The sequence below is a fragment of the Podarcis tiliguerta genome (genome assembly GCF_965153285.1).
Source record: "Podarcis tiliguerta genome assembly, chromosome: 18".
NCBI lineage: Eukaryota > Metazoa > Chordata > Lepidosauria > Squamata > Lacertidae > Podarcis > Podarcis tiliguerta.
Genome location: NC_139551.1, coordinates 5,702,432 through 5,772,333, shown reverse-complemented (window position 1 = coordinate 5,772,333; position 69,902 = coordinate 5,702,432). Strand labels below are relative to the sequence as shown.

General features: G+C 49.4%; 3 protein-coding genes across 10 annotated transcripts in view; 1 reads left to right on the top strand and 2 right to left on the bottom strand.

Annotated features, from left to right (window-relative positions):
• RFX2 (regulatory factor X2) overlaps positions 1–7,794 on the top strand; it is a 52,142-nt gene extending 44,348 nt beyond the window's left edge. For all 3 annotated transcript variants that reach the window (XM_083421513.1, XM_083421512.1, XM_083421514.1), the window contains 5 exons: positions 607–756; positions 3,333–3,541; positions 4,375–4,528; positions 5,786–5,828; positions 7,059–7,794. In XM_083421513.1, coding sequence (XP_083277639.1) covers positions 607–756; positions 3,333–3,541; positions 4,375–4,528; positions 5,786–5,828; positions 7,059–7,168 — 666 coding nt within the window. In that variant the 3' untranslated portion in view covers positions 7,169–7,794. The remainder of the gene's footprint in view (positions 1–606; positions 757–3,332; positions 3,542–4,374; positions 4,529–5,785; positions 5,829–7,058) is intronic.
• Positions 7,795–18,076: 10,282 nt separating this feature from the next.
• PRR22 (proline rich 22) lies at positions 18,077–27,954 on the bottom strand. 6 transcript variants are annotated; one of them, XM_083421693.1, is made up of 3 exons: positions 27,720–27,954; positions 25,951–26,027; positions 18,077–19,333 (listed from the first exon to the last, which is right to left on the bottom strand). In XM_083421693.1, the coding sequence occupies exon 3, from the start codon at positions 19,323–19,325 to the stop codon at positions 18,186–18,188; it is 1,140 nt and encodes a 379-aa protein (XP_083277819.1). In that variant the 5' UTR covers positions 19,326–19,333; positions 25,951–26,027; positions 27,720–27,954; the 3' UTR covers positions 18,077–18,185. The 6 variants fall into 6 exon arrangements, with proteins under 6 accessions (XP_083277819.1, XP_083277817.1, XP_083277818.1 ...); XM_083421691.1 differs by having other exon boundaries at positions 27,716–27,953; XM_083421692.1 differs by having other exon boundaries at positions 25,965–26,027; positions 27,720–27,953.
• A 1,406-nt stretch (positions 27,955–29,360) lies between these two features.
• ACER1 (alkaline ceramidase 1) lies at positions 29,361–54,907 on the bottom strand. Its single transcript, XM_083421909.1, has 7 exons — positions 54,798–54,907; positions 40,688–40,791; positions 36,469–36,583; positions 34,831–34,969; positions 32,904–33,041; positions 31,485–31,622; positions 29,361–29,931 (listed from the first exon to the last, which is right to left on the bottom strand). The coding sequence occupies exons 2-7, from the start codon at positions 40,778–40,780 to the stop codon at positions 29,763–29,765; spliced, it is 792 nt and encodes a 263-aa protein (XP_083278035.1). The 5' UTR covers positions 40,781–40,791; positions 54,798–54,907; the 3' UTR covers positions 29,361–29,762.
• Between the last annotated feature and the right edge of the window lie 14,995 nt (positions 54,908–69,902).

The following is a 69,902-nucleotide window of genomic DNA, read 5'->3' as shown; positions in this document are numbered from 1 at the left end:
CGGGGTAATATAATGTTGTTGTTGTTGTTGTTGTTGTTGTTGTTGTTGTTATTACAGTCTGAACAGCTTTGGGGCAGCTGTGTTTGGAACCGGTCCCTAGGTCCTCACAGCCTAGCCTCAGTTATCCAAACCCCTAGCAATTGACTGGGGTTTTTGAAAGCGGATTTTCCGGCAGCACAAATTTCCTTTCTTAAGGAAAACTTTTTTTCAAAGTTTCAAAAAGAGAAAACAGTTTACCTTCCCGCCAGAGTGGTACCTATTTATCTACTTGTACTGCATGCTTTCAAACTGCCAGGTTGGCAGGAGCAGGGACTGAGCAACGGGAGCTCACCCCGTCGCGGGGATTCGAACCGCCAACCTTCCGAGCGGCAAGCCCAAGAGGCTTAGTGGTTTAGACCACAGCGCCACCCGCGTCCTCCCCTCCCCCCCCCCACATTTTTATATTTACCTTTGTATAAATTTAATAAATAAATGAAGCACGACTCCACGTCTCTTGCATTTCATCCGCTCTCTGCTTCGCGTTCTCCGAGTTTGGCCTCACTTTATGTTTCTCTCTCTCTCTCTCTCTTGTCCCCAATCCCTGTCACCACCTCCCGGACACACCAGGTGGGTGTGGTGAGCGCCTTTGCACAGACTCTCCGCAGGTACACCTCCCTCAACCACCTGGCGCAGGCGGCTCGCGCCGTCCTCCAGAACACCTCGCAGATCAACCAGATGCTCAGCGACCTCAACCGGGTGGATTTTGCTAACGTCCAGGTGAGCCGGAGCATCGCAGCATCATAGAACTATAGTGATCAGGTGGGATTGCTATGGGGAATTATAACAAACATAGAGTAAGCCATCTGTGTCAGCAATGAAAGCATTGCGTTGACTGGGTTTAAACTATTTTGATATGATTCTTGATCAATCCACACCTCTTCCATTTATCTTTCTGGACAAGTCACGTACACACTTAGACGGGCAGGCATCCTGGGTCCTCAAAGACAATGGGCAGTTTCGTAGATGTAGCTTTTCTGATATGTTAATCTCAGGGTGTTAATCTTAGGGCCAGGAAACAGATCTCACATGAAGGTGATAACGATCACTGTCCTCCTGGCCATCCTTCTTATCATGTGTACTGATTGTTTATGACCTCCGGGGTTGCTGAATACAGTCCTTTGTAGTTTTCATTCATTTACCCAAAAGTATGCATGCCTAACTAGTGTTTGTGGTTTAACTTTGTCCCCACGTGGGGTTTGTTGAAATGCTCAGAAGAAATCTGATTGGTTCTTATGGACATTCTGTAAAAAGTTCTTTTGTGAATAAAACGACCTGGGCCGAGGGGTAGAGAGACACAGAGAGATTATTATACGCACCCTTCCCAGAGTCTTGCTGGTTCAAGCCTCTGTGTGTATTCTTATTAATCAGAGCTCAATCCTTCCTTTACTTTGAGAACGCCTCATAGAATCATAGAATCACCCATTCCCACCACCCTTCTGAGTAATACCCCTCCCCACCCTCTCACTATATAGAAGGGTCTGGTGACTTCTATTTCAGTGTATCTGAAGAAGTGTGCATGCACACGAAAGCTTATACCCAGAGCAAACTTAGTTGGTCTCTAAGGTGCTACTTGGGACTTGGGTGGCGCTGTGGGTAAAACCTCAGTGCCTAGGACTTCCGATCGCATGGTCGGCAGTTCGAATCCCCGTGGCGGGGTGAGCTCCCATCTTTCGGTCCCAGCTCCTGCCCACCTAGCAGTTCGAAAGCACCCCCGGGTGCAAGTAGATAAATAGGTACCGCTTTACAGCGGGAAGGTAAACGGTGTTTCTGTGTACTGCGCTGGTGCTGGCTCGCCAGAGCAGTTCGTCACGCTGGCCACGTGACCCAGAAGTGTCTCCGGACAGCGCTGGCCCCCGGCCTCTTAAGTGAGATGGGCGCACAACCCTAGAGTCGGACACAACTGGCCCGTACGGGCAGGGGTACCTTTACCTTTAAGGTGCTACTAGAAGGATTTTTTTTTATTTTGTTCCTCCTTTTCCCCTTTTGTTTTTATGCTCCATCACTGGGGCTCCCCCATGCTGGCAGAGCTGAGCACCCGTGCTTGAGCATAATCAGCCTAGGGCCCTCGTACCTGCAAGACCGCCTCTCCTGGTATGCCCCACGGAGGACCTTACGGTCTGCAATAATAACATCCTGGAGATCCCCGGCCTCAGGGAGATTAGGCTGGCCTCGACCAGGGCCAAGGCCTTTTTGGCGTTGGCCCCGGCCCAGTGGAACGCTCTGCCACAAGAGATCAGGGCCCTGCAGGGTTTGACATCTTTCCGCAGGGCCTGTAAGATGGAGTTGTTCTGCCAGGCCTTTGGTCAGGGCTCAGCCTGACTCCCCTTTTTGTATAAGAGCTAGTACGAAAGAGGCCTCCCAGCATTCTCACAGGCCCATATAAGATCAGCGTACACAGTTGGGCCTGATGAGCATTTACGGTTCCCAACCAAAATCCTGCAGAAAGCCATCTAATTCAGATTTTAACTTTTACCCTGACTTGTTTTTAAGAGGTGATTTAAGTATTGTTTGATTTTAAATCAATGTTTATATTCGATGTTCACCGCCCTGAGCACGGTCTCGGCCGGGGAGGACAGGATACATGTAAAAGTTTATCCTTTATTACAGTGGTACCTCTGGATACGAACGGGATCCGTTCCGGAGACCCGTTTGCATCCTGAAGCAAACGCAACCCGTGTCTGTGTGCGTTGCAATTCGCCGCTTCTGCGCATGCGCGTGACGTCCTTTTGACCGTCTGCGCATGCGCGAGCTGTGAAACCCGGAAGCAACGCGTTCCATTACTTCCGGGTCGCTGCGGAGCGCAACCCGAAAACGCTCAACCTGAAGCAACTTCAACCCGAGGTATGACTGTATACAGTGGTGCCTCGCAAGACGAAAAGAATCCGTTCCGCGAGTCTCTTCGTCTTGCGGTTTTTTTTGTCTTGCGAAGCAAGCCCATTAGCGGCTTAGCGCTATTAGCGGGCTTAGCGGATCAGCTGATAAGCGGCTTAGCGGATCAGCTGTTAAGTGGCTTAGCGGCTTGGGGAAAAGGGGGGGGGGAGGAAAAAAACCCCGCAGGAACTCGCAAGACATTTTCGTCTTGCAAAGCAAGCCCACAAGAAATTCGTTTTGCGAAGCACCTCCAAAACGGAAAACCCTTTCGTCTAGCGGGTTTTCCGTCTTGCGAGGCATTCGTCTTGTGGGCACCACTGTATGTACACCTTTCTTTCTTTCTTTCTTTCTTTCTTTCTTTCTTTCTTTCTTTCTCTCTCTCTCTCTCTCTCTCTCTCTCTCCCTCTCTTTCCCCTGTCCAGGAGCAAGCCTCGTGGGTGTGCCAGTGCGAGGAGGGCCTGGTGCAGAAACTGGAGCAGGATTTCAAGCTGACCCTCCAGCAGCAGAGCTCTTTGGACCAGTGGGCCAGCTGGCTGGACAACGTGGTGACCCAAGTCCTGAAGCACCACGAGGGAGGAGCCGGCTTCCCAAAGGCCGCCAGACAGTTCTTGCTGAAGTGGTCCTTCTACAGGTCAGGCCCTGTTGCCACCCGGGGTCAAAACCCCAGCTGCTATCATAGAATCATAGAGTTGGAAGAGACCACAAGGGCCATCGAGTCCAACCCCCTGCCAAGCAGGAAACACCATCAGAGCACTCCTGACATAGGGTTGTCAAGCCTCTGCTTAAAGACCTCCAAAGAAGGAGACTCCACCACACTCCTTGGCAGCAGATTCCACTGTCAAACAGCTCTTACTGTCAGGAAGTTCTTCCTAATGTTGAGGTGGAATCTTCTTTCTTGTAGTTTGGATCCATTGCTCCGTGTCCGCTTCTCTGGAGCAGCAGAAAACAACCTTTCTCCCTCCTCTATGTGACATCCTTTTATATATTTGAACATGGCTATCCTATCACCCCTTAACCTCCTCTTCTCCAGGCTAAACATGCCCAGCTCCCTTAGCCGTTCCTCATAAGGCATCGTTTCCAGGCCTTTGACCATTTTGGTTGCCCTCCTCTGGACACGTTCCAGTTTGTCAGTGTCCTTCTTGAACTGTGGTGCCCAGAACTGGACACAGTACTCCAGGTGAGGTCTGACCAGAGCAGAAGACAGTGGCACTATTACTTCCCTTGATCTAGATGCTATACTTCTATTGATGCAGCCCAGAATTGCATTGGCTTTTTTAGCTGCCGCGTCACACTGTTGGCTCATGCCAAGTTTGTGGTCAACCAAGACTCCTAGATCCTTTTCACATGTACTGCTCTCAAGCCATGTGTCACCCTTTCCTTCTGACCCCCTGCGTGCTGCAGCAAGTTAACTCTGCATCGCGTTGATAGCGGGTTTTGTGTGTGTTGTGTGTTGTCCCTCGACAGCTCCATGGTGATTCGAGACCTCACCCTGCGCAGCGCTGCCAGCTTCGGCTCCTTTCACCTGATCCGCCTGCTGTACGACGAGTACATGTTCTACCTGGTGGAGCATCGCGTGGCTCAAGCGACGGGGGAGACGCCCATCGCCGTGATGGGAGAGGTGAGGGTGGGTTGAGCCTCCTCCGAGAGGAGCCAAAGACTAGGAAGCTGCCCTGGGTGTGCCCACAGGGCTGCGCAAACCCAGAGGGTCATTGCAATAGGCTTGAACTGCCTTGCCCCGGTGAGCAACCTGCCCACTGAATTCTGCACCAGCTGAAGTTTCTGGGAGCCAGTGTGGTGTAGTGGTTAAGAGTAGTGGACTCGTAATCTGGTGAACCGGGTTCGCTTCCCCGCTCCTCCACCTGCAGCTGCTGGGTGACCTTGGGCCAGTCACACTTCTCAGAAGTCTCTCAGCCCCACTCACCTCACAGAGTGTCTGTTGTGGGGGAGGAAGGGAAAGGAGAATGTTAGCCGCTTTGAGACTCCTTCGGGTAGTGCTAAAGTGGGATATCAAATCCAAACTCTTCTAAACCATCTGAGAAAAAAAAGAGTTTGCTATGAGTTATATGGGTTCAGCTTAGGAGCGGGTGGCGCTGTGGTCTAAACCACTGAGCCTCTTGGGCTTGCCAATCGGAAGATCGGCGGTTCGAATCCCTGCGAAGGGGTGAGCTCCCGTTGCTCGGTCCCTGCTCCTGCCAACCTAGCAGTTCGAAAGCACACCAGTACAAGCAGATAAATAGGCACTGCTGTGGCAGGAAGGTAAACGGCATTTTTGTGTGCTCTGGTTTCTGTCATGGTGTCCCGTTGTGCCAGAAGCGGTTTAGTCCTGCTGGCCACATGACCCGGAAAGCCGTCTGCGGACAAATGCCAGCTCCCTCGGCCTGAAAGCGAGATGAGCGCCACAACCTCATAGTCGCCTTTGGCTGGACTTAACCATCCAGGGGTCCTTTACCTTTTTTACCTTTACCTAGGGTCCTCCCACTCCGACAACGGATCAAAATAAATGCTGTTCGTTTTGTGTAATAAAATTGGCTTATTAGAATTGTCGGTTGGTAAAAAAAAAAGAAGTATCGGGAGATAACTTGCGAGGGAGCCCCCCGTGATTTTGACCACCAAAGGGTTTAATCCGGCACTGGTCTCAGAGATCAAGCTGCTTGGCCTCAGGCAGTCCTGAAAGTACACCGGACCCGAATCGCTTAGGGCGTTTTTGCAACACAACTAGAGCTTTGACCCATGAGCAGTTTTGGACGCTCCACAGTTCGGGGGGGGGGGGGTATTAACAAGGGAGCAGTGGGGAATTGATGAGCAAAGCGGGGGGAGGGAGGTGTTCTCCAGATTTGCTCACAACCAAATGCCCCCCGTCCTTTTTCTTTTGCAGTTCAGCGACCTGGCCTCCATGTCTCCAGCCTTGCTCGATAAAGGTATTTCTTGCCTCAAATCTCCTCTTGTCTTTGCTCCTTCCGGTCATGGGCCATGTAGGGAGGGGGTTGGGGCTGAGTTGATTAAATACTTGCGGGTGGCGCTGTGGGTTAAACCACAGAGCCTAGGGCTTGCCGGTCGGTAGGTTGTTGGTTCGAATCCCCATGACAGGGTGAGCTCCCGTTGCTCGGTCCCTGCTCCTGCCAACCTAGCAGTTCAAAAGCATGTCAAAAGTGCAAGTAGATCAATAGGTACCACTCCAGCGGGAAGGTAAACGGCATTTCCGTGAGCTGCTCTGGTTCGCCAGAAGCGGCTTAGTCCTGCTGACCACATGACCCGGAAGCTGTACGCCGGCTCCCTCAGCCAGTAAAGCGAGACGAGCGCCACAACCCCATAGTCGGTCACGACTGGACCTAATGGTCAGGGGTACCTTTACCTTTTTATCCCGCTTCTGCAGCAACAAAGGCTGAGCTAAAAGCAGCTCACAAGAACTGTGGTGCTCTTGACGGACAACTGCCATAATGTCCAACACGATAGCATATGGAATCGTGGGGTTGTAGAATCCAACCCTCAGCAATTGCTGGACAAACAACCAATCCATCAAAGCAATTACCGTATTTTTCGCTCTATAAGACGCACCAGACCACAAGACACACCTAGTTTTTGAAGGAGGAAATTCTGAATCTCAGAAGCCAGAACAGCAAGAGGGATCGCAGTGAAAGCAGCAATCCCTCTTGCTGTTCTGGCTTCTGGGATAGCTGCGCAGCCTGCATTCGCTCCATAAGACGCACACACATTTCCCCTTACTTTTTAGGAGGGAAAAAGTGAGTCTTATAGAGCAAAAAATACAGTAATGCAAGGCATAGTAACTATTGCCAGGATGCTTCCCGGTCACAACAAAAAGTAGATTAGCTGTTCTCCAATGCGTCGCTTCTCAATTCACAGTACATGAATTATAGACACTTGCAGAAAACAATACGTTGATAAACCGTTTGGGGGGGCCGTTGGGTCATTGGTGGCTGGTTGGAGAAAAGGGGGGGGGGGGATGGCAGCTGCAGGGTCTCGCAACCCGGAGCCTGCGGCTTGTATTCAGCTACGCTCAACTCGGAGCGAACCTGCTAGAATGAGCGGACCGAAGTCAGCCGTGCCCATTCATTCCGGTGGGTCTGCTCCAAGTCGCGACTCCTGCTGGACGCAGCCCTGTGACTTCTGTCTGTCCTCTCTCCCTGCAGACGACATCAGCGACCTGGGCAGCGAGGCGGAGGCGGATTCCCGATGCGCCGGCGAGCCCCTCGTGAAGCGCGAACGCAGCGATCCCGGCCCCTCGCTGCAAGAGATCTAAATAAGAGTTGGCACGGCGGGAGACGCCCAACTCCCGTCGCGTTCCGGCTCCGGAAGCAAACGTTTCCAAAGCTTTCTGGAAACCCCCCAAAGGCTGGGTTTCCACCTCCTCCACAATCCGAGTGCCTCTTAGCTCCTCGTAATGTTTACTTGTCTTCACAGACGGGGTCCCTGGCGGCTGCCCGCTCAGCTGCGCGGGCAAAAACTGGCCCAGTTGCGGCAAAGGGAATCAGCGGCCAGCTCTTTCCTTCCGATGGGGGGGGGGGTGCCTGGCCCCTTCTGCCCTGAACGTGGAGCTTTCTGTCTGTCTGTCTGTCTGTCTGTCTGTCTGTCTCTCTCAATTCCCCTCTCCCTCGTATCCTCGTGCTCTTGGCCTTAACTGACTCTTTGAATGGATTGCGGAACCCGCGGAGACCGGATGCTTGGTTGGCCGTGACAGCCCCAAACCCAGCCATTTCCTCTAGGGTTCCCTAGATTACCACTGTGATGCAGCTCTGCTTGCCCCCCTGAAAAACCCCTTTCCTTTCCACTGCGCCTCGTGGGGAGGCAGAGGTTGGGGGGGGGCCTCTGGTCTGCCCCCCCCCCGTGCTTCCCCCTACTTGCCAAATAAATTTACAATGTGGCACATAGCCTGTTGTGGTTCTTCTTTTAAATTGCTCCCTGGTGGAAGGGATTTCGCCCGCCCCGCTGGCCGGATGTGCGTTGCGCCCCCATTCTGCGCACCGAGGCGTTGCAAGCGAGACAGGTGTCGTTCTTGGGGGTCCCACAACCAGCTCAGGCTGAACGCATCAAAGCTGGGAATTGTGCAGTTTTTAAAGTGAGGGTCTTGGCAGCTGAGCAGAGGGCAGGGCACTCCTTGGTTGCGGCTGGTCCTGTCTTGAAGGAAAAGGCAATGCCCACTGGAGGTAGCAGGGGGAGAGAGATGCACATTAGAAGAGAGGAGAGATTGAAGAGAAAGGTGGTTGGAGGATGGATGGCGGCAACAGATCCAGGTTGAATCCTAACAAGACAGAAGTGCTGTTTTGGGGGGACTGGAGGTGGGCAGGTGTGGAGGACTCCCTGGTCCTGAGTGGGGCAACTGTGCCCCTGAAGGACCAGGTGCACAGCCTGGGAGTCGTTTTGGACTCACTGCTGTCCATGGAGGCACAGGTCCATTCTGTGTCCAGGGCAGCTGTCTCCCAGCTCCATCTGGTACGCAGGATGAGACCCTCTCTGCCCACAGACTGTCTTGCCAGAGTGGTTCATGCTCTGGTTATCTCCCGCTTGGACTACTGCAATGCGCTCTATGTGGGGCTACCTTTGAGGGTGACCTGGAAACTGCAACTAATTCAGAATGCGGCAGCTAAAGTGGTGACTGGGAGCGGCCGCTGAGACCAAATAACACCTGTCCTGAAAGATCTACATTGGCTCCCAGTACGTTTCCGAGCACATTTCAAAGTGTTGGTGCTGACCTTAAAAGCCCTAAACGGCCTTGGTCCTGTATACCTGAAGGAGTGTCTCCACCCCCATCATTCTGCCCGGACACAGAGGTCCAGCTCCGAGGGCCTTCTGGCGGTTCCCTCCCTGTGAGAAGTGACGTTACAGGGAACCAGGCAGAGGGCCTTCTCGGTGGTGGCGCCCACCCTGTGGAATGCCCTCCCGCCAGATGTGAAGGAAATAAGCAGCTATCTTCTCTTTAAAAAACATCTCAAGGCAGCCCTGTTCAGGGAAGTTTTTAATATTTAACGCTGTATTGTTTTTAATACCCCTGTGGGAAGTGACGTTACAGGGAACCAGGCAGAGGGCCTTCTCGGTGGTGGTGCCTGCCCTGTGGAACGCCCTCCCATCAAGGAAATAAACAACTATCTGACTTAGAAGACATCTGAAGGCAGCCCTGCTTAGGGACGTTTTTAAAGTTTTATGTTTTATTGCGTTTTTATTCTGTTGGAAGCCACCCAGAGTGGCTGGGGAGGTCCAGCCAGATGGGCGGGGCATAAACAATAAATAATTATTATTATTACACCTGCACCATGAACCACAAAGGATCCTTGCAGAGCTGTGATTCCCAGCACTCTTAAATTACGGTCCCCAGGATTTTTGGGGGTAGGGGAAGCCATGTGCTTTAAATGCATGATGCAGGTGTGACCCAACGTAAGAAAGTAAAACTTACAGAGGTCTGGCCACTTCTGTCTCTTGTCCTCCTCCCACCCCACCCCTGACACACAAAGTGGCCCCGAAAGAAATGTGCCCCTGTGGCTGATGGGAAGCCTTTTCCCCTTCCATGAAGCACTTTTTTGGGCATCCACCTAAGCTGCTCCTGGCTGCAGGCGGACCAGGTGAGGATCTGGGACTTAAAAACTGTGGCCTCTTGTTTCCCACAGATTTTGCACTGTACCGGTTTTCCTGCTTGGCCGCTGTTGAGCCATTGGCCGGCAAGAAGTGTGGGGTTCTTCTGAAACCAAACTTCCAAAGAGAGCCAGTCTGGTGTAGTGGTTAAGAGCAGTGGACTCGTAATCTGGTGAACCGGGTTCGCTTCCCTGCTCCTCCACCTGCAGCTGCTGGGTGACCTTGGGCCAGTCACACTTCTCTGAAGTCTCTCAGCCCCACTCACCTCTCAGAGTGTTTGTTGTGGGGGAGGAAGGGAAAGGAGAATGTTAGCCGCTTTGAGACTCCTTCGGGTAGTGATAAAGCGGGATATCAAATCCAAACTCTTCTTTTTCTTCTTCTTCAGAAGGCATTGAGACATTTCTCACTGAGGGAGCGGGAAGGGTTGGGGAGCAAGTCACCATCGGATAAAGACAGTTTCCAGGGAAAGTTTTGATGTGTGGCACTGAACCAATAAAGGTAAAGGGACCCCTGACCATTAGGTCCAGTCGTGGACGACTCTGGGGTTGCAGCGCTCATCTCGCTTTACTGGCCGAGGCAGCCGGTGTACAGCTTCCGGGTCATGTGGCCAGCATGACTGAGCCGCTTCTGGCGAACCAGAGCAGCGCACGGAAACGCCATTTACCTTCCCGCTGGAGCGGTACCTATTTATCTACTTGCACTTAGGGGTGCTTTCGAACTGCTAGGTGGGCAGGAGCAGGGACCGAGCAACGGGAGCTCACCCCGTCATTGCGGGGATTCGAACTGCCGACCTGATCGGCAAGTCCTAGGCTCTGTGGTTTAACCCACAGCGCCACCCGCGTCCCAATATAACCTCCCAATTCATGCATTTCGGCTAGGAACCGTAACTTGCAGTTAACTAGAAAGTGAATGAAATAAAAATGGATCCTTTTCTACATACACTAAATACCACTGCCTAGTGTTGGGAAAGATGGAGGGCGCAAGGAGAAGGGGACGGCAGAGGACGAGATGGTTGGACAGTGTTCTCGAAGCTACCAGCATGAGTTTGACCAGACTGCGGGAGGCAGTGGAAGATAGGAGTGCCTGGCATGCTCTGGTCCAGGGGGTCACGAAGAGGCGGACACGGCTAAACGACTAAACAACAGCAACAAAGTGTGGAGCTAGGGAATATGTGGTTTTCCTGAAGTCATATTACAGCTCCGCTCGTCCCTAACCATTAGCTGTGACGACTGAGATTACAGTGGTACCTCGGGTTACATGCGATTCAGGTTACAGATGCTTCAGGTTACATACTCCACTAACCCAGAAATAGTGCTTCAGGCTAAGAACAGAAATCATGCTCCAGCAGTGCGGCGGCAGCAGGAGGCCCCATTAGCTAAAGTGGTGCTTCAGGCTAAGAACAGTTTCAGGTTAAATACAGATCTCCGGAACGAATTAAGTACTTAACCCGAGGTACCACTGTATTCAATTTATATGCTGCCCTATTCCCCGTAGATTTCAAGGTGGTTGTTGGTAGGAGGGGGTCCAGTCTAATTCTGCTGTAACTAAGCTTAAAATTGTGTAAGGTGAACTATTGTGCCTCCCTTCTGTGTTGTCATTTAGTCGTGTCCGACTGTTCGTTACCCCCTGGACCAGAGCACGCCAGGCACTCCTGTCTTCCACTGCCTCCCGCAGTTTGGTCAAACTCATGTTGGTCGCTTCTGTAACACTGTCCAACCATCTCGTCCTCTGTCGTCCCCTTCTCCTTGCGCCCTCCATCTTTCCCAGCATCAGGGTCTTTTCCAGGGAGTCTTCTCTTCTCATGAGGTAGCCAAAGTCTTGGAGCCTCAGCTTCAGGATCTGTCCTTCCAGTGAGCACTCAGGGCTGATTTCCTTCAGAACGGAGAGGTTTGATCTTCTTGCAGTCCATGGGACTCTCCAGAGTCTCCTCCAGCACCAGAATTCAAAAGCATCAATTCTTCGGCGATCAGCCTTCTTCATGGTCCAGCTCTCACTTCCATACATCACTACTGGGAAAACCATAGCTTTGGCTATACGGACCTTTGTCGGCAAGGTGATCTCTCTACTTTTTAAGATGCTGTCTAGGTTTGTCCCTCCCCTCTGTAACCCCCACCTATTGTTCCCATTCCCTTCCTCTTACTGCTCACTGCTTGTAGAAGGTTACCTTCCCTGTTGTGCCAAGAGGCATTTGATTAGCAAACTAGCATCCTTTCCTAGTCCTTGTATTGGGGGGGGGAGCCATTAGCAGGAGGGTGGGGGGGGCGACCCCCTGTTTGGGACTAGTTTGGGCCTGGGACAACTGCAGGCTGGGCTCAGGAAATACTGCACACCAGAGAGACAGCATGGGATGCTCGTCTTACGCAGCCTCAATTTCTGGTACCCTGAGAGGTACAGGTAAAGGTAAAAAGTAAAGGACCCCCTGGATGGCTAAGTCCAGTCAAAGGCAACTATGGGGTTGCGGCGCTCATCTCGCTTTCAGGCCGAGGGAGCCGGCGTTTGTCCGCAGACAGCTTTCTGGGTCACAGGGCCAGCAGGAGTAAACCGCTTCTGGTGCAATGGAAACCAGAGCACACAGAAACGCCGTTTACCTTCCCGCCACAGCAGTACCTATTTATCTACTTGCGCTGGTGTGCTTTCGAACTGCTAGGTTGGCAGGAGCTGGGACAAAGCAACGGGAACTCACCCCATCGCAGGGATTCGAACCACCGACCTTCCAAGAGGCTCAGTGGTTTAGACCACAACTGCTCCCAGAGAGGAGCACTCCCTGTCCCAGTGGCCACGACTGGTGCCATTGGGACGTGTGGGGTGCAAGGCAGGAAGACAACAGTAGGTGGCACCAGAGGGCCCCCCTTGCCATGCAAAGGAGTCTGATGGCTTGCTGCAGATTTCAGTCTTGCGTCATTGCTTAGCGTCCCCAGGCTTAGACCTGGAAAGAGGTGGAACATCCTGTTCTTCACATCTGCCAATCACATGCAGGATGCGAAGGCAAGTACTGCTGGAAGCTCCCTTTTTAATATATAAATTAAGCACTTTTATTCATCACATTTACCACGCCACCTCCCCTTAACGCAAACGTGTGCCCCTTTTTTGTGTGCTTGCAAGACATTTCACAGCAACCTGAGCCTCCGGAGAGACAAGTCACTCTAAGCCAGGAGTGCTTGGGTTGTACAGTGCCTATCCAATTTCCAGTGATTTTACTGTGTAGAAGTGGTCAAGACCTACCCAAATCTGCTTCACCTTTCATAAATTTAAAAAAATAAATAATAAATTCCCCCCAAAAAATGTTGGTGGTGTGTGTAAGGAGTAAGCAATACCCAAGGCAACACGATGGGCCAAGTACAACAATGCAATATCAATATAAACAATATAATCAATATAAAACAATTGAGATCCGATTCAGAATTGAATGGTTTTGAACATAAAGATAAAGCGAGATTCTTGATGATGTCGTAACCGTCTTTCATAATCTTGTCTCATAGCTTTCTGAGATTATGAAAGACGGTTACGACAACCAGATCTCAATTGTTTTATTTGATTTTTCTCATCCTGGCTGTTAAACTGTACTGTATCTTTAAACTCCATCTCCTGGTTATGAGCACCACCTGGGCTCTGCTTTTTAGGTTTCTTGCAACATTCAGTCAGTAGCAGTGGTTACATAACCTTTATTACCACTGCTCCATAGCTATTGCCACACAATTCCATTCACCGTATAGATGAGGTATGTACTTTTGATTTTACATTGAATTGGCATTATGTTTCTTGCGTATATAAAGATAAAGGGACCCCTGACCACTAGGTCCACTCGTGGCCGACTCTGGGGTTGCGGCTCTCATCTCGCTTTATTGGCTGAGGGAGCCGGCGTACAGCTTCCAGGTCATGTGGCCAGCAGGACTAAGCCGCTTCTGGCAAACCAGAGCAGCGCACGGAAACGCCGTTTACCTTCCCACCAGAGGGGTACCTACCGTATTTTTTGCACCATAGGGCGCACCGGACCATAGGGCGCACCCAGTTTTTAGGGGGGGAAATCAAGAAAAAAAATCTTCCCCCCCCCAGCCCCAAAGAGCAGCGTACAGGCTGCACACAATCTCTCCCTGCCGGAGGGGTTGCGCGCGGCTATGGAGGAAGCCAAGGCAGAGAGCGGGATGGATCCCGCTCGCTGTTTTGGCTTCCCCTTTAGCCCTGTGCAGCCTCTCCTTGCCGGGAGACGCTGCGCAGGGCTTTCCTGGCTTTACTGGGAGGTGGGGGGATTCCCTCACCTCTCCCAAAAGCCCGCAGAAGCCGCACAACCCCTTTAAAGAGATCGCGGCTTCTCCTGGCTTTTCTGGGAGGTGGGAGAAGGGACTGATGCGGACAGTCAGTCCCTTCTCCCTCCTGTGGAAAAGCCCGCAAGAGCACACGGAGCTTGTGTGCGGCTCTTGGGGGCTTTTCCCGCCTGCCTCCCCCCTGCATTCGCTCCATAGGATGCACACACATTTCCCCTTTCTTTTTAGGAGGGAAAAACTGCGTCCTATGGTGCGAAAAATACGGTATTTATCTACTTGCACTTTGACGTGCTTTCGAATTGCTAGGTTGTCAGGAGCAGGGACCGAGCAACGGGAGCTCACCCCGAGGCGGGGATTCGAACCGCCGACCTTCTGATCGGCAAGTCCTAGGCTCTGTGGTTTAATGCACAGCGCCACCCGCGTATAGTTTGTAATAATTTGAGTTATTGCAAGTTACCATGTATATGCAGGTCATCGTTTCAATAATTCATTTGCAGTTTATGAAGCATTTCTGTATCCTTCTGCTATGCTGAAGAAGAATTCCTCAAAACAGTGAGTATATCTGGAATCGCTGTTCACCCCTGTTTGCGGACCACTTTGGCAGCGTTGGACGCCATAGAACAGCTTGTTTTCACCAGATAAGAATCTGTCCCATTGCTTCTTTCCTAGACTTATAAGACTTACGTTTATTTGGTTCTATGTTTTCAAGGGAATCTACCAAGAGTGCTCATTTTGTGACTTTCAGAGATTTATAAGATTTCTGTTTATTTTAGTTTTGCAGAGAGTGCATATTTCATATTGTTCAATGTTCCGTATAGATTATATAAGGAGGTTATATTGATATTGCATTGTTGTACTTGGTCATCATGTTGCCTTGGGTATTACTGATAATTGTTTGCAACCCAGGGGCATAGCTGTCAACTTACAGATTTGAAAATAAGGGACCAGCAGCCAAAATAAGGGATTTTCCAGGCACAGGTATGTTCAGCTTCTGAGCCCCTCTGAGCCAAAGGCAGAAAGCCCAGCCAGCAGCCAAACGAAGCCTCAAGCGGTGGTTCCCACAGCGCAGCAACCCGGCAAAGGGGATGCAGCATGGGAAACCACTGCGGCCGATTTGATTGGCACAAGGCATGCAAGCTCCACCATCCCCCGTCGTTCTTAGACTCCTTACTGGGTGAGCAACGCAGCCAAGCAACACAGTTGGAGCCTCCCTCCTCCCTGGCCGGCAGGGAGGGAGGGAGAGGAGCTGCTTCCTTTGAAACCCAGGAAATTTAAGGGACATCATCAATAAGGGGCAGCAGCGGGACACTGCAATAAGGGAGTTTCCCGCCAAATAAGGGACGCTTGACAGCTATGCACAGGGGTTTAATTGTTGGGTGTGTGTAAGGAAGCGGTGGGGCAGGGAGAACGTGCTTTAAATGTATGTTGCTCATGCACACATTTGTTTGGATAAAATCAGGTGCCGATTTGAATCAAAGCGGCAGTCTTTCAACACTGCAGATTCTAGCCAAATTTTGCACGATGGTTCCTGAGATCTCTGCAACTTTCTTCCTGCAACCAAGTGGTATATTCCTTTTTCCTTTACGGGGCACTTTAACCCCGTCAACCCCCCTTGTGAGGAATACTGTGAGGATTTATTCCTAGTCTCCAATGATGTCAAAGGATCCTACATTCCGCCTGGGAGGCTGACTGTCGAGCCTCTGTGTGGATCCCTGTTCTGTTACTTCCTTCCTCCAGCCTCTCCCCGCTACGTTTTTTTTTTTGGGGGGGGGGTTGCATTGAGGAGAATTGGCTCAGCAAACCGCTCTTGGAGCAGAGAGGCGGCAGGATGGCTCATTCTCAAAAGAGGCTTCCTGTTGTCTCTCTGAATGGGTTCGCTAGGGTGGGCCGTCTTTCAGCCAGGAGGCAAGCCCATGTGCAGAGCCATGGGGGACGGGCTGCCGTCCTCCTTTCGCAGTCTGCAAGCCAATGCATTTGGGTACATGACCAGGTGTGATGGCCTGGGATTCAGACTCGGATGCTGAACCTGAGGGATCCCAGCCTGCACAGGATTCCCCGCCTCCAGAACCAGCTGAGCCGGGGCTGGGGCCTGAGCCTGAAGGGTCCTCACCTGTGCTGGATCCTCAGGTGCAGGCACCAGCTGAGTCTGCTCTGGCTCCTGAGGTGATGGAGGACCCATTGCCTGCAGGTGCTCCACTCTCAGCCCCGTCAGGGGAAGGTGAAGCTGCCTCTGGGTCCGGTAACCCTCCAGCCTCTCCTGAGCTGCAATGCAATTCTGGGCTGCATCAATAGGAGTATAGCATCTCGATCAAGGGAAGTAATAGTGCCACTGTATTCTGCTCTGGTCAGACCTCACCTGGAGTACTGTGTCCAGTTCTGGGCACCACAGTTCAAGAAGGACACTGACAAACTGGAACGTGTCCAGAGGAGGGCAACCAAAATGGTCAAAGGCCTGGAAACGATGCCTTATGAGGAACGGCTAAGGGAGCTGGGCATGTTTAGCCTGGAGAAGAGGAGGTGAAGGGGTGATATGATAGCCATGTTCAAATATATAAAAGGATGTCACCTAGAGGAGGGAGAAAGGTTGTTTTCTGCTGCTCCAGAGAAGCGGACACGGAGCAATGGATCCAAACTGCAAGGAAGAAGATTCCACCTAAACATTAGGAAGAACTTCCTGACAGTAAGAGCCGTTCGACAGTGGAATTTGCTGCCAAGGAGTGTGGTGGAGTCTCCTTCTTTGGAGGTCTTTAAGCAGAGGCTTGACAACCAGATGTCAGGAGTGCTCTGATGGTGTTTCCTGCTTGGCAGGGGGTTGGACTCGATGGCCCTTGTGGTCTCTTCCAACTCTATGATTCTATGATTCTAGGGAGGCCCAGAGGCAGAGATGAGGCAGGCTGCTGAAGACGCCAGGGGGTCTCCCTCTCTTGCTGCAACCAGCCCCCCTCCTCGTGGCCTCCCAGAACCAGAAGGAACTTATGAAAAGCACAGAGACAGGCAAGATGGAGATGTCTCACATTGCTTGGGAAGGAATTGGAAGAGGAGGAGCCTTAGACAGCGGCAATCCTTGCGGTTGCCTCATTGGGACAAGATCTACTGGGGAGTGTTGCTGGGACCACCAGCCCTGCACTGTTTTGGATTCTTTGAATAAAGAGTTAACTTCTCTTGACACCTTGTGAGTTATTCCCAAACTGCTCCCAAGTCCCAACATCAAACATACAGTGGTACCTTGGTTGTCAAACTTACCGTATTTTTCGCCCTATAGGACGCACTGGCCCGTAGGACGCACCTCGGTTTTTTTGGGGGGGGGGAATTAATAAAAAAAAATTATTTCCCCCCAGCCATAGGGCTGGGGCGGGGGAATCCCAAGCTTCCCCTGACCCCAGCCCCCAGAAGAGGCTGCCGCCCGCAAGCCTTGCGAGCTCGCGGGAACTCCCTCCGGGCTTGCAAGGCTTACGGATAGCTTCCTGAAGCCTGGAGAGCGAGAGGGGTCGGTGCGCACCGACCCCTCTCGCTCTCCAGGCTTCAGCGAAAGCCTGCATTCGCCCCATAGGACGCACACACATTTCCCCTTCATTTTTGGAGGGGGAAAAGGGCCTCCTATAGGGCGAAAAATACGGTAATCCGTTCCAGGAGTCCATTCGACTCCCAAAACTGTTCAAAAACCAAGGTACGGCTTCCGATTGGCTGCAGGAGCTTCCTGCACTCAATCGCAAGCCGCATTGGACATTCAGCTTCCGAAAAACATTTGCAAACTGGAACACTCACTTCCGGGTTTGCAGCGTCCGGGAGCCGATTTGTTCAGGAGCCAATCCGTTCGACAACCAAGGTACAGTGGTGCCCCGCAAGACGAATGCCTCGCAAGACGGAAAACCTGCTAGACGAAAGGGTTTTCCGTTTTGGAGGTGCTTCGCAGGACGAATTTCTCTATGGGCTTGCTTCGCAAGACGAAAATGTCTTGCGATTCCTGGGGGTTTTTTTTCGCTCCCCACCCCCTTTTTCTAAGGCACTAAGCTGCTAATAGCCTTTTAGCAGCTAATCCCTTAAGCCTTTAATAGCCGCTAATAGCCACTAAACCGCTAATAGCGCTAATCCGCTAATGGGCTTGCTTCGCAAGACGAAAACACCGCTAGACGAAGAGACTCACGGAACGGATTCTTTTCGTCTTGCGAGGCATCACTGTACCACTGTAGTCTGAACACGATGAAGACCTTGACTCCCCCCACCTACTACAGGTCTACCTGCGCGACGTAAAACCAGGTTTCCATGCAGTTTTAACTTTGCAAAGAGGCATAGCGAGTCCTCCTGGAGAGACAGGCACACAGTTCGGGTTCTAAAAAGCTCTCTCTCTCTCTTTTAATAGACAAAATGGCAGGAACTCTGTCCCCATCCTTGATGTAGTGGCACAACCCCCTGTCCAGTTAGATGCACTGGTCAGATTCCCAGTGAGGTGGAATCCTGTGCCTGGGGTTCACCGTCGCCTCCCTGCATGGCCGCCGCCTTTGACTGGCCGGCCGCAGGCTTGTTTTTCTTGGCAGCGCCACTCTTCGCCTTCTCCTCAAGGCCAACGTGGGGCTCGTGCTGCAGGGGGGGCTGCGAGGGCGGCCGGGCCTCCCACTGCGACTCCTCCCCGAAAGCGTTTACGTCGTAGAGGTAGTCCAGGCTCGTCACCGCGCTGAGGATTTCCGGCACGCTGTAATCGAACGACAGAAGCTCGTCCGGCAAGTTGAGGGAGCGGATGTCGCTGGTTGAATCCTCGCCTGAGAAGCAGCTGTCCCTCAGGCTGTCTCCCCAGTGCCGGCTGTGGCGTCCGTTGCCCAATCCGTCCAACGAGGCCTCGGTGTCTGAGTTCACCGGGGAGCAGTCAAACAACTTCATGGCATCTTCTAAGAGGACCTTTTCCGGGAGGTTGAAGGACGCCTCCTCCTCCTCGATCAATGCGTTCCCGGCCGCAATGATGCTCTCTAGGTCCATGCAAGACTCCGCTTCGGGCATGACGTCTGCAGTCGGGGCACTGAGGATAGCCGGCTGGTCTTCCGGAGCGGTGTTTGGCAGGGCTGGAGGGTCCTCTGCAAAATCTGGGTTCCGGACGTCGTCTGCCTCGTCTGCTTGGAAGTCCTTGAAAGCTTGGAAGGCCAAGTTGTGGCAGTCTTTCAGGGGTTCATAGGCCGCCGCCAGGGCTGGCCGCTCGCTTGGGTTCAGCCCAGGGAGCGTGGAGATAAGCTTATGCTCCTTGCTCTGCGCCGGGCCCTCGCTGTGGAGAGAGACCATCTCGGCAAAGGGGGAGCCGTGGGCAGGGCTCCCCACGAAGCCGATGTGGTCGGCCAAGTGGGTTGAGGGCCCCTCGGGCTTGAAGAAGGGCAAGACAAACGGGGGGTTGCTGGCGACCGGCTGGTAGGGCTGGTATGGGACCGGCTGGACAGGGCTCTTGAGGTATTTCTGGCCGTCCAGCAGGTAGGTGTTTTGCGGGCCTGGCGCACCAGAGAGTTTGTACACAGAGGGCTGGACGAAGTTGGCGGTAGCCCACTCAATGCGGTAGATCCTGGGGTCGAAGAAGCACCCGCACGGAGCCATGTGGAAGCCTGCCAGGGGGCGAGGAGAGAGGAAAATGAGGGGCACCCTCCAACATGTGTCCGGCTCAAATCTACCAAGGCAAGGCTGGCTGCCACTTCCTTTGACTGCAGCGGGCAGGTGTGGGGGACTCCCTGGTCCTGAATGGGGTGACTGTGCCCCTGAAAGACCAGGTGCGCAGCCTGGGAGTCATTTTGGACTCACCACTGTCCATGGAGGCACAGGTCAATTCTGTGTCCAGGGCGGCTGTCTACCAGCTCCATCTGGTACGCAGGATGAGACCCTCCCTACCCGCAGACTGTCTGCCCAGAGTGGTGCATGCTCTGATTATCTCCCGCTTGGACTACTGCCATGCGCTGTATGTGGGGCTACCTTTGAAGGTGACCCAGAAACTGCAACTAATCCAGAATGCGGCAGCTAGACTGGCGACTGGGAGCGGCCGCCGGGACCATTTAACACCCATCCAGAAAAGCCTACATTAGCTCCCAGTACCTTTCCGAGCACGATTCGAAGTGTTGGTGCTGTCCTTGAAAGCCCTAAACAGTCGCGGCCCAGAATACCTGAAGGAGCGTCTCCACCCCCATTGTCCAGCCCAGACACAGAGGTCCAGCTCTGAGGGCCTTCTGGCGGTTCCCTCCCTGCGAGAAGTGAGGTTACAGGGAACCAGGCAGAGGGCCTTCTCAGTGGTGGCACCCTCCCTGTGGAATGCCCTCCCATCAGATTTCAGGGAAATAAACAACTACCTGACTTTTAGAAGGCATCTGAAGGCAGCCCTGTTCAGGGAAGTTTTTTAAGTTTGAGGTTTTAATGTGGTTTTAGTATTCTGTTGGGAGCCGCCCAGAGTGGCTGGGGAAACCCAACCAGATGGGCGGGGTATAAATAATAAATTATTATTATTATTACTAATTAGTTGAGGGGCAGAACCTTGGCGCAGCCCCCCCAATCCCTCTCTCTATGGTCCTAGGGGGTATGTCCAGGCCACATACCCTTCCCCTAGACGCTGTCCTTGAGCTCTGGTGATGCCTCCTGCTTGTCTGGATGAAGAATGGAGACCAGTGCCTGGTTCCATCTGCACTCCATTATCCCATCATCCCACTAATAATAATAATAATAATAATAATAATTTTTATTTATATCCTGCCCTCCCCAGCCAAGGCCGGGCTCAGGGCGGCTAACAAGCAATAATAAAAACAAGTTGATTGAAATACAACTTAAAAAACAAGATTAATAGACAACATTCAAATATTAAAATGCAGCCTCATCATAGGAGGAGAAAGGAAAAAAGAAAGAGGGGGAGGGAATCAAATTGATTCCAAGCCAAAGGCCAGGCGGAACAACTCTGTCTTACAGGCCCTGCGGAAAGAAATCAGATCCTGCAGGGCCCTGGTCTCATGAAGCAGAGCGTTCCACCAGGCCGGGGCCAGTGTTGAAAAGGCCCTGGCTCTGTTTGATGCTAATCTGACTTCCTTAGGGCCCAGGACCTCTAGGGTGTTGTTATTTATGGACCTTGAGGCTCTCCGTGGGGCATACCGGGAGAGGTGGTCCTGTAGGTACGAGGGTCCTAGGCCATGAAGGGCTTTAAAGGTCAAAAGCAGCACCTTAAATCTGACCCTGTACTCCACCGGGAGCCAGTGCAGCTGGAAAAGCACTGGGTGAATATGCTCCCATGGCAGAGACCCCGTGAGGAGCCTCGCTGCAGCATTCTGCCCCCGCTGGAGTTTCTGGGACAGCTTCAAGGGCCGCCCCGCGTAGAGCGAATTACAGTAGTCAAGCCTGGAGGTGACCATCGCATGGATCACTGTGGCCAGGTCGGGGTGGGAAATGTAAATGGCCATGGCGCACCCCCCACAAAATGCTCCTGGGAAATGTGTTAAGGGTGCTGCTCAGAGTTGTTAGGCGACCCCCCCAGCTCCCACTCCCAGAGACACAACCCCCAGCAGTGGTGTGTGGTCAGTGGCCTAGAGGGACTGGGCTACTCCTCTAAATATTCCTGATAAATTAGAGTACAGTGGTACCTTGCAGTGGCGTAGCGTGGGGGGTGCAGGGGGGCCGGCCGCACCGGGCGCAACACCTGGGGGTTAGGGGGCGCAAATCCACGGGTTAGGGGACGCAAATTACTTGCCTTGCCCCGGGTGCTGACAACCCACGCTACGCCACTGGTACCTTGGTTCTCAGACACCTTGGTACTCAGGCAACACTGCAAACCCGGAAGTAAGTGTTCCAGTTTGCGAACTCTTTTCGGAAGCCGAAAGGGCTCCGTTTTGAGTGTGAACGCTTCCGCTTTGAGTGTTACGCTGACGTCTGTCTGTTTTTGCTATTTATTTTGCGTTTTCGTTTTTGCGGCTCCCTCTTTGTGACTGTGTGGAACCCAGTTCAGCTACTGACTGACTGATTGTGTGTGGCTGCAGTACATTGTTTATTGCTTTCATTTTATGGATCAGTGGTCTTGTTAGATAGTAAAATCCATGTCAAATTGTTGTTTTTAAAAGTCTGGCACGGATTAATCCGTTTTGCATTACTTTCTATGGGAAAGCGCGCCTTGGTTTTGGAACGCTTTGGTTTTGGAGCAGAGTTACGGAACGGATTAAGTTTGAAAACCTAGGTACCACTGTATATAAAAACCCGCAATTGAGAACAGTTGATGATCCATTGGCCAGTATTTTGAGTGTTATGCTTGAGTGTCACACTTCTGATTTGAGTGCTATGCTTCCGATTTGAGTGCCACACTTCCATTTTAAGTGTTACGCTGAAGTCTGCCTGTTTTTGCTATTTAGTTTGCGTTTTTGTTTCAGCGGCTCTTTTTTGTTTTTGTTTTGGTGACTGTGTGGAACCCAGTTCAGCTAGTGATTGATTGTGTGACTGCAGTACATTGTTTATTGCTTTCATTATATGGATCAATGGTCTCGTTAGATAGTAAAAATCTCGTTAAATTGCTGTTTTAGGGTGTGTGTTTTTAAAGTCTGGAACAGATTAATCCATTTTGCATTACTTTCTATGGGAAAGCGCGCCTTGGTTTTGGAACAATTTGGTTTTGGAACAGAATTCTGGATTAAGTTTGAGAACCAAGGTACCATTGTATTAAAGTATTGAAGCCTGGTGCCCCCTTCGCAAAGTCCAGGAAGCTTCTGCCGGGCTTAGGGGGGGGGCACTTTGCTCTGACGGGTCCAAGAGCCCTTCTGCCACTTCCCCAAATCCCACCCAGGGGCATCCCCTGCCTGAAACCCCGGAAGGTCTCTGCCAGTCAGTGTGAACAATACTAAGCTATATGGAACCAGCTTCTTTCAAGGCTGATATCCTATGGTTTCTGTGCAAAAACCCGCCGACTGCGGTATTGGGCTAAGTTACTGAAGATGTTTTACGAAGCTGAAATCAAGAGAAAACCTAGAATCTTGGGGGATTCAGGTGGGCAGCAAATAGGGCTATCCAATGCTGGCTCTTCAGCTCTAAGCACTATTTGCATGTAGTGATTTTCTGTGCGTTGTGTGCAGAGGATCTGTGTGCATCCAACAGTGTGACGCGGCAGCTAAAGAAGCCAATGCAATTCTGGGCTGCATCAATAGGAGTATAGCATCTAGATCAAGGGAAGTAATAGTGCCACTGTATTCTGCACCTGGAGTACTGTGTCCAGTTCTGGGCACCACAGTTCAAGAAGGACACTGACAAACTGGAACGTGTCCAGCGGAGGGCAACCAAAATGGTCAAAGGCCTGGAAACGATGCCTTATGAGGAACGGCTAAGGGAGCTGGGCATGTTTAGCCTGGAGAAGAGGAGGTTAAGGGGTGATATGATAGCCATGTTCAAATATATAAAAGGATGTCACCTAGAGGAGGGAGAAAGGTTGTTTTCTGCTGCTCCAGAGAAGCGGACACGGAGCAATGGATCCAAACTACAAGAAAGAAGATTCCACATAACATTAGGAAGAACTTCCTGACAGTAAGAGCTGTTTGACAGTGGAATTTGCTGCCAAGGAGTGTGGTGGAGTCTCCTTCTTTGGAGGTCTGTAAGCAGAGGCTTGACAACCATATGTCAGGAGTGCTCTGGTGGTGTTTCCTGCTTGGCAGGGGGTTGGACTCGATGGCCCTTGTGGTCTCTTCCAACTCTATGATTCTATGTTGTATCTAGACTGGTGAGCACAACATAGCCATGGTCACGAATCCCATGGAGGTGTCCTGGAGGAGCCAGATCAGGAGGAGGAGCTCAAAGAGTCATTCCTGTTGTAATATACAGCTATTGACTCACACTTGCATGCATGAAAGGGTTAAGCTGAGCCCTGAGCTCAAGTTGCCAGTGGGTGGCTGGCAGCCTTTGCATCCTCTCTCTCCCTTCCTCTCTCTCTCTCTGTGTCTTCCTGGAAGAAAGGAGCTGTGCAGAATGGCTCCCAGCTGAAGGATAGCCACGTGAATAAAATCTCTCTAAAGGAGATTTTTATAGCCTGCATAACACAAAGCCTGCATTATTCGTTCTTTCTTTTAAAGCCATTTGGAACCTTTTTCTTCCTTATTTTACTGCCAGCGGACGGAGACTTGTTTTCTGTAACTTCTGAAACTGTGTGTGCAAAATACTCCCTTATTTGCAAAGCTATGGGTCTGTGATTTATTCTAGCCTAAGTATTTTTGTGTGGAATGCTTGCCTAAAGGTGGAGGAGGGAAGATGTCAAAATCTAGCCAAGTTTTAATGTGCTTGGCACAGTCACCATTGCGACAACTCTGCTGCGAGAATCTCTCTTCCAAACTGCAGGAGCAGTGAACAATGCCCTGCTCACAGTTGTGAAGATTATTCTTACGCCATGAATGTCCCGTGTCGCCATTAAGAAAAAGAGGTCGGAATGGACCAATATATATATAGACTGTCTCTGCATCAAGTGACTTTCCTTCTTTAAGTTCTCAAAGTTCTTAACCCAACTCAAGGCTGTCAGCTGAACTTTGTTGTTGTTGAGTCGTTTAGTCATGTCCGCCTCTTCATAACCCCCTGGACCAGAGCATGCCAGGCACTCCTGTCTTCCACTGCCTCCCGCAGTTTAGTCAAACTCATGCTGGTAGCTTCGAGAACACTGTCCCACCATCTCGTCCTCTGTCGTCCCCTTCTCCTTGTGCCCTCCATCTTTCCCAACATCAGGGTCTTTTCCAGGGAGTCTTCTCTTCTCATGAGGCGGCCAACGTATTGGAGCCTCAGCTTCAGGATCTGTCAGGGCTGATTTCCTTCAGAATGGAGAGGTCTGATCTTCTTGCAGTCCATGGGACTCTCAAGAGTCTCCTCCAGCACCAGAATTCAAAAGCATCCATTCTTTGGTGATCAGCCTTCTTTATGGTCCAGCTCTCACTTCCATACATCACTACTGGGAAAACCATAGCTTTAACTATACGGACCTTTGTTGGCAAGGTGATGTCTCTGCTTTTTAAGATGCTGTCTAGGTTTGTCAGCTGAACTAGCCAGATGTTTATCTGAGAATCAATCACAGCCAGTCCATCCTTTGAAAAGACTTTAGAGCCGCCTTTCTCAACCTGTGGGTCCCCAGATGTTGTTGGGCTACAACTCCCATCCCCCCTAGCTAGCAAGGCCAGAGCTCAGGGATGATGGGAGTTGTAATCCAACAACATCTGGGGACCCACAGGTTGAGAACCGCTGCTTTTGAGCCATCTTGCCCCAAAATGGTAACTCCGGGCGTTTCATCTTGTTGACTGCAACCTTAGTTTAAGGAGCCATTTGGCGCATAGCTTATATATCTAACTCTGGGAAACAGCCTTATTCTGAGCCAGGCCTTAAGTCCAGCTAGCTTAGTGTTTGTCTTCACTGACTGGTAACAACTTTGCAGGGCTTCAAGGAAGGAGTCTGTAACCTACCTCGAGAGATTCGAACCCGGGGCTTCCTTTAAAGCCCTATACTGCCTAGGACCCTCGTACCTACGGGACCGACTCTCCTGGTATGTCCCAGGGAGAACCTTACCGTCTTCAAACAAAAACATCTTGGAGGTCCCGGGCCACAGAGAGGTTAGGCTGGCTTCAACCAGAGCCAGGGCCTTTTCGGCTGTGGCCCCAAACTGGTGGAACGCTCTGTCACAAGACACTAGGGCCCTGCGGGACTTGACATCTTTCCGCAGGGCCTGCAAGACAGAGCTGTTCCGCCAGGCCTTTGACACAGCCTGACCCCCTCCTTTGGTAATCCCCACAGAACTCTATCCCAATGGTTGCCATTCATCTGATTTGAACTGATTTTATAATGAAATGATTTTAGAATGTTGTATCATTTTCCTGCTGTTAGCCGCTCTGAGCCCGGCTTCGGCTGGGGAGGGCGGGATATAAATATATTATTATTATTATTATTATTATTATTATTATTATTAATTATTCCTGCATGTGCAGCAGATGGGCTTTTGTGTCCCATTCCAACGGCAAGCGAAATCTAATCATGCCCGTGAACTTTGAAGCGATGAATTCCATTATTTGGCAGCAGGTGGCGGAACGGCAATCGGCTTGGTTTCCTTATAGCAACAGCTGCCGACCAAATCTCAGCTTTAGTCCGTCGGAAACCTAGCCAGGCATCGTTCCACCCTGTCCCGAGTCGAGATTTACAGGCCACAATCCGCAAAGGCCCACCCACGCGCCCGCGAGAGTTGCTTCTTTCTACGCACCACGTAAGCGTTACCTGCCGGGGGTGTTGCAAATAGCTCTTTCTCTTGGCTGGGGGGGTGGTACAAACTGGGCGTCCCTGTAACGTCAACACACAGAAAAATTCATGCTCTACCCTCCGCTTTGGCTGGCTGCGTCGCTTCCCGGGAATCTCCTCCTCTACTTCCGGTTGGGCTCCGAAGGGCTGAGCAACCCCTGTGGGTTTCACCCCTTAGCAACGATGCCATGCCCTCCAACATTCCTTGGGTGAAAATACAGCCGTACCTCAGAGGTTGGACGTTCGGAAACCAAATCGTGGCTTCCGATTCTGATCGGCAAGCCCTAGGCACCCGCCTAGGACTCACAGCGCCACCCGCGTCAGTTTGCTATACTATACAGTCAAAACCTCAATTCTCGAAGGGCTCCGTTTTGGAATGTTCTGGTTCCGGTTTTCAGGCGTTTTGTGGAAGCCGAACATCCGGCGCAGCTTCCGCTTGAGTACAAGAAGCTCTTGCAACCAATCGGAAGCCGCACCTCAGTTGTCGAACATTTCGGAAGGCAAACAGTCTTCCGGAACGGATTCCGTTTGACAACTGAGGTTTGACTGTACCTTTTGTAGTCTGCCTTCCTGAAACTCAAATCCATTGTGCCTTTCCGGTGAGCCCTTCTCTCTGTGTGTGTGTGTGTGTGTGTGTGTATGTGTATGTGTGTGTGTGTGTGTGTTTTGCATTGAGGGTTCCTTCTTTTTCCTTCCATGAGTTTTGCAACAGCTCAGAAGCGAGTCCACAGCCCTATGATCTCGGACGCTCTGTGCACCCGAAAGCTGCTGAGCATCTGTGCACAATTTTGCAGCGCGCTTTGTAGTAGCTGCGCCGCTCAACCGGATTTCGGCAACGGCTAGATATCGGGGCTCTATTCCGCATGGAATTTCACACACCCAATCCTGATTCCCCACCCCAATAATCAAAATTTAATTCAAAAAGCCATGGGTCTGAAGGAATGTGCGGTGGAGGCACACTTCCTTCCGCACCAAGATGGCGCATGTTTCAGCAACGTTGCTCCAGCCATGTGCGAGAACACATCCTCAAAATATGAACACCAAGGGGGGAAAGAGGCCTGCGAGGGCACAGGAGCCATTGCTAGTGATGTGAGAGAAGGGAAAGGAAAATAGGGACTGAGGTTGGCTTGGGATGGGGAGGCCGCGACTGAAGAACAGGTTACCTCCTTGCAACAATAAAGGTAAAGGGACCCCTGACCATTCGGTCCAGTCGTGACCGACTCTGGGGTTGCGGTGCTCATCTCGCTTTACTGGCCGAGGGAGCCGGCGTACAGCTTCCGGGTCATGTGGCCAGCAGGACTAAGCCACTTCTGGCGAACCAGAGCAGCGCACGGAAACGCCGTTTCCCTTCCCGCCGGAGCGGTACCTATTTATCTACTTGCACTTTGACGTGCTTTCGAACTGCTAGGTTGGCAGGAGCAGGGATCGAGCAACGGGAGCTCACCCCGTCATTGCGGGGATTCGAACCGCCGACCTTCTGATCGGCAAGTCCTAGGCTCTGTGGTTTAACCCACAGCGCCACCCCGTCCCTGCCCTTGCAATAATATGGGGTGTAAAATTAGTTTTACAGGAAGTTGTAAGGGGGAAACGTGTCCTCCCATAATATGCTGTTGAGCCAACAAGCCAATCACCCCCATGGCGGACTTGCCATGTGAGCTGTTGGCCTTAGATGTGGGGTTGGCCTCATCCCAGAAAAAAACGAAAACCCCGCTGGCGTAAACCGATCCTACCTACGGAGGCAAGGTTTTCAGGGAGAACAAAAGCCGGGAAGGGCCGGTTGGACTGTCTGTCTGGTCTCTCTAAAGGCCGAGGGGTGTACGTCTCATGTTGGGGGTAAAACAGTTTCGGTTGCTGCATAATCCGTCCGTTGAGCTGAAGGGCAGTCTGCCCATCTGGACCCCTTTTGCCTAGGGGCGCTTGCCCAAGGACTGACCTCCTGGAGCCGTCGCCACGGAGAAAAAGTTCTGTTTGGATGGTTACTCGGGAAAGCGTTCCAGGTTGGCCCACTGAAGTTCTGAGGCAGAGAAGGGGCATTGGAATTGTAGAGTTGGAGGGGGACCCCAGCGGTCATCTAAACCCACCCCCTGCGGTGCAGGAATCGAACCCGCAACCTCGCCGAGATGAAGAGTCTCGTGCTTTTGCCGACTGAGATGCGAGAGGGAGAGTTGGGAATGAGTATGGTGGTGGGGGATGGAAATAAAAATGAGCGTGAGCTTGTTCCCTTTACCTTTGCAAAATTCTGATACAGTGGTACCTCGGGTTAAGTACTTAATTCATTCCGGAGGTCCGTTCTTAACCTGAAACTGTTCTTAACCTGAAGCACCACTTTAGCTAATGGGGCCTCCTGCTGCCGCCGCTACGCTGGAGCACGATTTTTGTTCTCATCCTGAAGCAAAGTTCTTAACCCGAGGTACTATTTCTGGGTTAGTGGAGTCTGTAACCTGAAGCGTATGTAACCTGAAGCGTATGTAACCCGAGGTACCACCGTACCTAAGTCAGAATTTGTTTTTGTTTTTTTCTTGAGTAGGAAGAAGTCATTATATTTTATTTAAAACAACAACAACAACAACAACAACAACTTTGGGCAAAGTGCCCCTGAGTATGTGAAGTCTTCTTTTCTTAAGTTGTACAGGAAACAATCTGGTCATTGTTTCACCCTGGGATGGTATTGTCTGTAAAGGTAAAGTAAGGTAGGAGTGATGGGGAAAATTGAGGGAAGTTTTTAATGTTTGATGTGTTGTCGTGTTTTTAATATTCTGTTGGGAGCTGCCAACAGAGTGGCTGGGGAAGCCCAATCAGACAGGTGGGGTATAAATAATAAATTGTTGTTGTTGTTGTTATAGCAATGAACAAATCAGAACAAACCCACCATGGATTTATTCCGTGCAATTATTGTGTCACAACACCAGCCCTGGAGCAGGAATGATCGACAGTGGTACCTCGCAAGACGAATGCCTCGCAAGACGAAAAACTCGCAAGACGAAAGAGTTTTTTGTTTTTTGAGTTGCTTCACAAGACGAATTTCCCTATGGGCTTGCTTCGCAAGATGAAAATGTCTTGCGCCTTTTTCTTAAAACCGTCAATGCATTCCTATGGGAAACCGTCAATGCGCAGTGGTGCTTCGCAAGACGAAAAAATTCACAAGACGAAAAAACTCGTGGAACGAATTAATTTCGTTTTGCGAGGCACCACTGTACATCTCTCAGATTAGTGTCCAGATTAAACCAGAACTATACATCAGATTTTGCACACCTATGGTGCTGAAAAAATGAAAAAGTATCAAAATGCCCTCTCTCTTTTTTTGGAGACTAAGTTGTGTCTTAAAACGCATCGTTTCGAGAGCAAACAACATTTCGGTAAAAATGAACACGCCGATTTCTTTCTTTCAAAGTGCAGTTTAATACAGGTCAGAGCAAGGCAGTGGTGAACATGCGCAGAATGTCCATAAAGCGAGAGATCTCATTCCCTCCACATGTCCTCTATAAATAGCTTAAATATGGTGTCCGCCATTCTCTGGGGAACCGGCAAGTTTCAATGTCGCATAACGGAGGCATCCCACGCAGTATGGCCGGGCTGGCGGGAAAACTCGCTGCGCAACAGATTGGGCCACACGCCATGCGACAAAGCTACCTGCATGCGCGGTCTCCCAGGCAACAAGGGTTTGGCGGCGCGAAGCCTTTCACCGGCCAAACAAGCATAGGGCTCAGTCGTCGCGATGGGTCGAACCCGTCGGATCAGTGCCGGGCTCCTGTTATCCTCAGCGGTCTCGCAGTCTCCCTAGCACTGCTTCTTGAATTTCGGAAGGTCGATGTACGGCAGCGAAAAGAAACTATGCTCGCTGGGCCAGTAAACCACCTCGGGCTCGGAGCTAGGGAGGTCGTAGAAGACATCTAAGTAGACGACCGCGGTGGCGCAGTAGAAAATGGTAACGACGATACAAAGGTGCCTGTGAATTTTTTAAAAAAGGCAAGAATGTTGTCTAGGGCTGCAAGGGCTATCTTGCTTTATTACTTTTTTAAATACAGTGGTACCCCGCAAGACGAATGCCTCGCAAGATGGAAAACCCGCTAGACGAAAGGGTTTTCCGTTTTTCGATGCGCTTCGCAGGACGAATTTCCTTATGGGCTTGCTTCGCAAGACGAAAATGTCTTGCGAGTCTTGAGATTTTTTTCCGCTCCCCACCCCCTTTTTCTAAGCCGCTAAACCGCTAATAGCCTTTTAGCAGCTAATCCGCTAATCCCTTAAGCCTTTAATAGCCGCTAATAGCCGCTAAACCGCTAATAGCGCTAATCCGCTAAGCCGCTAATAGGGTTGCTTCGCAAGACGAAAAAACCGCTAGACGAAGAGACTCGGGGAACGAATTAATTTCGTCTTGCGAGGCACCACTGTACAGTGGTACCTCTGGATGCGAACGGGATCTGTTCCGGAACCCCGTTCGCATCCTGAAGCGAACGCAAAATGCGTCTGTGCTTCTGCGTGGGTTGCGATTCTCTGCGCATGCGTCATTTTGAGCGAATGCACATGAGCAAACGGTGAAACCCGGAAGTAACACGTTCCGTTACTTCTGGGTCGCCATGGAGCGCAACCCGAAAAGGCTCAACCTGAAGCAACTTTAACCCGAGGTATGACTGTATAATACAGTGGTACCTTGGGTTAAGTACTTAATTCGTTCCGGAGGTCCATTCTTAACCTGAAACTGTTCTTAACCTGAAGCACCACTTTAGCTAATGGGGCATCCCACTGCCGCTGCGCTGCTGGAGCACGTTTTCTGTTCACATCCTGAAGCAAAGTTCTTAACCTGAAGCACTATTTCTGGGTTAGCGGAGTCTGTAACCTGAAGCATATGTAACCTGAAGCGTATGTAACCTGAGGTACCACTGTAATAATCACCGTGTTTTAGCTTTTAAGCATTTGTTAAATTCACTCTAGGGACGCAGGTGGCACTGTGGGTTAAACCACTGAGCCTAGGACTTGCCGATCAGAAGGTCGGCGGTTCGAATCCCCGCAATGACGGGGTGAGCTCCCATTGCTCCGTCCCTGCTCCTGCCAACCTAGCAGTTCGAAAGCATGTCAAAGTGCAAGTAGATAAATAGGTCCCGCTCTGGCAGGAAGGTAAACGGTGTTTCCGTGCACTGCTCTGGTTCGCCAGAAGCGGCTTAGTCCTGCTGGTCACATGACCCGGAAGCTGTACGCCGGCTCCCTCGGCCAATAAAGCGAGATGAGCGCCGCAACACCAGAGTCGGCCACGACTGGACCTAATGGTCAGGGGTCCCTTTACCCTTTACCTAGTGGCCAAAGCAAATAAAGATTCTTCTTCATTTGCTGCCTGAGGCAAGTGCTTCATCATGAGATAGCAAGAATGGCTAGGTTATGGGCTCCCTTGTACCACCCCAAAGCTTTTGCCAACGTTCAGCTGCCTTCTGACACCACTACCCAATAAATGAAGACCGTTCCATTTCGCCTAGCCCTCCAGGGCACCCAAGAGCAGGTCCTTCTTACCAGATGCTGTGAAGGTAGGCGAAATTGGCCCTCTGACAGATGCCACACAAAAACTTATCCGTCAGCCAACAGGTGATGGAGATACACCACCACACGACCATGGTTCTGATGAGACGGTGAACGCGGGCGTTGTTGCACCTGCGGAAAAGGTTGCAGTCAGGAATAGTTGGCGCACTCGTCTGAGGCTGGAGGGGTTACATTGACAAAATGGGCCTTATAACTAGGATCACGACGGAGTAAGCTCCCATTGCTCGGTCCCTGCCCCTGCCAACCTAACAGTCCGAAAGCACGCCGGTGCAGGTAGATAAATAGATACCACTGTGGCGGGAAGGTAAACGGCACTTCCGTGCGCTCTGGTTTCCGTCACGGTGCCAGAAGCGGTTTAGTCCTGCTGGCCGCATGACCGGGAAAGCTGTCTGGCGACTTCTGTTTCAGTGTATCTTAAAAAGTGTGCATGCACATGAAAGCTTATACCAAGAACAACCTTAGTTGGTCTCTAAGATGCTACAGGTGGCGCTGTGGGTTAAACCACAGAGCCTAGGACTTGCCGATCCGAAGGTCGGCGGTTCAAATCCCCGCAATGACGGGGTGAGCTCCTGTTCCTCGGTCCCTGCTCCTGCCAACCTAGCAGTTCAAAAGCACACCGGCGCAAGTAGATAAATAGGCACCACTCCGGCGGGAAGGTAAACGGCGTTTCCGTGTGGTGCTCTGGTTCGCCAGAAGCGGCTTAGTCCTGCTGGCCACATGACCCGGAAGCTGTACTCCGGCTCCCTTGGCCAGTAAAGCGAGATGAGCGCCGCAACCCCAGAGTCGACCACGACTGGAGCTAATGGTCAGGGCTCCCTTTACCTTTACCTAATGTCAGGGAACTGCCATCGGAGCTGGAGGCGGAGAGAAGGCTCCAGAGGGATGCCGGAGAGGGTCCCAGTAGGGAGAAAGGCAGCCCATCCGCTGGGGAAGGAAATCAGCGTAACACCAGTGGAGAAGGGGGGCAGATGGGGGAATCAGAGAGGTGGCTCCAGGACTCCTCGCCGGAGACCAGCGGGGAGAGTACGGGTACTCCGCTGCCCACACCCTCCCTGCGCAGAAGACTTCCGCGCAGGGAGACTAGGGGGAGACTGGGCATCAAACAGCTTTTATGCTGGAAGAGGTTCAAGAAACGCCCACTGACGGATTCTGCCAGCGACTGAGGCAGCCACGAAACTTGAGGCTGTCCAGACAGAAAGGGTTCAACCAGGTAACCCAGCCAGGAGTGACGGCAACTTACGCACGAGCAACCCCTAGAACCATTACACCTAAAATAGAAACTGCTTGCTAATTCTTATCTGTGAAGCTACTGAAGCGGGAGGCAGACTCGGCACTAGGGGGCCCTTAGAATTGCCTGTTCAAGGCTTGCAAGGTTCTCTGCACACAACTTACTTTCTGAATTCCAAGTTACTCAAGTATAAAAGGTGCAAGGCGACGGAGTTGAGGGCATAAGCGTTCAGGGTCGGCTTCACAAAGGACATCAGGGTGCTGAAGACGGTCACGACGCCCACCAGCCACGTGAACTGTTCCCTAAGTAGGCCAAAAGGGGAAAAAAGAAAAGACACAGTTTGAGCGCTGAAGAGCTCAGGTGTCCTTTACAGAGCAGGCAGGAAGATTTCCACGAGCCCTCTCCCCGTGGGCAGGAAGAAACGAAGCCAAGTGTGTCGAGAAGTCGCAGTGGATCTGACAGAATGAGTTAGCAAAGATCAGTCTGTCTTTATGGAACCAGGACACCCATTGCTCTTAATTGTCCCGGATCTCTCTGCAGCCATTGGAATGTTTATGCATGTGGGGTTTGGGGTTTGTTTTCGTAGGAATAGAAAGTGTGTTGGAAAAAGTTCTACAGTGGTGCCTCGCAAGACGAAAAGAATCCTTTCCGCGAGTCTCTTCGTCTAGCGGTTTTTTCGTCTTGCGAAGCAAGGCCATTAGCGGATTAGCGGATTAGCGGCTATTAAAGGCTTAAGGGATTAGCGGATTAGCTGCTAAAAGGCTATTAGCAGCTTAGTGCCTTAGAAAAAGGGGGTGGGGAGCGGAAAAACCCCCCCAGGAATCGCAAGGCATTTTCGTCTTGCGAAGCAAGCCCATAGCAAATTCGTCCTGCGAAGCACCTCCAAAACGGAAAACCCTTTCGTCTAGCGGGTTTTCCGTCTTGCGAGGCATTCGTTTTGCAGGGCACCACTCTATTTGCAATCTGGAGGGCTGCAGAGACATAATAATAATAATAATAATAATAATAATAATAATAATAATAATAATATTTATACCCTGCTCATCATTCAATTCAAAGTGTTGGTGCTGACCTTTAAAGCCCTAAATGGCATTGGCCCAGTATACCTGATGGAGCGTCCCCACCCCCATCGTTCTGCCCGGATGCTGAGGTCCAGCGCTGAGGGCCTTCTGGCAGTTCCCTCATTGCAAGAAGCAAAGTTACAGGGAACCAGGCAGAGGGCCTTCTTGGTGGTGGCGCCCGCCCTGTGGAATGCCCTCCCATCAGATGTCAAAGGAAATAAACAACTACCTGACATTCAGAAGGCATCTTAAGGCAGCCCTGTTCAGGGAAGTTTTTAATGTGTGATATCTTAGTGTATTTTTGGTCTTTGTGGAAGCCGCCCAGAGTGGCTGGGAAACCCAGCCAGATGGGCGGGGTACCAATAAATCATCATCATCATCATCATCATCATCATCATCTGGCTGGGTTTCCCCAGCCACCCTGGGCGGTTTCCAACAGAATGTTAAAAATACAATAAAACATCAAAACTTTCCTGTACAGGGCTGCCTTCAGATGTCTTCTAAAAGTCAGATAGTTGTTTATTTCCTCGACATCTGATGGGATTCCACAGGGCAGGTGCCACCACCGAGAAGGCCCTCTGCCTGGTTCCCTGTAACCTCACTACTTGCAGTGAGGGAACTGCCAGAAGGCCCTCGGAGCTGTACCTCAGTTGCGAATGGGCCTCCAGAACGAATCCCCTTCACAACGTCGGGTTACATACGCTTCAGGTTACAGACACTTCAGGTTACAGACTCCGCTAACCCAGAAATAGTACCTTGGGTTAAGAACTTTGCTTCAGGATGAGAAATTGTGCTCCAGCGGCGTGGCAGCAGCAGGAGGCCCCATGAGCTAAAGTGGTGCTTCAGGTTAAGAACAGTTTCAGGTTAAGAACGGACCTCCTGAACAGATTAAGTACTTAACCCGAGGTACCACTGTATTTCCTTTGACATCTGGTGGGAGGGCGTTCCACAGGGCAGGCGCCACCACCGAGAAGGCCCTCTGCCTGGTTCCCCGGGTGCCCCAGCAGTTCCTTATTCCCCCCCCACTTACCTGTTTTTGATGAACGATGGGTAATAGTGAACAGGCAACCAGAAAACATAGCAGAGGGCGATTGCCCAGAGGATGGAAAGCTCATCCAACATCTGTCCTGCGTAGCTGAGAGTCATATGGAAGTAGCCAGAGAACAGACCTGCAGGATGAAAAGGGGGGGAATCTAGCTTGGCGCCTTCTGCTCTCAAAGCAGGTTCTCTCCCACGGGGCTGCGGCTGGTCCTTTCTTTAGGGGGTCAGACTAGATGGCCCACGAGGTCCCATGCAACTCTACAGTTCTGTGAGTCCAGAACTTTAGGCTCTGGGCTCCCAGAGCTCCCAGAAGAATAGAAGAGCCACAGAATTGGAAGGGACCCCGAGGGCTAAACGTCATGGATGCTTTAGCTGAGATTCCTGCTTTGCAGGGGGTTGGACTAGATGATCCTTGTAGTTCCCTTCAAACTCTACAGTTCTAGGATTCTAACCCTCTGCAAGGCAGGAATCTTGGCATCGCTGACAGGTGGCCATCCAAACTCTCTTTAAAAACCTCCAAGGAGGAAGAGACCGGCAGCTTCCGGGAGAGACAGTTTCCACTGTTGAAAGGCTCTTACATCCACAAAATTCCTTCTGATGTTTAGTCTGAATCAGCGCCGGATTTATGTACAAGCTAAACTAGCTATATAGGGACGCGGGTGGCGCTGTGGGTTAAACCACGGAGCCTAGGACTTGCCGATCAGAAGGCCGGCGGTTCGAATCCTCGCAATGACGGGGTGAGCTCCTGTTGCTCGGTCCCTGCTCCTGCCAACTTAGCAGTTCGAAAGCACGTCAAAGTGCAAGTAGATAAATAGGTACCGCTCCGGCGGGAAGGCAAACGGCGTTTCCGTGTGGTGCTCTGGTTCGCCAGAAGCGGCTTAGTCCTGCTGGCCACATGACCCGGAAGCTGTACGCCGGCTCCCTCGGCCAGTAAAGCAAGATGAGCGCCGCAACCCCAGAGTCGGCCACGACTGGACCTAATGCTCAGGGGTCCCTTTACCTGTACCTAAACAAGCTATAGCTTAGGGCACCACACTCTTGGCCCTGCCCCCCCCCAATTCACTATCAATTAAAAAAAAAAAGGTAAAGGGCCCCTGACAGTTAAGTCCAGTCATGAACGACTCTGGGGTTGCGGCACTCATCTTGCTTTACTGGCCGAGGGAGCCGGTGTTTGTCCACAGACAGTTTTTTCCGGGTCATGTGGCCAGCATGACTAAGCCGCTTCTGGCGAACCAGAGCAGCGCATGGAAATGCCGTTTACCTTCCCACCGGAGTGGTACCTATTTATCTACTTGCACTTTGATGTGCTTTCGAACTGCTAGGTTGGCAGGAGCAGGGACCGAGCAACGGGAGCTCACCCCGTCGTCGCGGGGATTCGAACCGCCGACCTTCCGAACGGCAAGTCCTAGGCTCTGTGGTTTAGACCACAGTGCTACCCGCGCCCCTATTCTATAAGTTATGTTTGCTAATTCTACCATTTCACTTGCAATCCCTCCTCTTGCTGGCATTGTTCCGTCTCTCTGTTTCTGGGCATGTATAATTCGGGATGCCGTGATTGCGTAAAGAAATAAATTCTTTTGATCTGGAAGGCGTGTCCCTTCCCTTCTGATTCCCCCAGGGAACGTACCAATCAATGTTGACATGATAGTAAGACCCGGGATGGGAACTGGTCGGTACTGGATGTACTGGGGGTTCAGGAACATCATAATTGGCGGCAGGATGAAGAAACCAACGTTGCTGATCTGCAAAACAGCAGCAAACAAGGAGAGAGAGTTTTCTTGTCGTTCTCGTTTTTAACGTGTAATTTGGAACGTTCCACACTTTGAATCGCTTGGTTGCAACCATCAACTTCAAAAAAACGAGCAAACAAAAAACAGCAACACCCCCTTATTAAGAATCAGTGCTTTTTTCCCCTTTAAAAAAATGTTTAGGGGGTACTCTCATTTTGACTCTGGAAAATCACCATTTAATAGTTCGAACCGGGGGGGAAATAAATACAGTGGATGGACAAAAGTACAAAGATTCGCAAAATGTTTAGGGGAATCCGTACCCCTCCGTCCCCTCTGGAAAAAAACCAGGCGTGCGGTGTGGTGCGGAGAGAGAGCGAGGGACTATCTGGGGGAGGGACAGTGCAGCGGGGGGGGGGGCGCAAATTACTTGCCTTGCCCCGGGTGCTAACAACCCACGCTATGCCACTGAGTAAATGCTTCACGTGACTTTTCTTTGGTTTGAACATGTCAGCGCATCACAGTTCCGTTATCTGCTTGGAGGCGGCGGATGGGGGGGGGGCTGTGGTGGAGATGCTTTCAAATGTGCTTTGCTGTGCGCCTGCAGCCTAAAACGTGAGATCCCAGCGAGGAGGAGGTGAAGTCAGGGGCTGCTGGAGACCCAGCCCTCATCCTGCCTCCCCAAGCCTTGCCGTGGGGCCGACGCCAGCCAGCCAGCTCCAGAAGCTGAGCAGGTAAAGCCGGTTTATTTTCTGGATCTCTGTGAAGGTGTGTGGGTGGTCAGCTGTTTAATGGGCGCCCCACTTTCTCTGTGACAGGAGAGCGCAGTTCTGAAGCAGACGCCACACCCACCTTCCTTTTTTGGCATCGAGCCAGAATTTGGAGCTTCGGGACTGAGGGAGAGGGGAGTTTATTCACCTTTGATGCACCTTTGCAATATTTCCCATCCCTCGGCATGGCGTGGAATTTGCATTCGGAATACAGTGGTGCCCCGCAAGACAAATGCCTCGCAAGACGGAAAACCCGCTAGACGAAAGGGTTTTCCGTTTTGGAGGTGCTTCGCAAAACGAATTTCCTATGGGTTTGCTTCGCAAGACGAAAATGTCTTGCGAGTTCCTGCGGGGTTTTTTTTCCTCCCCCCCCCCTTTTTCCCAAGCCGCTAAGCCGCTTATCAGCTGATCCACTAAGCCGCTAATAGCTGTAATCCGCTAATCCGCTAAGACGCTAATGGGCTTGCTTCGCAAGACGGAAAAAACCGCAAGACGAAGAGACTCGCGGAACGGATTCTTTTCGTCTTGCGAGGCACCACTGTATTCAGTCTCTGCAGGAAGCGGTCCGTGTGTGGCTGGTGTAATATGCTACCGGTCCGGATTCGAGGTGCAAATGGCCGCGACGACTCGGGCCCAGGAAACCTTCAGCTCAAACCAGCCATAGGCAAACTCCAGCCCTCCAGAAAGCCACTGTGGTGTAGTGGTTAAGAGCGGTAGATTTGTAATCTGGGGAACCGGGTTCGCTTCCCCGCTCCTCCACATGCAGCTGCTGGGTGACCTTGGGCTAGTCAGACTTGTCTGAAGTCTCTCAGCCCCACTCACCTCACAGAGTGTTTGTTGTGGGGGAGGAAGGGAAAGGAGAATGTTAGCCGCTTTGAGACCCCTTTCGGGTAGTGATAAAGCGGGTTATCAAATCCAAACCCTTCTTCTTCTTCTCCAGATGTTTGGGACTACAATCCCCATCACCCCTAGCTAACAGGACCAGGGGTCAGGGATGATGGGAATTGTAGTCCCAAACATCTGGAGGACCAGAGTTTGCCTATGCCTGGCTTGAACCTTCAGTTTGGTTGGAATCTCCTTGCTTGTAACTTGAAGTCCTCCCCTCCTGAGCAGGAGAAAACAAGCTTGCTCCCATTTCCCTTGAGATATTTGAAGAAGAGATATCATATCTCCCCATCTCTTTTCCAGGCTAAACATGCCCAACTCCTTCAACCGTTCCTCATCAGGCTTCGTTTCCAGACCCTTGATCATCTCAGTCACCCACCTTCCAGCTTGTCAACATTCTTCTTAAATTGTGGTGCCCAGAATTGGAAACAGGACTCCAGGTGTGGTCTGACCAAGGCAGAATAGAGCGGAACTATGACTTCCCTTCATCTGGACACTAGACTTAATAGCATTTGCTTTTTTCACTGCTGCGTCACATTGTGGACCCATGTTTGGCTTGTGGTCCACCAAGACCCCTAGATACTTTTCACATATACTGCTAGTAAGCCAGGTGTCCCCCATTCTATATTTGTGCATCTGGTTCTTCCTGCCAGTGTGGTGTAGTGGTTAAGAGCGGTAGTCTCGTAATCTGGTGATCTGGGTTTGATTCCCCGCTCCTCCACCTGCAGCTGCTGGGTGACCTTGGGCCAGTCACACTTTTCTGAAGTCTCTCAGCCCCACTCACCTCACAGAGTGTTTGTTGTGGGGGAGGAAGGGAAAAGGAGATTGTTAGCCGCTTTGAGACTCCTGAAGGGGAGTGAAAGGTGGGATATCAAATCCAAACTCTTCTTCTTCTTCTTCTTCTGCCTAAGCGCAGTAGCCTACATTTGTCCCTCTCTAAATTCATTTTGTTAGCTTGCGCCATTCTCTGATACATTAAGGTCATTTTGAATTCTGATTCTGTCTACGGCATTAGCTACCCCTCCCAGTTTGGTGTCATCTGCAAATTTGATCAGTATCCCCTCAATTCTTCATCCAAGTCGTTTATAAAGACGTTGAACAACAACGGGCCCAGGACAGAACCCGGTGGCACCTCACTTGTCACTTTTTCCCAGGATGACAAAGAAAACTTTGGGTTTGTGTTATGCACTCAGCTTGGATCCTAGAACAATAGACAGGTGGGATCCTAGAAGGCAGCAAGCTGATTGGTCTACAGGAGCTGCCCAATCCGGCTCCAGGAAGAAGTGAATCAGCAACCTGATTGGCTTGCAGGAACAGTCCAATCAGGCTCCAGGAGGGAAGTTGAATCAGCCAATCACAGGGGACCCATTGTGAAAATAATGTATATATAAAGGTAAAGGTAAAGGTACCCCTGCCCGTACGGGCCAGTCTTGACAGACTCTAGGGTTGTGCGCCCATCTCACTCAAGAGGCCGGGGGCCAGCGCTGTCCGGAGACACTTCCGGGTCACGTGGCCAGCGTGACATCGCTGCTCTGGCGAGCCAGAGCCGCACACGGAAACACCGTTTACCTTCCCGCTAGTAAGCGGTCCCTATTTATCTACTTGCACCCAGGAGTGCTTTCGAACTGCTAGGTTGGCAGGCGCTGGGACCGAACAGCGGAAGCGCACCCCGCCACGGGGATTCGAACCGCCGACCTTTCGATCGGCAAGCCCTAGGCACTGAGGCTTTTACCCACAGCGCCACCCACGTCCCAATGTATATATAGCCAGAGGTTTTTGGGGAAAGCACTCACCCACTGTTTACCATGAGCTGAAATGAAGAGCATGAAATCAACACTCAATATTTCAGTTTGGTCAGTCAATCACCTAACCGTTGCCTCGTTCAACCCATATTTTACCAGCTTCCTCGCGATAATATCATGAGGCACTTTGTCAAAAGCCTTTCTGAAATCAAAATTCAGTGGTACCTGTGCTTCAGGTTACATATGCTTCAGGTTACAGACTCTGCTAACCCAGAAGTATTACCTCGGGTTAAAAACTTTGCTTCAGGATAAGGACAGAAGTTGTGCTCCAGCGGTGCGGCAGCAGCAGGAGGCCCCATTAGCTAAAGTGGGGCTTCAGGTTAAGAACAGTTTCAGGTTAAGAACGGACCTCTGGAACGAGTTACGTACTTAACCCGAGGTACCACTGTATTGTCTGGAAGAAAACATGTACAGCTTCTGAGAACTGCTTCGCAGCCTCGGTTCCTCCTCGCCCAGACCACAAAAGCAACTCTGATGCCTCGATGGAACTCTGAGTTTTTATTTCATTTGCAAGGGAGCATCTGAAAATTCGGATCTCCTTGACTAGACCATAGCCAAGGTTCTCAGCACATCCTCGCCAGGTCCTGGTGAACAAGTACATTTTGTTTATTGAATAAATAAATAAGATGAAAGAAATGAGGTGAGACAGAACGGCGGCTTACCGTGTTGTAGTATTCTGCAATGTACTCTGACTTTGCAAAATTCTCTTCGCACCAGTCTACTTCAGCGCTTTGGTAGGCAAATATACTAGGCATGCTGGCAACACCTTTCAAAAAAAGAAGAACACAACACCTTAGTACCTACAGAGCGTTGCAGTGGAGAAAAAGAACCTGCCTATCCAGATTTTCCTATCTCCTTCCCTCTGAAATGTTGCAGCCCACACTTTTGTGCCTGGCGACGGATCTGAGCTGGTGTGCAAGAATCTGCTGGGAAGATGCAAAGAAAATGAAGGAACCTTATTCCACATGTGGTGGACTGGTCCCGAAATAAAAAAAAATTGGGACATGATTTATGAGGAACTTAAAAATAAATAAAGCTAAAGCATACATTCCTAAAGAAACCTGAAGCTTTTTTTTGTTAGGCATTTTAACGATAAACATCCAAAATGAAAACAAAAGAGTGTTTCTTCGCACGACAACAGCTTTAGAACAGGGGTAGGCAACCTAAAGCCCTGGGGGCCGGATCGCCTTCTAAATCCGGCCCACAGACAGTTCAGGAATCAGCGTGTTTTGACATGAGTAGAATGTGTGCTTTTATTTAAAATGCATCTCTGGGTTATTTGTGGGGCCTGTCTGGTGTTTTTATATGAGTAGAATGTGTCCTTTTATTTAAAATGCATCTCTTGGTTATTTGTGGGGCCTGCCTGGTGTTTTTACATGAGTAGAACGTGTGCTTTTATTTAAAATGCATCTCTGGGTTATTTGTGGGGCATAGGAATTCGTTCATTTTTTCCCCTCCAAAATATAGTCCGCGATTGGGCCGGATCCGGCCCCCGGGGCCTTACTTTGCCTACCCACGGTTTAGACTAAATGTGATCCACCTGGAGAAGGAACTGGCAAACCACAACAGTATTTTGCCAAGAAAACTCCATGGACATAAAAAAAGGGAGAATTTTTGAGAAGAAAGTGGGAGTTTCCAAGGCATGCTCAGGTTCATGGGGTCAGGGAGAGCCGAACACGACTAAAAAACAACAAGTGGATTGTCCAACAGGACGTGACAATTGTAGGTTAAAGTGAAATCTGTCCTCCCCAATTTCTTAACAATAAAGGTAAAGGTAAAGGGACCCCTGACCATTAGGTCCAGTCGTGACCGACTCTGGGGTTGTGGCGCTCATCTTGCTTTATTGGCCGAGGGAGCCAGTGTACAGCTTCCGGGTCATGTGGCCAGCATGACTAAGCCGCTTCTGGCGAACCAGAGCAGCGCACGGAAACACCTTTTACCTTCCCCCTGGAGCAGTACCTATTTATCTACTTGCACTTTGATGTGCTTTCGAACTGCTAGGTTGACAGGAGCAGGGACCGAGCAACGGGAGCTCACCCCGTTGTGGGGATTCGAACCGCCGACCTTCTGATCGGCAAGTCCTAGGCTCTGTGGTTTAACCCACAGCGCCACCCACGTCCCTTTTCTTAACAATAACAGGGCTAAATTTGTACTGCGTGTCATTCTCGGATTAATTCCCCCACAAGCTTTCAAGTGGGGCGTCTGTATGGCAGGAGTTTCCGGTGTAATCCTCCAAAAAGGCAAAATGCCCTTTTCTGCAAGAGGCATCCCTGCAACGCTGATAACCGTCTCAACAATCTCAGCAGAACTTTGCTTTGTCAAGCCTGTCACGATATGCTTGAAAGCCTATGTGTTTGATACCTGGCAAGCCAAACTATTTAGAAGAAGAGACACGGAGCATTTGGGATAAGCAGGGATTTCATTAACTGAGAGGTTGGCTTTTATTGCCGGAGTCATTCGCAACTGGACTTAACGAGAGCCAGTGTGGTGTAGTGGTTAAGGTCTTGTAATCTGGAGAACCAGGTTCGCTTCTCCGCTCCTCCACATGCAGCTGCTGGGTGACCTTGGGCCAGTCACACTTCTTTGAAGTCTCTCAGCCCCGCTCACCTCACAGAGTGTTTGTTGTGGGGGAGGAAGGGAAAGGAGAATGTGAGCCGCTTTGAGACTCCTGAAGGGGAGTGAAAGGCGGGATATCAAATCCAAACTCTTCTTCTTCTTAACTGTCAGGAGTCCTTTAAAAAGGTAAAGGGACCCCTGACCATTAGGTCCAGTCATGGTCGACTCTGGGGTTGCGATGCTCATCTTGCTTTACTGGCCAAGGGAGCCGGCGTACAGCTTCTGGGTCATGTGGCCAGCAGGACTAAGCCGCTTCTGGCGAACCAGAGCAGCGCACGGAAACACCGTTTACCTTCCCGCTGGAGTGGTACCTCTTTATCTACTTGCACTTTGACGTGCTTTCGAACTGCTAGGTTGGCAGGAGCAGGGACCGAGCAACGGGAGCTCACCCCGTCTTTGCGGGGATTCGAACCGCCGACCTTCTGATCGGCAAGCCCTAGGCTCTGTGGTTTAACCCACAGCACCACCCGCGTCCTTCAGGGGGTCCTTTACCTTTACCTTTACCTTTTTTACCTCCATAGGGACACAGGACCAGGAGATGGTCAGAGGAGTGCAGCGGTTTGGCCGGTTTACGAGGGGCAAGGCAGGTTGCAGGTTGTTTAAGATTTGAACAGTAACACCTTGAACTTAGCTTAGCAATAGACTGGTATCCTGCACAGATCTTTAATGCACGGATCTGGAAACATCCCAGGCAAAAGCCATGCAACTGCCCATAGGGACAGAGAAATTTGACGGACGGAAGTGGCAGCAGGCAAGGAGAGAAAGAGAATCTGTGCGAGAGGGTGGGTCCCATGGACCTGGCCGGTCTCGGATCAGGCAGAGGGGAAGCAAGAGATGATTGGACCAGTGGGAACGAGCAAAAGAATGACCAGGAGCTCAAAGTGAGCTCCCTTGGAATCTTTACCTGTAGGAACGTAGAATCATAGAATGGTAGAGTTGGAATTCCAATTCCAGGTGCTGGTTTTAACCTTTAAAGCCCTATACAGCCTAGGACCCTCGTACCTACGGGACCGCCTCTCCTGGTATGCCCCACAGAGAAACTTACGGTCTTCAAATAAAAACATCTTGAAGGTCCCAGGCCACAGAGAGGTTAGGCTGGCCTCAACTAGAGCCAGGACTTTTTCGGCCGTGGCTCCGATCTGGTGGAACACTCTGTCACAAGAGACCAGGGCCCTGCGGGACTTGACATCTTTCCGCAGGGCCTGCAAGACAGAGCTGTTCCACCAGGCCTTTGGCCAGGGCACAGCCTGACTCCCTCCCCCTGCAATATTCGTGGAGCTCTGGCCCAATGGTTGCCAGTGGCTTGAATTAATTAATTTTATAATGAATGATTTTAGAGTGTTGTTTGTGCTGTACTTTTGTACTGTTTTATTGTTGTTAGCCGCCCTGAGCCCGGCTTTGGCTGGGGAGGGCGGGATATAAATAAAATTTATTATTATTATTATTATTATTATTATTATTATTATTATTATTATTATCCAAAGGTCCTCTTATCCAACCCCCTGCATTTCAGGGCTTTCAGCTAAAGCATCCCTGGCAGATGGCCACCGAACCTCTGCTTAAAAACCTCCAACGAAGGAGAGCCCGCCACCTCCTGAGCGAGACCATTAGGAAGCTATGTTATGCAGAGGCTGAGCATTTGGTCCACCTAGTTCAGGGTTGTCTACACTGACTGACAGAGGCTCTCCATGATTTTGGGAGAAGTCTCTTCCACCTTCCGCTTGCAAGGAAGGTGCTGTCCCGCTGAGCTATGGCCCTTCCTCAATTTGTACCCATCTGACTCCTGGCAGTGAGAGTGGAAGTGAGAGCTGGACCATAAAGAAGGCTGATGGCCGAAGAATGGATGCTTTTGAATTCTGGTGCTGGAGGAGACTCTTGGGAGTCCCATGGACTGCAAGAAGATCAAACCTCTCCATTCGGAAGGAAATCAGCCCTGAGTGCTCACAGGAAGGACAGATCCTGAAGCTGAGGCTCCAAGACTTTGGCCACCTCACGAGAAGACAAGACTCCCTGGAAAAGACCCTGATGTTGGGAAAGATGGAGGGCACAAGGAGAAGGGGACGACAGAGGACGAGATGGTGGGACAGTGTTCTCGAAGCTACCAGCATGAGTTTGACCAAACTGCGGGAGGCAGTGGAAGACAGGAGTGCCTGGCGTGCTCTGGTCCATGGGGTCACAAAGAGTCAGACACAACTGAACGACTAAACAACAACGACGCCTGGCATCGCGTTTGCCGTGATGAGCAGGGTGAGAGGCATAGGTGCCAACTCCCTGTTGGCCCAAGCACCCACAAAATCCCCATCAAGGGGCCAGGCACCCACAAAATTTGGCTCTGGGCGCCTGCAGTCGCGGTGCGAAGCTTGCACTCCTGGTGGGTGGGCATGGTTTGGGGAAAAGGTTTGCAGGCCAAGCTGGTCGCCTGCAGTTCCATTACACCTGGAATCGGCGAAGGAAAAGACAAGCCGTTGTTTCAGATTATATATTGAGAGCCAGTGTGGTGTAGTGGTTAAGAGCAGTGGACTCGTAATCTGGTGAACCGGGTTCGATTCCCCACTCCTCCACATGCAGCTGCTGGGTGACCTTGGGCCAGTCACACTTCTCTGAAGTCTCTCAGCCCCACTCGCCTCACAGAGTGTTTGTTGTGGGGGAGGAAGGGAAAGGAGAATGTTAGCCGCTTTGAGACTCCTTAAAGGGAGTGAAAGGCGGGATATCAAATCCAAACTCCTCTTCTTCTTCTTCTTCTTCTTCTTCTTCTTCTTCTTCTTCTTCTTCTTCTTCTTCTTCTTTTCCTGGAATTATGCAAGAATTTCTCTCTCTCTCTCTCTCTCTCTCTCTGCATTGAGATAAGAGATTCTCCCACGCCTCTTGCCTCCCTCTCCACAGTAATGAAGGCGGTGGACAGGTTTGGCTGTAAACGAGTTTTGTAGAGCTAGCTAATCGCAAATTGGTGGCAATTCACATTTTATTGCCATGCAGTCGGTTTCGTCTGGCCAATCGCAAGGCGCTTCGGAGAGCAGGGCAGAGTTCACACTCTCAAAGATGGAGGGGGAAGGAATTTGAATCCGTCCGCGTTTAAAGGCAACTGCTGTGCAGAAAGATACACAAACCCGAACACAGCCTCTTTTGAAATCCGCCTTTCTCCGAATTTTGCAGTGAAATTATCCAGCCAAAGAGATGCGTCTAAAAAAGGCATATTCCGGGGTGAAAGCGTGTGTGGAAATGAGTGAAAACAAAATAGCAGATCCATTGCGTTATGCTTTGCGAAAACGTTTACACGGAGCAAAATCGCAACGGTTTGGAGAAAACGGTGCTGACGAATTTTCGCGAGGGAAAACAAAATCTCAGATTGATGTGGAAGTGTGGAGTACTGGATTTAAGATGGGGGAGTGGGAGGGAATCAGAAATGGGGATTGACAGATCCACCCATCCCTTGCCTCACTGAGACTGTGATAACATCAACCCAGGAGAGATTGCTGTCATGCCTTAGCCGATGACACCAAACTGGGAGGGGTGGCTAACACTCCAGAGGACAGGATCACACTTCAAAACGACCTTGACAGGTTAGAGAACTGGGCCAAAACAAACAAGATGAACTTTAACAGGGAGAAATGTAAAGTATTGTACTTGGGCAAAAAAAATGAGAGGCACAAATACAAGATGGGTGACACCTGGCTTGAGAGCAGTACATGTGAAAAGGATCTAGGAGTCTTGGTTGACCACAAACTTGACATGAGCCAACAGTGTGATGCGGCAGCTAAAAAAGCCAATGCAATGCTGGGCTGCATCAATAGGAGTATAGCATCTAGATCAAGGGAAGTAATAGTGCCACTGTATTCTGCTCTGGTCAGACCTCACCTGGAGTACTGTGTCCAGTTCTGGGCACCACAGTTCAAGAAGGACATTGACAAACTGGAACGTGTCCAGCGGAGGGCAACCAAAATGGTCAAAGGCCTGGAAACGATGCCTTATGAGGAACGGCTAAGGGAGCTGGGCATGTTTAGCCTGGAGAAGAGGAGGTTAAGGGGTGATATGATAGCCATGTTCAAATATATAAAAGGATGTCACATAGAGGAGGGAGAAAGGTTGTTTTCTGCTGCTCCAGAGAAGCGGACACGGAGCAATGGATCCAAACTACAAGAAAGAAGATTCCACCTAAACATTAGGAAGAACTTCCTGACAGTAAGAGCTGTTTGACAGTGGAATTTGCTGCCAAGGAGTGTGGTGGAGTCTCCTTCTTTGGAGGTCTTTAAGCAGAGGCTTGACAACCATATGTCAGGAGTGCTCTGATGGTGTTTCCTGCTTGGCAGGGGGTTGGACTCGATGGCCCTTGTGGCCTCTTCCAACTCTATGATTCTATGAGAACATCTGTTCTTGCAACCTCCAATTATCCTGTTTCCCTTCCACCTGCCATGGCAGTGGACCACACGGCCTGGTCTGCTTTCCCAGGCTGTTGTAAGGATGAAAACGATGGGGTCCGAAGCATGTTTTCAACCCTTGAAATGTATACCATATTTTTCGCTCTATAAGACGCACCAGACCACAAGACGCACCTAGTTTTTGGAGGAGGAAAACAAGAACAAAAATATTCTGAATCTCAGAAGCAAGAACAGCAAGAGGGATCGCTGCACAGTGAAAGCAGCGATCCCTCTTGCTGTTCTGGCTTCTGGGATAGCTGCACAGCCTGCATTCGCTCCATAAGACGCACACACATTTCCCCTTACATTTTAGGAGGGGAAAAGTGAGTCTTATAGAGTAAAAAAATACGGTAATTTCAGCAAACCCTGCTGACTCAAGGGAATGTTCACTGGCCTTGCACCATTCTGGTCCTCAGGACAACAAACGCACATAGGACTGTGCTCATTCTGCTCTTCAAAAGGAAAACCGGGGGGACATATCACAACGCCTTGTGCCCAGCTGAACCTGCGGGCCAGTGTGCGTTGTAACCTCCCAAGTGGGATGGCTAGGTCAATAGAGGACGCTTCATCTCAGGTTTGTGGGTTCGAGCCCGGCATGGGGCAAAAATATCCCTGCACTGCAAAGGGGTTGGACTTGTTAACCTTCGCAATTCCCTCCCAACTCTACGGTACTTTTTTAAAGGGATACTATTGTTTATTAGGGATGCGGGTGGCGCTGTGGGTTAAACCACAGAGCTGCTTGGGCTTGCCAATCAGAAGGTCGGCAGTTCGAATCCCCGCAATGACGGGGTGAGCTCCCGTTGCTCAGTCCCTGCTCCTGCCAACCTAGCAGTTTGAAAGCACGTCAAAGTGCAAGTAGATAAATAGGTACCACTCCGGCAGGAAGGTAAACGGCGTTTCTGTGCGCTGCTCTGGTTCGCCAGAAGCGGCTTAGTCATGCTGGCCACATGACCCAGAAGCTGTATGCCAGCTCCCTCGGCCAGTAAAGTGAGATGAGCGCCGCAACCCCAGAGTCGGCCACAACTGGACCTAATGGTCAGGGGTCCCTTTACCTTTATTATTGTTTATTAGATTATTCAAAGGTTTTAACAAATTCACTTCACCTACAGTATATCATTCACACATTTGTGGACTCGCCTTCCTTGGAGGTTTATAAGCAGAGGTCGGGCGGCCATCTGTCATGGATTCTTTAAGCTGAGATTCCTGGGGGTTGGGCTAGATGACCGCTGGGGTCCCTTTCAACTCTACAGTTCTATGCTTCCATGATTCATTCTTACTTCCCACCCTGACGTTTTAATTCTTATCCTTTATTGCTGCATTCAACTCGCTGGTAACCATGCTAACTCCATCTTATTGTCTTTGCTCCGCCGCTCGTATCTCGAACCCTGCTCACGATTTCATATTGCATACCCTCCGACATTTTTCCGATGGAAACAGGGGGGAAATGCCTCCAATTTTCCACAGTTCATCCTTTCGATCTCTTAGTTTTACAGCCAATTTTGCATAATCCATCCATTTTAGAAGCCATTCCACTTTGGTCGGACAATTCTAGGATTCTGTCTGAAAACAGATGAGGTGGCCTAGCCACATGGTAAGAGTTTCAGCAGTGTAAGAAATAACTAAAGTTTAAAAAATTAGTTGCAATAGATGGGGGGCCAGAAAAAGCGGGGAAAAGAGAATCATGGAAGGAGAGGGAGGGAAGTCTATTCTTTGATATCCGAAAACGCTACTGCTTTTTTTATTTCAGATATTCTTTTCCTTTCGCATCGTTTTTGTTTATCTTTTGTTGATAGGGAATTATATCAGAAACGCAAATAAATAAAAAACAAGAACAATATTAAAAAGAAAACAGCTGAGGTGATGGAAGAGAAATCGAGCTCTGGTCTTTCCGAGATCGAAGAGCCACAATGGAAACCGAAGTAAATTTTTTGGGCGTCCGTGTTTTAGAGTAAAGGGAACTAGTTGCACCATGTCAGAATTCCGGTCAATTTTGCCACCTAGAAATGAGTTAAACCGACTGGCCTGGGACACTACAGTGGTACCTCTGGATGTGAACGGGATCCGGAGCCCCGTTCACATCCTGAAGCGAACGCAACCAGTGTCTGCGCATGCGCGGGTCGCGATTCGCCGCTTCTGCGCATGCGCGCGACGTCATTTTGACCGTCTGCACATGCGCAAGCGGCGAAACCCAGAAGTAACGCATTCTGTTCCTTCCGGGTCGCCGTGGAGCGCAACCTGAAAACGCTCAACCTGAAGCAACTTTAACCTGAGGTATGACTGTACAGGAGGCCACATTTTTAAACTATATATTTGTGGTTTTACCTTGTGAATGGCCCTGAGATCATGTGAGGAAAGGTGACATAATAATAATAATAATAATAATAATAATAATAATAATAATAATAAATTTATTTATACCCTGGCCATCTGGCTGTGTTTCTCAGCCACTTTGGGCGGCTACCAACCAAAGATTAAAAATACATTACAACATCAGTCATTAAAAGCTTCCCTTAACAGCGTTGCCTTCAGATGTCTTCTAAACATCAGGTCGTTGCTTATTTCTTTGACATCTGGTGGGAGGGTGTTCCACAGGGCGGGTGCCACCACCGAGAAGGCCCTCTGTATATAATTATAATACACTGCCAAGCCAACCATAGGGGTGTGGTATAAAAATTAAAATTATTATCCTTCTTAAAACCTTCCCTGCAACAACAATTTAGCATCCCTGATCTCAAGATGAGGATGAAAGATGCTGTTGCTGGCATCTGGGATGAGTTGCGGAAGAATGATAGCGTTGCTGAAAGTGTAATATAGAAAATGAGGTGCCGAAATCCAAACAGAACAGAGGAGGCTATGTATGCAACCACGGCTGCGCAGATGTTATTGGCCCAGAGATAAAAGAGGACAAAGTCCTGACCAGAGAAGAATGGCAGATTAAATTGATGGATTTATGCCAAAATGGCAAAAATGACCAGAAGAATCAGAAATCAGGAAGACAGAAATTTTAATAAGGAATGGGGGGAAGTTATAATTTACTTTAAAAAACCATTGCAATCAGTTAAAATTGTAGGTAGGATTTGGAATAACGCTTGTAGTTTAATGATGGGTTTTGGATGTAATGGAGAGGTAAAAGATTTGGATTATTATAAAAGATCCAGGAGGAAACGATGAATAATGAATAATGATTAATCATATAATTAATAATGATTAACAATAGGGAGAAGTTTCTTTGGAATCTTCTTTTTATGTTGTGTGTTGTATGTTTGTGATTGTAAAACTTTAATTTGAAAAACCAAATAAATATTTTTTTTATTTCTTTAAATTAACATATCATTTCCAACAATCATTTAACATATTTTCTTATTTTATACAATGTTTTGCACTTCCATCAACCACATCTGAAGATTTTTCAATGTTCATCACTTTATCTACATTTCTTAATTTCTCTATTACTTTTAATCGTCCTTAACTAATGACTCTCCTCGTAAACTTCATTGCAATATTTCGCAACGTCCTCCTTACAAAACTTCTTGCAGTCCTATTAGCATAATCTGATTATTGCAATTGCTTTTCAAATAGTTCAAATAGTTACTCCAGTCCTCTGAGAATCTCTGGTCCTGCAACTTTCAGATCCTTCCTGTCATCTTATCTAATTCTGCATAGTCCATTAATTCAAAATAAATTTGTTTTTAAAATAGAATATTGCCCAGTATATCAGAGGGTGATGGAAGACTTCAGAAGACAAAATACAGGAGAAACTCGCTGGCAAATTCAGTTGACCTATTCTAACCAGACATAGACAGATCCTGAAGCTGAGGCTCCAATACTTTGGCCACCTCATGAGAAGAGAAGACTCCCTGGAAAAGACCCTGATGTTGGGAAAGATGGAGGGCACAAGGAGAAGGGGACGACAGAGGACGAGATGGTGGGACAGTGTTCTCGAAGCTACTAAAATGAGTTTGACCAAACTGTGGAAGGCAGTGGAAGACAGGAGAGCCTGGCGTGCTCTGGCCCAGGGGCTCACGAAGAGGAGGACATGACTAAATGACTCAACAACAACAACAACAAAACCATACATATAAGCCTTAAGACCTTTGGCAAAATCTGAGCTGAGAGTCTGAGCATTGCACCTGTGGGGGCATTCAGCCTGGAAAGAACATTGATATGAAATTCTTCTTCTTCTTCTTCTTCTTCTTCTTGAATCAAAGGATCCTTTGAAACAGTATTGCCCAAAGTGGGCACCTGGGGGGCGCTGGAACAATCTGGGGAGTCATGAGTAGCTATGGGTCCAATTGGGGAGCACAGAATAAAATTAAGGGGTCTGTAGAAGCAGCCACAAAATTAAAAGACGCCTGCTTCTTGGGAGAAAAGCAATGACAAACTTAGACAGCATCTTGCCGACAAAGGTCCGTATAGTTAAAGCTATGGCTTTCCCAGTAGTGATGTATGGAAGTGGGAGCTGGACCATAAAGAAGGCTGATGGCTGAAGAATTGATGCTTTTGAGTTATGGTGCTGGAGGAGACTCTTGAGAGTCCCACGGACTGCAAGAAGATCCAACCTCTCCATTCTGAAGGAAATCAGCCCTGAGTGCTCACTGGAAGGACAGATCCTGAAGCTGAGGCTCCAAGACTTTGGCCACCTCCTGAGAAGAGAAGACTCCCTGGAAAAGACCCTGATGTTGGGAAAGATGGAGGGCACAAGGAGAAGGGGACGACAGAGGAAGAGATGGTGGGACAGTGTTCTTGAAGCTGCTAACATGAGTTTGACCAAACTGCGGGAGGCAGTGGAAGACAGGAGTGCCTGGTGTGCTCTGGTCCATTGGGTCACGAAGAGGCGGACACGATGAAACTAAACAACAAGTACATGAAGAAGCATAAAGTAAGAAGAAACTGTCTGTACATGTTTCATCTGTTGTGTAATGATGCTTACTGCCACGTCAGGTGCAGCAGGTGTGCATTTATCCTAGAATACCTATGTTCGCCTGCAATTTTAGCCGATATTTATATTTTTGCAAAGCAATTTCTCCTAATATAATGCCCTTTTTTGCATGTTATTTTTACGAATATGCGGAGGTTGGGCTGGAGCACCCTCACAGTCCCTCCCAAGTTTATGGGTCTATGTATTTTTATGTAGAGTTTGCCCCGGTTTGTGCAATTTTTCAACACATTACGTGGCAGAGGAATTGTGTTGCAAAATTTCAAAGGATTTCAAAGGATGCCTGTGTTTAAGTTTGTGAAATATTTCAGATGGTAAAATTCGAAAGGTTCTTCTTTAAATGAAAACCCATCTGTCAACTCAGTAGCAAGTGATAAAGGAATGTGATTCTGAAAAGCATACAGAGGTTGTGAGTGTTTTTTAAAGCAATTTGCTCATCTCATGATTGAAACTCTTTCCTGCACTCGAGTCGGCTTCCAACGCTTCGAAAAGTTTCAAATTGCAACCAGACAGTTTGATGCCTCCACCCTCTTAAATTGCGGCTTCGTGGAGCGCTGCGCTTTAGATTTGTAAGCCTTTTGGGGCAGAGACCTGCCCCCTTGAACTTTGCAAAGATACAAGGAACAGAAGTAAGAATAAATTGCATTTGATGAAGCCCAAACTTTGGAGTTGACCCGCTTAGAGCAATGGACTTTTGACTTAATCCTTCTTATTCCAATGGGAATTTTCTTTATTCCATAAAGAAGGCTGATCGCCGAAGAATGGATGCTTTTGAATTCTGGTGCTGGAGGAGACTCTTGAGAGTCCCATGGACTGCAAGAAGATCAAACCTCTCCATTCTGAAGGAAATCAGCCCTGAGTGCTCACTGGAAGGACAGATCCTGAAGCTGAGGCTCCAATACTTTGCCCACCTCATGAGAAGAGAAGACTCCTTGGAAAAGACCCTGATGTTGGGAAAGATGGAGGGCACAAGGAGACGGGGACGACAGAGGACGAGATGGTGGGACAGTGTTCTCGAAGCTACCAGCATGAGTTTGACCAAACTGCGGGAGGCAGTGGAAGACAGGAGTGCCTGGCATGCTCTGGTCCATGGGGTCACAAAGAGTCGGACACGACTAAACAACTAAACAACAGCAACATTCCAATGGGTCTACTCTGAGCAAGGCAAGCACAGCTAAATGATTTTGCAACTTCTAAAATGGGGATTCTTTGAAAAGAACGTGCACCTTTCAAATCCAGCCCTTGCTTATAAAACCAGCATTCATCTACCTGTTTAGGGAAGCTTTTAATGTTTAATAGATTATTGTGTTTTAAATATTCTGTTGGAAGCTGCCCAGAGTGGCTGGGGAAACCCAGCCAGATGTGCAGGGTAGAAATAATAAATTATTATTACTACCAGTCACCTGCACATCACTTTCCATGCACATCGATGGAAGGAACATCTTTCCGCAGAGCAACCAGACCCTGATTTCCCCTGAGCATGCGCAGAGTGGCACAGAGTATATGCAGAGAGCCAAAGCGGTAGAGTTGACACCTTGCGGGATTTCAGACAAAACAAGGCTTTCAGAACCCCAACTAAAGAATCACGGCAGGAAAAATTGATGGACTATGCAGAACTGGCAAAATTGACATATAAGCTACAGGACAAGGATAACTGTGACTTTAAGGATGAATGGGAACCCTCTGCAAAGTATCTGAAGACGCAACAAAGCGAATTGGACTCCTTGGCTGGCTTTGAATAAACATTCACAAACTTTTTATTGATACCCACTACCCACTCTGGAAGAATGGCAGATGAAGGTGATGGACTATATGGAATTGGCGGAAATGACCGGCAGAATCCGAGACCAGGGAGAAGAGTTGGTGGAAGAAGATTGGAAGAAATTTAAAGACTATCTACAGAAATATTGCAAAATTAATGAATGTTAGAATGATGTTGGATTGAGGTTAAGGGGTTTTTAGTAACAATGTTATGAAGGAATATGCAAAAATGGAATGTTAACAGGTGAAAATTCAAAGTTACAATATATTAAGATCAAGATAAGGATAAAGGTAAAGAGGGAAAGGATTTGCTGAATAAATAAATTGAACTGGAATACAAAGAGGGGAGGTGTGGGGAGGTCCGGGAAACAAGCAAATGCAAGATATGTTATGAAAGATTGAATTGTTTTTAACTGTTTTTATTTTTGTATTTTTCTTCTTTCTCTTTTTCATTTTGTAATGTTTTGGAAAATCCTAATAAAATATTATTAAAAAAAACTTTTTATTGATAATAATCAGCTAAATAGTTTGAGGATCGATACAACTGTGTAACATGCAGAAAACAGCATTTCTAGAGAAATCAAAGACTGGAACTGAGGGAAATTGGGGGGTGGGTGGGTTCTGTGGGGGGAGGGAGGAAAAATGGGGGGGAATAAGGATGATATGTTTCTGGATAATATGTTTTGTTTTAATTTTGATTTTAAAAGTTACCGTATTTTTTGCTCTATAAGACTCACTTTTTCCCTCCTAAAAAGTAAGGGGGAATGTGTGTGCGTCTTATGGAGCGAATGCAGGCTGCGCAGCTATCCCAGAAGCCAGAACAGCAAGAGGGATTGCTGCTTTCGCTGTGCAGCGATCCCTCTTGTTGTTTTGGCTTCTGAGATTTAGAATATTTTTTTTTCTTGTTTTCCTCCTCCAAAAACTAGGTGCGTCTTGTGGTCTGGTGCGTCTTATAGAGCGAAAAATACGGTATATTTAAAAAAAAAAGGCTTTCAGGTTACCCGCTTTTATAGATCTGGAATTCCTGGGTTGAAGGTTGCTTACCTGCGGTGTCTCCGCTCCCTCTGCAAAGCCGAAACTCCAGGCGTCAAAAGAGCTCTTGACAGCGTTGCTCGGGTATCTCCTGCCGCGGCAACCTGTCTTGCCACCTTCCCTTTGCTGGGAAGGAACCAGCCTCAGGGAAGTCAGACTGGAAGTTGACAAGAGCAGCAAGCCGTGAGATGGCTCTGTCTCAGGGAACAGTCCGTACCTGGTTTCTATACCCTCTGCGAATCGCAGGGCTGGGGGAAATTTAAATAAATCTGCATGGCCAGGCACTAGCTTTGAGGACAAGGGAGGGGCAGCGTGGCAAAGGCACGGGTGCCGAGCCCTGAAGCTCACTCTCACACACACACACATTTCGACATACGCCAAGCTGTTTATCTCCTCCCATCGAGCCTTTGGTCCCGTCGCTTTGCGCACCTGTGTGTGGTTCCGTTTCAACACATCTCCTTGCATGTGGGCTCGGTCGCCCCAAAGGCGCAAGGGGCTTGCAGGGCTAGAAATGGGCACGGCTGGCCACATGCCACGCTGCCCCTCCAGGGCCCGGACAGAGGTTTTCCTACAGAGATTCCCTGCCACCACACACACACACACACACACACACACACACACACAGTGCCTTCCTGTGGGGTTTTTGCGGCTGCCTTTCGCTTGCCGCCAGAAGTTCTGTGGTGTTTTGCCGTCTGGCTTTCACGGGAGCATTTTGGACTTTACGGTGGGACCCGTAGCTGTCAATTTTTCCCTTTTCTTGCGAGGAATCCTATTCGGAATAATGGGATTTCTCTTTAAAAAAGGGAAACGCTGAAAGCTATGGTGGTACCTCAGGTCACAGACGCTTCAGGTTACAGACTCCGCTAATCCAGAAATACAGTGGTACCTCGCTTTAAGTACTTAATTCATTCCGGAGGTCCGTTCTTAACCTGAAACTGTTCTTAACCTGAAGCACCACTTTAGCTCATGGGGCCTCCTGCTGCACCGCCGGAGCCCGATTTCTGTTCTCATCCTGAAGCAAAGTTCTTAACCTGAAGCACTATTTCTGGGTTAGCGGAGTCTGTAACCTGAAGCGTATGTAACCCGAGGTACCACTGTAGTACTTCGGGTTAAGAACTTTGCTTCAGGATGAGGACAGAAATCGCGCAGTGGCGGCAGCGGGAGGTCCCATTAGTTAAAGTGGTACCTCAGGTTAAGACCAGTTTCAGGTTAAAAACGGACCTCCAGAACGAATTAAGTTCTTAACCCGAGGTACCACTGTACTTCCACTGATGTGGAAATCTCAGGGTTGTGGGTGCAAGCCCCATGTTGGGCAAAAGTTTTCTGCATGACAGGGTTGAGCTAGACGACTCTCATGGTCCCGTCCGACGCCACCCTTCTATGATTTTGTATTGCTTTGTGCAAATAATAATAATAATAATAATAATAATAATAATAATAATAATAATTTATTATTTATAGCCCGCCCCTCTGCCTAGGTTTCCCCAGCCACTCTGGGCGGCTTCCAACAGGATATTAAAAACACGATAAAACATCAAACATTAAAAACTTCCCTAAACAGGGCTGCCTCCAGATGCCTTCTAAATGTCAGATCGTTGTTTATTTCCTTGACATCTGATGGGAGGGCGTTCCACAGGGCGGCGCCACCACCAAGAAGGCCCTCTGCCTCGTTCCCTGTAACCTCGCTTCTCGCAGGGAGGGAACCGCCAGAAGGCCCTCAGAGCTGGACCTCAGTGTCCGGGCAGAATGATGGGGATGGAGACGCTCCTTCAGGTAAACTGGGTCGAGGCCATTTGGGGTTTAAAGGTCAGCACCAAGACTTGGAATTGTGGTCGGTAACGTACTGGGAGCCAATGTAGGTCTTTCTGGATGGGTGTTAAATGGTTCTGGTAGCCACTCCCAGTCACCAGTCTAGCTGCCGCCTTCTGGATTAGTTGTAGTTTCTGGGTCACCTTCAAAGGTAGCCTCACGTGGAGCGCATGGCAGTAGTCCAAGCGGGAGATAACCAGAGCATGCACCACTCTGGTGAGACAGGGAGGCTCTCAGCCGGTGTACCAGATGGAGCTGGTAGGCAGCTGCCCTGAATGCCGGGCAGGCGCCACCACCGAGAAGGCCCTCTGCCTGGCTTTTGGCAAACTGCTTTATGTTGATCAAGTAGTTCAGATCTCCCTCTATGGGTCTGAGCTGTAGGCTGGACCCAGATTTGGAGCTCATTCTTCGACTGCCCAGTTTCCTGAGATTACTGCCAAGGTAGCTTGCTTTCGTGGGGGCAGCAATGGCTTGTTGGCGCATGATCCTGTCTTAATATTTACTGTATTTTTTGCTCTATGACTCCTAAAAAGTAAGGGGAAATGTGTGTGCGCCTTATGGAGCGAATGCAGGCTGCGCAGCTATCCCAGAAGCCAGAACAGCAAGAGGGATTGCTGCTTTAACTGTGCAGCGATCCCTCTTGCTGTTCTGGCTTCTGAGATTCAGAATAGTTTTTTCCTTGTTTTCCTCCTCCAAAAACTAGGTGCGTCTTGTGGTCTGGTGCGTCTTACAGAGCGAAAAATACGGTGAATTATCAACACCTCATCTTGCTTTTTTACCATTTAAATATAACTATTTTATATTTTTTCATTGTCCTTTTGATATTTTTACATTATTTCTAACTCTACATTTAATAGTATACTTAACGCATTATATTATGTTTTATGTGCTCTATTTTCTCCCTATCTCCTCTGTTGGTTATTGAAAGAAAGAGAGAAAGAGAGAAAGAGAGAAAGAGAGAAAGAAAGAAAGAAAGAAAGAAAGAAAGAAAGAAAGAAAGAAAGAAAGAAAGAAGGGTTCTGCAGAACACGAGAGTTTTGCTGTCTGGAAAACGCTTCTTGTCCTTTTCTGTACTGTCTATTGACTCATCAGTATGGAGATACAGGTGTTAGCTACAGCCTCCAGCACAGGCAGAAACAGGTTCGAATTCTGCCATCTCCAGGTTATTATCGCTGGTTGTGCTGTATATGTTTAGCCTAGACATGCTTAGTTTACGAAAGGTTGTTGGCATCTGTCTGTTCTCCTCTGCTGCTGCTGTTGCCATAAAAAAAAATTTACACATCACTTGGGAAGACAGGTGAACTAATGGCAGTGTCCTGAAAGAAGCAAAGATCACCAGTGTCGAAGCGATGATTCTTCAACATTCGTTGGACTGGTCATGTTGTGCGGATGCCTGATGATCGTCTTCCGAAGCAACTCCTCTATTCCGAACTGAAAAATAGAAAGTGCAATGGTGGCGGTCAACAAAAGAGGTTCAAAGACTCTCTCGAGTATGTAGTAAATACTAAACACCGACAACTGGGAAACACTGGCCTGCGAGCGCTCCAATTGGAGAACAGCCTTGACCAAAGGTGTCATGGGCTTTGAAGACACTCGAACTCAGGACGCAAGGGAGAAACATGCTAGGAGGAAGGCACGCTTGGCAAACCCTCACCGGGTCTTAATTGGCTAAGAGGGGTTGCTGCTGAAGAAGAAGAAGAGGAGGAGGAGGAGGAGGAGAGAAGAAGAAGAAGAAGAGGGGGAGGAGCAGGAAGAGGAGGAGGAGGAAGAGGAGGAGGAGGAAGAGGAGGAGGAGGAGGAGAGAATAATAATAATAATAATAATTTTTTATTTATACCCCGCCCTCCCCAGCCAAGGCCGGGCTCAGAGCGGCTTACAAGCAATAATAAAAACAAGATGAATGATTACAACTTAAAAACAAAAGTAAAATAAAACATTAAAATAATGGAACATAAAAATATTAAAATGTAGCCTCATCGCAGGAGGAGAAGGAAAAGAAAAAAGAAAAAGAGGGAGGGAGGGAATCAAATTGGCTCCAAGCCAAAGGCCAGGCGGAACAACTCTGTCTTACAGGCCCTGCGGAAAGAAATCAGATCCTGCAGGGCCCTGGTCTCATGAGACAGAGCGCTCCACCAGGTGGGAGCCAGTGTTGAAAAGGCCCTGGCTCTGGTTGAAGCTAATCTAACTTCCTTAGGGCCTGGGACCACTAGGGTGTGGTTATTTATGGACCTTGAAGCTCTCCGTGGGGCATACCAGGAGAGGCGGTCCCGTAGGTACGAGAAGAAGAAGAAGAAGAAGAAGAAGAGGAGGAGGAGGAGGAGGAGGAGACAGGAGCAGAGTCTATATGGCTGTCTCTCAAGAGCTGAATTGCAAGGAGGGAAGCAGAAGGGCTTTTGCATGCTCAGGGAGATGCTATCGCCCAGCAGAAGACCCCATGTTATAAGAAGCCATCATCTCCCAAGTATGATCATTGTTCTATCTTTCTTGGGATAGACTTCACTGACAGACAGAGGCTTTTCGGGGATTTGGGGAAGAGCTATATCCCGGGATTGAAACTGGAATGTTCTGCTTGCAAAGGGGTTGCTCTGGTCTTCCGCTTAAACATCCAAGTGGATGGCTCAGTTGGTTAGAGCGCGGTGCTGATAATGCCAAGGTTGCAGGTTCGATCCCCGTAAAGGACAGCCGCGTATTTCTGCATTGCAGGGGGTTGGGCTAGATGATCCTCAAGATCCCTTCCAATCCTATGATTCCAATCCTAAAATTCAGTAAGAATTTTGCTTTGCAAAGACGTATCAGGTTTCTAGAAAAAAAGCGTATGCGTGCGTGTGTATAATTTTCAAAATAAAAACAATTCAATATAAAAACGGGGGGGGGGGGGTAACAGAAAAAAGGCACAGGTGCAATATACAAGACCTTAAGAAATAAAACACTCCAAAGTTCAGGTTACATGCAGCGAAGTTGCCAGATATCCATAACTGCCGTTGTTGTGCAGTTTGCAAATCGTTGCTGGAGGCCTATGCAATAAAGTTCTGCCAGATGGTGTGAAATGCTCGTGGCCATTCTTTTCCTTGCGTAGCCGGAAGTTTATGTGCCATTCTCTCTGCCAGGGCTAAAGTCCAACTTGTACCGTGCTGGTAAGGATAGCCTATCTAGGTCCTTTCCACTGTCAAGTGAGAGGTTGGAAATGCGCCGCGAAGCCCTTAGACTTGATGTTGTCATTGTATCCTGTAAACCTAGAGAGTAATTATCATCATCATCATCATCTTGGAGTACAATATGATTATGACCATATTATGATTAGGAACACTGTGATCAGCTGTAATATGAACGAGTTCTTTATGTGCAGGTGGTGAAAAGCCTTTTATTGGAGTGCACTATTTTATTGGAGTGCACTTTTATTGGAGTGTGAGGCTATGTGCCATTCAGAACCATGGAGGTCATATGAGGCAATCGCCCTCTTCCCCTTCATCATTGTTACCACTCAGTGGATTTGTAACTGGCTGACTGACCGGACCCAAAGGGTGCTCATCAATGGTTCCTCTTCATCCTGGAGAAGAGTGACTAGTGGGGTGCCACAGGGTTCTGTCTTGGGCCGGTCTTATTCAACATCTTTATCAACGACTTGGATGATGGACTCAAGGGCATCCTGATCAAATTTGCAGATGACACCAAACTGGGAGGGGTGGCTAACACCCCAGAGGACAGGATCACACTTCAAAATGACCTTGACAGATTACAGAACTGGGCAAAAACAAACAAGATGAATTTTAACAGGGAGAAATGTAAAGTATTGCACTTGGGCAAAAAAAAATGAGAGGCACAAATACAAGATGGGTGACACCTGGCTTGAGAGCAGTACATGTGAAAAGGATCTAGGAGTCTTGGTTGACCACAAACTTGACATGAGCCAACATTGTGACGCGGCAGCTAAAAAAGCCAATGCAATTCTGGGCTGCATCAATAGGAGTATAGCATCTAGATCAAGGGAAGTAATAGTGCCACTGTATTCTGCTCTGGACAGACCTCACCTGGGGTACTGTGTCCAGTTCTGGGCACCACAGTTCAAGAAGGACACTGACAAACTGGAACGTGTCCAGAGGAGGGCAACCAAAATGGTCAAAGGCCTGGAAACGATGCCTTATGAGGAACGGCTAAGGGAGCTGGGCATGTTTAGCCTGGAGAAGAGGAGGTTAAGGGGTGATATGATAGCCATGTTCAAATATATAAAAGGATGTCACATAGAGGAGGGAGAAAGGTTGTTTTCTGCTGCTCCAGAGAAGCGGACACGGAGCAATGGATCCAAATTACAAGAAAGAAGATTCCACCTAAACATTAGGAAGAACTTCCTGACAGTAAGAGCTGTTCGACAGTGGAATTTGCTGCCAAGGAGTGTGGTGGAGTCTCCTTCTTTGGAGGTCTTTAAGCAGAGGCTTGACAACCATATGTCAGGAGTGCTCTGATGGTGTTTCCTGCTTGGCAGGGGGTTGGACTCGATGGCCCTTGGGGTCTCTTCCAACTCTATGATTCTATGATTATCCTGCCACCAAGAAGGCTCTGAGCCTTCTACAGACCATTTGGCCATGATACTACCGTTAAATAAGTTGGAGTTCTTATTATTAAATATACCAAGAAAAAAGCACACCAAGAACTCAGGCCAATGTAAGTTTCAGTAGTGGAAGTGGTGCCTGCTCTGCAACCAGCCAGTCACTGACAGCTGATTAACTCTTTAAATATATATTATAGATATATATACAGTCATACCTCATGTTGTGTCCGCTTCAGGTTGCGTTTTTTCAAGTTGCGGACTGCCGAAACCCAGAAGTACCAGAACGGGTTACTTCCGGGTTACGGCAGTCACGCATGCACAGAAGTGCTAAATTGTGCTTTGCGCATGCACAGAAGCATTGGATCACAACCCGCGTGTGCGCAGACTCGCAGACGCGAGTTGCGAACATGGATCACGTTCGCAAAATGAGCGTCCACTGTATTAAAGATTTCTTACTGTACAAAAAGACATGCGTTGCCTCTTTTTTCAAGTTGTGTTTTCTACAGTTGCATTCTCTTTGTTGTGAGACATTAGTGTTACATACAATGTTAGGAAGAAAGGGGGACAGAGGGGGAATGGTGAGTGGGGTGGGGTCGGGTGGTTATGCTTCTATTCTTATGCTTAGTGTATGTGTGGGGTTTTGTGTCAGCATGGCAAAACGTTTGGGGGTTTGCGTTTAATGGCAGGTGGCGTTGTGTGGTTTAAATCACTGTGTCTAGGACTTGCCAATTGGAAGGTCAGCGGTTCAAATCCCCGCAATGACGGGGTGAGCTCCCGTTGCTCGGTCCCTGCTCCTGCCAACCTAGCAGTTCGAAAGCACGTCAAAGTGCAAGTAGATAAATAGGTACCACTCCGGTGGGAAGGTAAACGCCATTTCCGTGTGCTGCTCTGGTTCGCCAGAAGCGGCTTAGTCATGCTGGCCACATGACCCGGAAAAACTGTCTGCGGACAAACGCCGGCTCCCTCGGCCAGTACAGCGGTACCACAGGTTACATATGCTTCAGGTTACATACGCTTCAGGTTACAGACTCCGCTAACCCAGAAATGGTTAAGAACTTTGGTTCAGGTTGAGAACAGAAATCATGCTCCGGTGGTGCGGCGGCAGCAGGAGGCCCCATGAGCTAAAGTGGTGCTTCAGGTTAAGAATAGTTTCAGGTTAAGTACAGACCTCCGGAACGAATTAAGTACTTAACCCGAGGTACCACTGTAAAGCGAGATGAGCGCCACAACCCAGAGTTGTTCGTGACTGGACTTAACTTGTAGGGGTTCTCTTACCATTCGCTCGTTGCGTTTCCTTGGTGGTGAGAGAGGTTGGGGGTGTCCTGGGGTGTGGCTGTTTGCCTTTGGTTGGCTGTAGCGAGAGTTGTCATCTTGGCTGCCTCGAAGCTGCACCCATCCCACACGTCCCCATTGCTCCATTCCCAATTAAGCAAGCCTCGACTGAAGTGGAGGCCATCCCACGCGTATCCAGACTAGCAGAACGGCTTTTGCAAGAGGAGCCGGGGAGAACTTTCCCACCGGTATGCTAATGCAAAGTTGGCTCATTTAAGGCAGACTTCGCCCTCCCAGTTGCGGAGCAGATTAAACCGAGATCTTCACAAGGGAGAAACTGCCTGCAGTCATAAAGCACCGGAGATTTCAAAAGCACCAAGCGCCCAGATTCTCACAATAGACAGGCGTCGTGCGGCCGGGGAGCAGATCAGGTTGGCTCCAGAGCTATTAGTTCTTTGTGGCCGTTGAAAATCAGGGTGTCCCCCTGGTTGGGGTGCAGAAAAAGGGGCTTTGCAGTGGGGCTGTCCAGGCAGTGGACCTCCCTCCTTTAAGAGATCTGGGGATCTGTTAGTGACTTTCCTTTTTGCCTTTGCTGTCATAGAATACTGTGCACACCTCCCCTCAAAATGGATATTTTAATAATAATAATAATAATAATAATAATAATAATAATTTCTTTATACCCAGTGGCGTAGCGTGGGTTGTCAGCACCCGGGGCAAGGCAAGTAATTTGCGCCCCCCCCCCGCTGCACTGTCCCTCCCCCCGATAGTCCCTCGCTCTCTCTCTGCACCGCACCGCATGCCTGGCACCCTCCCCTCCACAGTGGGCGGCGACCCGGCGGCTCAGATCGGATTTGCACAGCCAGCACTGCAGTGAGAGAGAGTGAGTGAGCCAGGTAGGGGCAGAGAGCTGTGAGTGCGAGCGCCCCCCCCCAGATGTTGTGCCCGGTGCGGCCGGCCCCCCCTGCACCCCCACGCTACGCCACTGTTTATACCCCGCCCATCTGGCTGAGTCTCCCCAGCCACTCTGGCCGGCTCCCAATCAAGTGTTAAAAACAATACAGCATTAAATATTAAAAACTTGTAGAGTTGTAGGGTTGGAAAAGACCCCTGAGGGTCCTCGACCCCCAACCCCCAGGAATGCAGGATTCTCCACTAAATCATCCAGTTATGCTGAATGGGGTAACTGTGCCCCTGAAGGACCTGGTACGCAGCCTGGGCGTCATTTTGGACTCACCGCTGTCCATGGAGGCCCAGGACAATTCTGTGTCCAGGGCAGCTGTCTACCAGCTCCATCTGGTACACAGGCTGAGACCCTATCTGCCCGCAGACTGTCTTGCCAGAGTGGTGCATGCTCTGGTTATCTCCCACTTGGACTACTGCAATGCGCTCTCCATGGGGCTACCTTTGGAGGTGACCCAGAAACTGCAACTAATCCAGAATGCGGCAGCTAGACTGGGGACTGGGAGTGGCCGCTGAGACCATATAACACCGGTCCTGAAAGACCTACATTGGCTCCCAGGATGCTTCTGAGCACAATTCAAAGTGTTGGTGTTGACCTTTAAAGCCCTACACGGCCCAGTATATCTGAAGGAGCGTCTCCACCCCCATCATCCAGTCCGGACACTGAGGTCCAGCTCCGAGGGCCTTCTGGCATCAGATGTCAAGGCAATAAACAACTATTTTACTTTTAAAAGACAAGTGTAGGCAGCCCTGTTTAGAGAAGTTTTTAATGTCTGACGCTGTATTGTTTTTAATTTGGTTGGAAGCCGCCCAGAGTGGCTGGGGAAACTCAACCAGATGGGCTGGGTATAAATAATATATTATTATTATTATTATTATTATTATTATTAATTGGTTTTACACAGTTTCACACATTTTAACTTTAACCATTTGAACATTCGGACTCTCTTCCTTCCCACCGTGGGTTCCTTATTGAAAATTAAATTTTCTGCATCTTTTAGGTAAAGGTAAAGGTACCCCTGCCCGAACGGGCCAGTCTTGCCAGACTCTACGGTTGTGCGCTCATCTCACTCTAGAGGCCGGGAGCCAGCGCTGTCCGCAGACACTTCCGGGTCACGTGGCCAGCGTGACATCGCTGCTCTGGCGAGCCAGAGCTGCACACAGAAACGCCGTTTACCTTCCCGCTGGTAAGTGGTCCCTATTTATCTACTTGCACCCAGGGCTGCTTTCGAACTGCTAGGTTGGCAGGCGCTGGGACCGAACGACGGGAGAGCACCCCGCTGCGGGGATTCGAACCGCCGACCTTTCGATCGGCAAGTCCTAGGCGCTGAGGCTTTAACCCACAGCGCCACCCGCGTCCCTACTGAGTGTTAGAAACCAGCAAAACATCCTTTTCATATAGTTTTCTTTCAACGAACAGCATGCAGTAGATTTCATTTCCTCTTTCCATAACTTTTCCCAAGACGAAAGTTGGATATTATACACCAAATCTCCAGCCCAGGGTATCATCGCTGACTTGACTTCTTGTGTTTTTTGTATACCATTCCAAAAGTAATTTGTACATTTTTGATAGCACTGTCACATTATTTTCCCAACAGATCTATTTGAAACCTCAATCTCACTGTATCAAAACCTCTTCTTTTATCTACCTTAAAAACATAATTTAATTGGGGATACTGTAACCAATCTGTTAACACTCCACTTTGTTGTTGTTTAGTCGTTTAGTCGTGTCCACCTCTTCGTGACCCCCTGGACCAGAGCACGCCAGGCCCTCCTGTCTTCTACTGCCTCCCGCAGTTTGGTCAAACTCATGTTAGCAGCTTCGAGAACACTGTCCAGCCATCTAGTCTTCTGTCGTGCCTTTCTCCTTGTGCCCTCCATCTTTCCCAACATCAGGGTCTTTTCCAGGGAGTCTTCTCTTCTCATGAGGTGGCCAAAGTATTGGAGCCTCAGCTTTACGATCTGTCCATCCAGTGAGCACTCAGGGCTGATTTCCTTTAGAATGGATGCATTTGATCTTCTTGCAGTCCATGGGACTCTCAAGAGTCTCCTCCAGCACCATAATTCAAAAGCCTCAATTCTTTGGTGATCAGCCTTCTTTATGGTCCAGCTCTGACTTCCATACATCACTACTGGGAAAACCATAGCTTTAACTATACGGACCTTTGTTGGCATGGTGATATCTCTGCTTTTTAAGATGCTGTCTAGGTTTGCCATCACCTTTCTCCCAAGGAGCAGGCGTCTTTTAATTTCGTGACTGCTGTCACCATCTGCAGTGATCACACTCCACTTTGGCTTCGCCTAAACTCAAATCTCCCCGGTTTAATATCCCTAGTGCTGCAAAATTGTCACAAGAGTGCCTGGACTAAAATTGTCTATCAAAAACTTCACTCTCGTGGCTTATCACCATGACAGCTACTCACTTTGTGTTTTAGCAAAGCAAACAGACTAACCTGTCAGCTCCTAAATGATATCGAGCGTCGGAACAACTTGGCCACAATAAGGAGATTTCGCCCATGGCATGACTATTTTCCACCTTCCCATTTCGACTCTCTCGCACCCTATCTGCATTACCTAGCAATTCTAAAATGTAGACACGCTTTTACTCTTGCAAGATTGAATGTACTGCCCTCGGCTGGACTTGAGGGACGATTCCAACAGATTCCACACGAAAAACGTTTATGTCCCTGTGGAGATGGCAGCCCCGAATCGGTGGCGCACACCCTTCTGGCTTGCCCTCTTTATAAAGACTTGAGGAATGAGATTATCACCCCTCTTTTATCGTCCATTCCGGGTCGCCCAACCACTGCCCCAGTATCCTTTCTCTTGGCAGATCAAGATGAGCAGGTGACAGCAAAGGCTGCAAGGTTTTTAGCTGGGGCAATCAGAATAAGATCCACTATTTTACTATTGATTCGAAACCCTAAAAATGTATTTTATATACCGTATTTTTCTCTCTATAGCACACACATTTTTTCTCCTAAAAAGTAAGGGGAAATGTCTGTGCGTATTATTGAGGGAATGTGTGGTCCCTGGAGCCGACTGGCCTGAATGCAGGGGCAAAAATCAGGCACAAATCAGGTCGCGCGCTGCAGAGAGGAGGCTGCTGCTTTCCTGCATTCTGCCTCAGGGTCTTACTGCCCACCCTCTTCTGTTTTCGGTTGCTGTGTTTGCTCAAACGCAACAAAGAGCAGGGAAATCCCCTGCCCTCCTGGCAAGCAGAGGGGAAAGGAAAGGATCGTGTCCTTCCTTCTAATTCCTTCCTAGTCACACTGCGCGCAGGCTCCAGCCCACCTGGCTCAGGTTCCGTCGGCTAGGAGCGCAGCCAACAGCCACCACCTCCTCCCCGTGCTCCGCTGCTGCTGCTGCTGCGTCCAGCATTCTAGGGACTCGCAGGCAGCTGGAAAACATGTGGGTGGGAGACAGAGAGAGGGGGGGGGCTGGCTTGGGTGGGTGGGGGAAAACTTTTGCCTTCCTTTCCTCCCTCCCGTTAAACCCCTCTCCTGCATTCTTAGCCAGCTGCTTCTCCGCACACCCCTCTCGTGCTCCTTGTCCCTTCTGTGTTTTTCCTTCCTTCCCCACTTAAAACGTGGTTACAAAGCACGGATCCACATGGATCCTCAGGATCTTTGCATTGGGTCACCCCAAATTCACCATCAGATCACATTGCATGTCCATGGCTACAGCCTGCACCAAAAAAATCACGCACCCACTGTTGCCTGGGGCCACAATGGTGCAAAAGCGTGGTTACAAAGCACAGATCCACATGGATTCTCAGGGTTTTTGCATTGGGCTACCCCAAACTCACCGTCAAATCACATGTCTGTGGCCACAGCATGAAGCACAAAAATGATACATCCACTGTTTCATTCAGAATTTTTTTTTCTTGTTTTCCTCCTCTAAAAACTATGTGCGTGTTATGGTCAGGTGCGTGTTATAGAGCGAAAAATACGGCAATTGACTTTTTATTTCTATTCTTCGCATATCGTACTGTTGTTCTATTGCTATGGCCGATGGCTGGCGCAAATAAAGATTCATTCATTCTGTTAACACTTGCAGAAGCTTCTCAAACCGTTCCAGAAGACCCACAGCACCCGACTTGGGTTCTCTGTGCATGGGAATTTTGTGCCAACCACACCCAGGAGGCAGATTTCAACAGACTGCCAGCTTTGGGGGCAGAAAATAGTTTATCACCTGGACCGGATTGGGTAGTGATGCTTGTGGATTTAATCAGCACAAGCTGTGCTTTAAACCTGCAGCCAACATCCCCAACATTGAGGGAGCTGGGGATGTTTAACTTGGCTGAGAGGTGATGAGATAGGCATCTTCGCGTAGCTACAGGGCTGTCTCATGGAAGATGGCGCAAGCGTGTTTCTTTCTGCAACAGAGGGTAGGATCCGAACTAATAAATGCAAGAAAGGAGGTTCTGACGAAACTCAGGAAGAACTTTCCGACAGTAAGAGCAGTTCAACAGAGGAGAGATGGTGGGTTATGAGTTCTTTGTGGCGTAAATGGGCATTGTTGTCTTGGAAGATGTTTGTTGTTGTTTAGTCGTTCAGTTGTGTCCGACTCTTCGTGACCCCATGGACCAGAGCACGCCAGGCACTCCTGTCTTCCACTGCCACCTGCAGTTTGGTGAGACTCATGTTTGTAGCTTCGAGAACACTGTCTAACCATCTCGTCCTCTGTCGTCCCCTTCTCCTTGTGCCCTCCATCTTTCCCAGTATCAGGGTCTTTTCCAGGGAGTCTTCTCTTCTCATGAGGTGGCCAAAGTATTGGAGTCTCAGCTTCACGATCTGTCCTTCCAGTGAGCACTCAGGGCTGATTTCCTTCCGAATGGAGAGGTTTGATCTTCTTGCAGTCCATGGGACTCTCAAGAGTCTCCTCCAGCACCATAATTCAAAAGCGTCAATTCTTTGGCGATCAGCCTTCTTTATGGTCCAGCTCTCACTTCCATACATCACTACTGGGAAAACCATAGCTTTTACGATACGGAAGATGTTTAGTAGGGCCAATTCTGGGGTGATGTCTATTACTTGATTAGTTATTTTACATATTTCTTGTATGGCTGTTGTCCAGAATAGTTGGATTTTGGGGACACTCCCACCACATGTGGAGGTATGTGCCTGTGGAGGTGACCCTCTCCAGCATTTTGGTGAGGTTCCTGGGTATATTGGCGCTAGTTTCCTTGGTGTTAGGTACCACCTGTAGGTGAGTTTCAGAGTGAGTTCTTTTCTTTTCGTTGATATGGATTTAAAGGGGGGTTTAGACCACATTCTGGTCCATTGAGTGGGGTTAATCTCATAGCCTATGTCACTCTCAGGAACACAAGTGAACAACACAAGCAACGCTGACACCAAACTCTACATACATTAAACATAATAGAAACACCGCCACCCGACCCCACCCCCATCCATCTTCCCTCTCTCCACCCCCCTTTCTTTTTTCTTTTCTTTTCTTCTCCCCCTAATGCCTCAACAAATGAAATGGATTTGTAAAAATGTTACATGGGGGGGGGGGAATACGAGGCATTACACTTACTTCAGTAAAACAAGAAAATCCTTAATAAAATATCAAGATGGAATAAAAAAAAAACAGAGGAGAGATGGGGGACTTTCAAGGGAAGTCATAGTACCACTCTGTTCTTCCTTGGTCAGGCCACACTGGGAATATGGTGTCCAATTCTGGGCACCACAATGTAAGAAGGATGTTGACAAGCTGGAAGGTGTGCAGAGGAGGGTGACTGAGATGATCAGGGGTCTGGAGGAATTTTTGGATTTGATATTCCGCTTTATCACTACCCTAAGGAGTCTCAAAGCTGCTAACATTCTCCTTTCCCTTCCTCCCCCACAACAAACACTCTGTGAGGTGAGTGGGGCTGAGAGACTTCAAAGAAGTGTGACTGGCCCAAGGTCACTCAGCAGCTGCATGTGGAGGAGCAGAGACGCGAACCTGGTTCACCAGATTACGAGTCCACCGCTTTTAACCACTACATCACACTGGCGTATGAGGAACGGCTGACAAACCTAGACAGCATCTTAAAAAGCAGAGACACCACCTTGCCGACAAAGGTCTGTATAGTTCAAGCTATGGTTTTCTCAGTAGTGAAGTAAGGAAGTGAGAGCTGGACTATAAAGAAGGCTGATCGCTGAAGAATTGGTACTTTTGAATTCTGGTGCTGGAGGAGACTCTTGAGAGTCCCATGGACTGCAAGAAGATCAAACCTCTCCATTCTGAAGGAAATCAGCCCTGAGTGCTCACTGGAAGGACAGATCCTGAAGCTGAGGCTCCAAGACTTTGGCCACTTCATATGAAGAGAAAACTCCCTGGAAAAGACCCTGATGTTGGGAAAGATGGAGGGCACAAGGAGAAGGGGATGACAGAGGACAAGATGGTGGGATAGTGTTCTCAAAGCTACCAGCATGAGTTTGACCAAACTGCGGGAGGCGGTGGAAGACAGGAGTGCCTGGCGTGCTCTGGTCCAGGGGGTCACGAAGAGTCGGGCATGACTAAACAACTAAACAACA

Coding starts and splice junctions, on each gene's coding strand:
- ACER1 (XM_083421909.1), bottom strand. CDS start 40,780: ATGCCTAGTATATTTGCCTACCAAAGCGCTGAAGTAGACTGGTGCGAA. Junction 36,584..40,687: donor TTGCAGAATACTACAACACG/GTAAGCCGCCGT, acceptor GCTGTTTTGCAG/ATCAGCAACGTTGGTTTCTT. Junction 29,932..31,484: donor GCCTACCTTCACAGCATCTG/GTAAGAAGGACC, acceptor AAAAATTCACAG/GCACCTTTGTATCGTCGTTA.
- PRR22 (XM_083421689.1), bottom strand. CDS start 27,842: ATGCAGCAACCGAAACTGTTTTACCCCCAACATGAGACGTACACCCCT. Junction 26,028..27,715: donor TGAAAACCTTGCCTCCGTAG/GTAGGATCGGTT, acceptor TTGACGTTACAG/GGACGCCCAGTTTGTACCAC. Junction 19,334..25,964: donor ATTTGCAACACCCCCGGCAG/GTAACGCTTACG, acceptor GCCCCCTGGCAG/GCTTCCACATGGCTCCGTGC.